Source organism: Suncus etruscus, chromosome X, assembly GCF_024139225.1.
Source record: "Suncus etruscus isolate mSunEtr1 chromosome X, mSunEtr1.pri.cur, whole genome shotgun sequence".
In the NCBI taxonomy this organism is placed as follows: Eukaryota; Metazoa; Chordata; class Mammalia; order Eulipotyphla; family Soricidae; genus Suncus; species Suncus etruscus.
Genome location: NC_064868.1, coordinates 98,327,909 through 98,399,997, shown reverse-complemented (window position 1 = coordinate 98,399,997; position 72,089 = coordinate 98,327,909). Strand labels below are relative to the sequence as shown.

The following is a 72,089-nucleotide window of genomic DNA, read 5'->3' as shown; positions in this document are numbered from 1 at the left end:
AATTTTATTTTATTTTAATATTTTATTTAATATTATTTTACTTTGATTATTAATCTACTGATACATATTTTTATATCTTTTTATATTTTTTCCTGGAAATGGTTTTTACTTTCATTTGAATGTAGATACAATTATTCATATTTTTATTTGTTTCTTTTTATTTGGTTTTGGTTTTAGGGGACCACAACTGGCAGCATTCAGGGACAACTTCTGGTTCTGGGGCTGGGGGGATCTTTGCCAATGGTACTTGGGGGACGTGGTATGGTTGAATTCAGGCCTTTCATAACCAAAACATGCTGTGGGCTCTGTCTGTTATCTCCTTGACCCCATAACTATTAATCTTGTTAATTAGAACTTCAAATTCTCTGAATTTGGAATCATACATAGAAAGGTCTAACCCACACTGAGATTATGAAGAAACTCATCCTTGTTTTCTACCACTATTTGCATGATTTTATTTATCTTTTAAAATTTTACATGCACTTGGAGTTCATTCCAGTACACAAAGTGAGGTATGGAGCCAAATTATATCTTTTGGCTACTTAGTTATCCCAATAGCATTGTTAAACAGTCTTCTTCCCTTCAGTGATTTGTATAAGCCACTTTTATTATGTATTAAATTTTCACAGACATTTGGGTCTAGTTTCTGAATTTTCTGCTTTATTCAGCTGATCCATCTATGCACCCACCAGTACAATAATGGCAACAATTTATAACACATTGGATAATAATTTTAAAAATAAATTTTTGAGAAGATATGAAAAAGGAGACAATTTTCTTTGCAATATGAATGCTAAATAGAAGTGGACAAATTTTTTAATTAAAAAAATCTCCAAGCTGTAGAGATACCTCAAAGAGGTATCATGCTTTACATGTACGAAACTCAAGTTGGATATCAAGCACCACATGCTTCCCCAAGCACCCGTAGAAGTGATATCCAAGTACTACTGGCTATTGCTTCTAAAAATCTCTAAGTATCCTTTTGCAGTCATCATCTATTTTAAGGGTGCAATGAGGGGAACACTGATTTGCTCAGGATTACTCCTGGCTCTGCATTCTCAGGGAACCATTTAGGTACTGGGAACTGAACCCAAGTCAATTGATGAAAAACAAAGACCTTACCCATTGTACTAACTCGCCAGTCCAACAGTCACCATCTTTAAAAGCTTGCTTGGACCAGAATCATGACTGAATACTAAAATTACTGATAAAAATTTGTTGGAGAACAGAATATTTATACTCTGACACTTTATAGATATTATAATACAAGAACAATTTATAGGACATCAAACAAGACGACCATTAATCTAGAAATAAATAGTTCTTCAAAGATAAAAATACAGTGTGTGTGAGTGTATGGCGGGGGTCTTTCTATATTAAAGAAAACTAAAGAGGGGCCAGAAAAAATGTTACAGAGGTGAAAGCACTTGCTTCACATCTGAACAACCCAAGTTGCAATCTGTGGTAACCTATATGGTCCCCTGAGCACTACCCTAGATCATTCTTAAACAAAGATAAAGGAATAGCACCTGAGCACCTCAAACACTCTCCATTCTGCTTCTCCCAAATGAAAAAGAAGAGACTGGGGCAGAATGATAGCACAGCTAGTAGGGCATGTGGCTGGTCTGGGTTCTATCCCCAGCATTCCATATGGTCCCCCAAACCTGCCAGGAGTAATTTCTGAGCACAGATCCAGGAGTAACTCCTGAGCACCACCAGGCATGCCCCCCAATAAATAAATAGACTAATTTGCATGACCTTAGATCCTGAATTTTGGATCCTTAATTGAGAAAGAAAAATGCATTTTTCTCTTTTTTAATCATTTATTTATTTGAGCACTGTGGTTACAAAAATGTTCATAGTTGGGCTTCAGTCATAGAATGTACACCACTCTTCACCAGTACAACTTTCCCACCACCAGTTTTCCCCATCCCCTCTTCCGGCCTGTCTTCAGGACAGGCACTCTCTCTCTCTCTCTCTCTCTCTCTCTCTCTCTCTCTCTCTCTCTCTCTCTCTCTCTCTCTGTCTCTGTCTCTCTCTGTCTCTCTTAGTATCATTGTCATAGTTGTCAGTGCAGTTATTTTTTTAACTATGCTCACCACTCTTTGTAGCAAGCTTCATATCATGGGCTGGCCCTTCCATCCCTCATCTCTATTGTCTCTGGTTATTATTACCATATTGTCTTTTATTTTCTTATATCCCACAGATGAGTGAGATTAGTCTGTGTCTATCTCTCTCTCTGACTCATTTCACTCAGGATAATAGTTTCCATGTCCATCCATGTATAGGCAAATTTCATGACTTCATTTTTCTTAATAGCTGCATAGTGTTCCATTATGTAGATGTAGCACAATTTCTTTAGCCACTCATCTATTGTCAGGCACCTGGGTTGTTTCCAGATTCTGGCTATTGTAACTAGTACTGCAATAAACATAGGAGTGCAGAGGACATTTCTGAATTGTGTTTTTGTGTTCCTAGGAGTGGCATTGCTGGATTATATGGGAGCTCAATTTCCAGTTTTTTTGAGAAATATGAATATTGTTTTCCAGAAAGACTAGACTAGACAAGAAAATTTTTTCTAAAGGATATTATTAGGATAGTTTGGAAAGCTTGAATAGGGCTGATAATTAAGTAATATCTTTATCAATAATGAATTACTCAGGTGTACTAACAAAACTGTGATTGTGCAGTAAAATGCCCTTGTTCTTAGGCATTTGCTTACACAGATTGTAAAAAGATCTGGAAAATATCTTTATGTCTGCTACTTAATTTTAAATGGTTTATAAAAATGTTTATATATACATATATATCACAACCAATTGTAATATTCTCATTCATCATAGAAACAACAAGGGAAAGGGTAAAATAAAATAAAAAATTATAAATATATGTACATTAAGAAGACAGGAAAGAGATAGAGAAGAGAGTCTACACATATGGCAAAATATTAACAACTGCTTAATCTCAGTGAAGGGTATACATGATGTTTGTTGAATTATTGTTTAAACTTTTCGAGAGATTTGACATGTTCTTCTAAATAAAAACTTGAAGATGTAAAAATTAAATGAGGAAATGTCTAGCACAATAAAAAGACCATGCAATTCTGCTTGTAGAAATTTATTTGACAGATGAGCAATATTATCCATTGCAGCACCATTAGGTAATAGCAGAAGATTGAGAGTACTCTAAAACTTCTTTAACATATGAATAGCAAAATAAAACAGAATCAAAAAACATAGGGCCAGTCTCTTAAGATTCAGTGAAACTCTGGTGGCTAATGGAGGGAAAGAGAAAGCTGAAAGGAGAAATGAGTAGAGGGATCTTTGTGGTAAGATGGCACTAGAATTTATGGGGCTATTTATCTTCAGATAATTCCCCGAAGTCCTAAAATATTATAAACCATTTATAAGACTCATCAAAAATAAAATAAGTCATAAAAAGGTTATACATTGATCAAAAAATGAAAAAGATAAGGTACAGAGAACAGTACTTACAAATCGTGTTGAATAGAATAAATGGCTCCATTGCTTGCCCTCTCTGAACCCACAATGTGACTTTGCCATTCCTCACAGGCGGACTACCCTCATCACTTGCTTTGATGAATGAAATATAAATATAACAAAAGTTAGAGTGTGCCAGATTCAGAACTAAGCTTCCAGAGGTCTTGTGTGTTTCTGTTCCTGTGAAACCCAGATCCTAAATGAGAGCAAGCTGGGAAGTAAAAAATCCAGAGAAATAAAACGAATTAATTCCAATTGAGGCCATTTAGACCAACCAGTCTCTTGTCCACTCATCAGCTAATCAGGTGAGATCTGCTGAGATTGAATCTGAATAGTAAAAATTATCCAATTTACCCATATACACTCAGAAGAAGTAACAAATGATTATGCTTACATTCATTAAAATTGAGGGGGAAGATTATGTAGTAATAGTTCATGCATTCCATGTACAATTTGGGGGAGATGACTATATAGATGTGTTTGTGAATGCAAACTTTCTCTATAAGATTGTATAAGAAAATGATAAATACAATTGCTATTGAAGGGAGAAATGATACTGGCTGGGGATGAATATGGCTGCTGTTCTATTGTTAGTTTTTTTAAAAATTTGTTTTGATGACATGACTGTTCTCAGGACTTACTGATGGCTTTTTGCTCAGGGTTTGCTCCTGGCAGGCTCAAGGGACCTGGAACCCTGGAAACATACCAGGGTTGGCCACATGCGAAGCAAGTGCCCTACAGACTGTTGCATCTCTCCAACCTTCATTTTTTATTGCGTGGTTTTGAGATCATACCAGAAGAGCTCCCAGGATTACTCCAATGGTGGTGCTTGCTGAGAGATCTCTCTATCTGTCTGCTGTTTTATGATGTTTGAATTTTGAAACAAGTGAATGCATTTCCAATAAAAGAATAAAATTTTCCTTTTATTCCAATCTCCCCAAACCCTGCAATGATCTCTAGTAAGTTATGAAAGATAGTGTGTTTGTGAGGCATGACTTTAAGAAGGACCTAAAGGAGGTACTAGATCTAAAGGAACCCATCAGAAGCTGGGGACACTGGTGCTTCTGAGGGACATTATTGTTCAGGGGATTAAGAGAAGAAAGATTGATTTTGCCCTGGACAACCTTAATACTGTTTCACTTTTTTGTTTTTTTAGGCCTCCCCAAGGGTGTTGGGGATGTCCACAAAGGCTATACCAGGGAGGACTTGGGAGGTTAAGAGGAGTCAGTGATCTCTCCAAGTCTTGTGCAGATCTGGCATCTGTGCTGAGCCTTTCAGCCATCTCTCTGTTCCCCCAACCTTATTTGTATATTTTTACACTGAACTTGGATTACTTTTCCAAAAGAATAAAAAAAAACATTTCCAAAAGAAATAAAGAAATTCATATACCCCCTTGACCCAGAAATGTATTGCTTTGAAAACTCTCTCCTGCAGAAATAATTACAGAAGCAAAAATAAATGGATTACTTATATGCATTACCAAATTATAAAAGCACAAGTACATATAGACTTTTCATACAATATGCAAGTATACAGCTGCTAAAAAATAAACACAAACTATCCCCTAGATTGGCAGAACATTACAGAAAAACTTCCTACAGCTTTTCAGTCATATAAATTGTCTCAAACTGAGTATACCCATGAACTATCTTCAAGGTCACAGATTATTCCAGAACTCTTGAAGCTCCCCCTAGTGCCTTCCTCTAGCCAGTTCCTTATGAATTGTTACAAACAAAACATGTAACCATCACCTAGGGGTCACAGAGAATATTCCCAAGCTTCCCACAGACTGTCCATACACCTCCATAAAGTTTCAAAATACTCAATGAACACCTTATAAATGTTTGCATGTATACAATAAATGATAACTAGCTATATAAATTCAAATATTTGTTGCTCTGTGGAGGGCCTTATTTATTTCGCATTCTTATAGAAGATTTTAATTTTTGGAGTTCCTTTTTCTTCAAGGAGGGAGAGAGAGAGAGAGAGAGAGAGAGAGAGAGAGAGAGAGAGAGACAGAGAGACAGAGACAGAGAGAGAGACAGAGAGAGAGAGAAATATTTGTTTTTCTGGGGACTGAACCAGGCCTCACACATGGTCACCTTTCCAGCCTCAATATAATTTTAAACTTAAAAATACAAGGTAAATTATGATTACAAACCCCACTATAAACTAAAATGTTCAGCAATGCTGCCAGGATGTTAGTTTTGTCTGTGGAGAAAATGCATCATAAATCCTAGAATTCTCGACCCATAACACAATAGTTACCAATTCATCTTCCCTTGAATCCCCTTTCCTTCTACACCATCCCATAGGTCCCAGAAAGAAATATATTCTTGAAAAACAGATTCAGAACTATTTTTCTGTTTTGAACTTTTATCTTCAACTTCAATGATGTCACCAATGACTTAGGCTCAAAACTCTTTACTCAAAGCAGTCAGCCTTCAGTGGACCAGCAGAGGAGCTTCTTTCCAAGGTCTATTTTCTGACCTTAACTTTGAACTCTAACCACTCCTTTAGTTAGAACAGGGGAATAAGAAAACAAACCAAAAACCACATGTAGGGCAGGCAAGTCACCTCTTAATGTTACCGATGCATCCCAATTTGCCCTATTTTATTTAGCACAGAAAGTTACCAAGAAACCTTTCAGTTTCGAGTAAAGTAGCATCTAGAAGCCAAAGAGCACTGGATGCTCTTTCCCTGAAACCTAACCAATTTCTTTCCCTTGACCTTCTAGGTGAGGGAACGTTCCTCCTCAGACACCACTTCAAAGAAGAGCAGAATCCAAATTCCCAAAGAGAGAAAGCAGAGGTCTCCCCCCAAAGAACATTCCACATGCATTTTAACTCCTTCACGCAAGCATTTTCACAACCTCTGTGACTCCATTTTTCTATTTTATGTTGAAGATTTTGGCCATTATCTGGATATGTCTCAATCAAACTATTGACTCAAGCTGCTTATTTAAATAAATTCACTTTTTCTTTGTTTTTATTTTAATATACACATTTTTAAAAAATATGTTATTTCCTCAGTTGATTTTAACAGGAAGCTTCCCCACTATCACAAGGAAAAATGAGTATGCAAGTTACAAGTAGAAGGTATATAGGTATATATGATTAAACATTATCTAGAGATAGTAAGTACTCCTTGACAAAGATACCTCCTGAAGGCTTCCCTCAGGAATGTGTGAAACTTCAACAAGAAGCTAGATGCTCCTCCTAGAGGTCAGTGCTTGGTCACTTGGCCACAATTTTCTTCCAGATCCTTCTATAGGCTAACACTCCCCATGTGACTGCATCTCAGCGCCCACTAGAGGCGAAGTCATTTTTTTCTTGTGCCCTCTATAGGCTAAGGTGTGGAGCTACAGTTCAACAGTGTTGTGTCTCCTACCCCCCCCCACCCTCACCCCCCCCCCCCACACACACACACAGTGCCTAGCTACTGAAGAAACAAGAGGAAAAAAGGTCGCTGGAAGTTATTCCCTCCTTAGTTGCAATGACTCCATTAGTGTCTCCATTTTTTCCCCACTTCTCTTAACACCTCTCCTTCATTACCTCGTGTTGAGTTTTGTCAGATCTTGTTCTTAAACCTCTGTCTTTTTCATACAATTTTCTTACTTCTGTCTACATACCCACCACTGCAGAAGTAAAAACAAAACAAACAAAACACGCTTCTTAAGTGATTTGCTGTGGCCTACATCATTTACTTGTATTTCTGCAACAGCACCTTGGTATTTTCTTGTTCATGCCCCCATGTTCCTCTCACTCCCAAATCAATCCTAAATTGTTCTTAAAGATCAGTTTTGGGGGTGCCTCTTCCGAGAAGCATTTAATTTTTAAGGGCTGGAGAGATTGGACATTTGCCTTGCATGCAGAAAGACGGTGGTTCGAATCCCGGCATCCCGTATGGTCCCCCGAGCCTGCCAGGAGCAATTTCTGAGCGTAGAGCCAAGAGTAATCCCTGAGCGCTGCCAGGTGTGACCCAAAAACCAAAAATATTTTTTAAACTTATAGCTTAGATAACATAAAGATAATAGTGTTATCATGTATGCTTTTAACATACAAAGTTATCAAATCTTCAATACCACCTAAGTACCAAAGACCTTCCCTCCTAGTTCTTTTTTGTTTTCTAGTTTTGGGGCTATGCCTAGCAATGCTCAGGGCTTACTCCTAAACCTGAATTCAGGGATGATACCTGGTAGGGCTTAGAATATATGTGGTACGGGGATTGAACCCAGGTCAATCACATGCAAGGAAAGAACGCTACCCATTGTGTTATCTCTATGGCCCTTCCCTACTAGTTCTTTTGTTTAAATTGTAGTTTGAGAGGTGGAATTATAGTACAGTATGTTCTTGCATTGCACACAGCTGACTCTGGTTCAGTTCTTGGCATAGCACACAGATACAGAGCACTGCTTGGAATGGTCCCTGAGTTCAGAGTCAGGAGTAACTCCTGAGCACTCCTGACTGTGGATGTGGCCCCAATGCCAAAAATGTTAGTAGTTTAGGTAGCAAGGCTACAGCAGTGGGTTTTGTTATTTGTTTGGGGGTTAAGTTTTGTGGTCATGAACTTAAATCAGCACGAAATTAAGTCTGCACTTCCCAACTAAGGGTTGAAAAAGCCCCAACGAATATAAGAAATTCCTATGAACAAACAATTCAAATTGGAAGAGGAATTTGTGTGTGGGGGGGGTGTGATAGAGTGGTTGTGAACCAGGGAGGTTTTAAACTTGAGTATTTTGATCCTCTTCTCTTCCACATCTGGTAGTGAGTCTTGCTGATAGGGCTGGAGGGATAGCAGTCATGGCCAAGGAAATGGTTGGGGTTAAGGAGACAGTGAGGGTGTCGAAAATTGCATTATATATCAGAAAAGTGAGCAATTATGCTGAAGAGCAAAGGAACCAAGTTTTTCCCTATCAGAGAATGGAGTTACAGATATGAGAAGGATGGATGCTGGAATGAACCCTGAAGCATTGAACTAGAATCAGAGATGCCAGTTTGTACTCATGACTAGTAATAGATGAATATTTACAGATAAAGGGGGAAATATCTATCCAGTGGAATAATAAAATACCAAAGTAACCATCAATAGGTTAGTGGGCTGGCATAATAGTAGAGCCCATAGGTGCTGGCCCTGTAGGCAGCTGACCTAGATTTATCCTTGGCACCATGTATGGTCCCTGAGTACTGGACCAGTGACACCATGTACATCCTGCACATATAGTGAATTGTATAGTGATTTCATAGTATGGCCTTCTAGAGTGATTTCTGTCCATAATCTGAGTAACAAGGCAACAGCCAGCGAAATTAAATTGAAATACTAGAGGGACAGTATCATGGGTAGGGCACTTGCCTTACATGTGGCCAACTTGGGTTCAATTCCTAGAACCAAATATGGTCCCCTCAGGAGCATTGGGAATGACCCTGGAGCACAGAGCCAGGAGTAAGCTCTTGTGTAGCCCCAAAACATTTTTTTCTAAAAAGCTAAATTGAGGGACATTTTCCAAAGTAACTGGCTACTTTTTAACTATATGAAGAGCACAAATGACAAGAATAAGGCTTTTGAAGACCAAGGGAGACCAAAATCAATGGTCTGGTGTAACTTAGAATTCTGGAACAGAAGAAGCTAGTCCCTGCCCCCTTTTACAAGAAGAAAAAAGGAAGCATTATGAAGACCATAGACAACATATAAATGGGGAATGGGGTCTATAGATAAAATGGTAGTTTGGAATCTAAGTAAATTTCCCTATCTAATAGTTGTACTGTGGTTATATAGAATGTCCTTATGTTTAAAGACATATATTTATTTTGGACCATTTATGAATAATGTAGCATGTTTCTAATGTAGATGGTTCAGAAATATTTTGTCATTCACCACCATGTCAGCTTATTGGCCTAGCTTAACTCACTAATACTGTAAGAGATGTAAATCAAGCTGCAAAAATTCACAGAAATACCAGTCTATGGTTGAAAACTCTGGGGGCCCTTCTGGAGGGGGTTGTGCCAAGCCCCTGACTTGCCAAAGCCCTTGAAGCTGCATCCACATCCCACAGTTGCAATCAAGCCAAAGGCCTAACTCCACTGCTTCCAGACTAATCTTTGCAGAGAGAACTGACAAAATCTCCAGGTACATCAGTTCTTGGGATGAAAACTCTTAGATATTCCACAGATCGGTTGTGGGAAGCCTCTCCCTACCTCCCTATACTTCTGGAAGCCCAGAAGCCACATTCAGATCCCACAGCACTGCCATGTCAGTTCATAGGCCTCTTACTACAGATCCTGGGTTTCTGGGAGTGCATGGCCACTAATACAGCTGTACGACCCCTCCAAATTCCTCAATACTGACATTCCAGTAGGAATACACCAAATTAGATGGGAAAATAGTATAGAAACAACTAATATAAAAAACCAATAACAGAAAGCCCAATTAGTAATAACAGCTTAGTAAACCCTCAAAGACTTAATGGTCCCATTGTGTAACAATTTTCAGAAATTTTCTTTTACTTAAGTATCTTTTAATAATTCCACCAGCCATTTAGCCATAACAAACAATATAAAATAAAATTTATGCCTGCCAAGGGAATAGGCTTGGGGAGTTGGAAAACTGGGGATAATGGTAAAGGAACTATTATACTAGTGGTGGGCATAGTGTTGGAACAACAAGTGTATATACACAAGAATGGTAAACATGGTTAAATGTTAACAATATAGGAGCTTGATAGAAAAATACACAGGGGTTCTTTTTAGGCTCTTATAGCTTTTGTTAGAGTGAAATATAATAGTTCCTATCTATTTTAAATACTGAAAAGAAATTGAGTGTCTATAACCTGAGTCCCTAGAGGTTTTTTTGCCTGTCCACCCCACCCACCTCATTCTGAAAGCAATTTAGAGTTCTATGAATATTTAAAAATGTGAGATAAAATAAATTGAAAACAAGAAATATGCGTGGAGTTGGCAGAACCTTTTAAATGACCAAACTATAAATGCTCTTGAAAATTTGACAACCTATATATAGAATTTTGTTTTGGAAAACAGTTCCAACTTCATATAGCTATTGGTTCTTCTGTGTTCCTCATATACTTTTATTATAAAGTTGAGTGCAGGGTGGCTAGAGAGATAGTGTAGGAGTTAAGGCACTTGCTTTGTATTCAGCCAATCCTGGTTCAATTCCTGACACAACTAACCTCTCCCTGGGCACAGAGGCAGAATTGCCCCCAACCATGGCTAGGTGTAATCCCAAAATTAAAAAACAAAACTAGATGGGGGCTGAAGAGATAGCATGGAGGTAGGACGTTTGCCTTGCATGCAAAAGGAGAGTGGTTCAAATCCCGGCATCCCATATGGTCCCCCGAGCCTGCCAGGAGCAATTTCTGAGTGTAGAACCAGGAGTAACCCCTGAGCACTGCTGGGTGTGACCCAAAAACCAAAAAATAAAATAAAATAAAATAAAATAAAAAAACCCAACAACAAAACCCTAGTGTATAATTAAACCACACACAACATTGAAATCTAGAGGAATAAAGGAGAGATCTTTAAAAAGTTTAACCAATTTTATGCATGTATACACACTTTATTAAATTTTAATTCTAAGATATACACAAGGTCAGCATTTCACAAAACTTCCTATATTCCAAAAGCAGTTATGAAAGTGATTACATAAATCAGTCAAGCAGAAAGAGCATCTATAGGATTTCTTATTGTATCACCTTCTTGTACTTCTTTTCAAATAGAAGCCTGAAATATATTAGAATAGGAAAAGAGAATTTGGTTTTATAACAATGATTTCCTTTCAAATATTAGACTTTATATAAAAATAAAGTGTTACTGTCAACAAAGCTTACCTGAAGGTTAGCATCTGTCTCTTTTATCTATTTCAAAATAATTCCTGCACAAACTTAATTTTCTAGTCAGTTTTAACAATAAAACGACTCTAGGTTGAAATAACGTATATCATCTTGCCTCCTAGTTCTCATATCTGTTGTTTCCCAATCCAATTCTACCTCGCCATTGAATTGCAAAAATAAATTTAAATATTATCACATTCCAAATACCTTTTCTTAAGAGTCCTAAATTAGTCAAAAAAGGATGGCCAATAGCATCTTTTTAAGGCAAAGATAATAGTTGTGTGAAGGTGGCTAAATATCCCTTACCATAAAATGGTCTTTTTGTATTATATAGGCAGAAACACCGTAATGTGGCTCTTTCTCAAACAGACTACACTGAATACCATGGAAACAATTTTTTCCTTGAAGCGGCATATTAGGGGAAAAATCTTCATAATATATACATTTAAGTTAGTCTTGAAGGGTGACTGGGTTTTGCACAGGTAAAAGCAATACAAGAAATAAAGCCATTAATGGCCATTGTGGCAGTTACCACCATTAAAATAAACAACACGCCTGGTGATGTAACAGAACTATTCACTGCAAGCTAACTGGTTCTCTCTTCCAGTGCAAAGAGAATAGGTTTCCCTTCAAGTCATTCCTTCTCATTTGTTTGTTGAGTACTCTCAAAATACATTCCCCTCTTTTAAAATGCAAAGATCTTTGCCTTCAAAAGACACAAGTGCAGTACTTTTCACTTCTTACAAATTGTAAAATTATTGTGATCGGAGCAAGTGAATTTGTATATTAAACACAGACAACATATCACGATGTCTGAACATTTAAAGAAATCACAACAGACATTTTTACATAGTTTCAAATAATAAATAACACAACAGATTACACAGGCTCCACCAGAATTTTCCTCTTTGGAAAACTAACTTATGATAACTCAGACTATCAGGTACATACTGTTCACAGATCAAACAGCTTCTTAAAAGCAGGTGCACAATAACATTGAGTTTTTCAGCTCCTAAAAGCTTCCTCACAGATATTAAATTGCCTTTACTATAAGGCAGCATGAGTAAGAATTGAATTTAGCTTCTGGTGGCAATATAACAACCAAAAACACAGTCAGCAACACTACACATCACATGACAAAACAAATTCAGTGACAAAAGAAGCTGTGAGAAAACGCAGCAATTGAAACAGCATGTGACAATCAGACACAGAAAGCCCACTTTTCTATCCTACCTTTACAGCACAACACTGTGTACCCCAAGGCACCTCAGCCTTATAATACCACCCGAGACAAGCTGTTAAGCTCCATGAATACTTTTATACACAGCAGTTTGCATGTAAGTAACATTTATTCATTCATTTGTAGATGCTCCACACATCTGGTCAAGGCAGGGATTTCTTCTCCTTGATAACACCACCTAAGAAACATTAACAATATTTTAGGGGCTGGAGAGATCGTACAGGGGTAAGGCACTTGTGTGGGATGTACCACATGTGGGTCCATCAAGCACAGCCAAGGGTTGCTCCTGAGCACAGGGCACCTCCCCCGCCCCCAAACAAAAGCAAGAACAAAGTAAAACAAAACCCCCGAATATTTTATACTTTCTCTGGATAACAAGTTTGGAGAGTAAACATCAGTCATGGCAGTCAAGTTATAAGAACCCATGGTGACTAATTGCAGGTATCCTGTAAGTCTATTTACATTCTTAGAACTAAAATCAATCTTCACGTCATACACTCCAATGGCAAAGCGATGTGGGTAGTAATGAAAGCAACAACGACATGGTTCTTCCCCTCTGTGAGAAATGGCAAGGAAGCAGCTCAAACAGGAAAGGGCAACGGAATAATGCACTTTAAGCTGATGCACCAAATTAAGAATATAACGTGAACAAAAGCAATTCATTTATTATTGTGAAATAACAAAGGGCAAAACTAGATGGTCAAACAGAACAGAAAAATCTCTCAAACAAGAGAATTCCTGATGAACTCTAGGCATCGTATCACTGCTGGAATATAGAACTCTGCTTTCCTTAAATATGTGCACTCTCAAATGGGTGCTCTTGGATGAAACTGAGTAAAATACTCCTGTGAGATTTAATTGCTCAATCCAACAGGAGATCAGCAGAAAAGAATTCTGAGGTTACTACATTTAAAAAACTGAACTTTAGGGGGAGAAATGCCAAGAGAGAATGGCACTAAAACGGTTCACATCTGCAGCACTTTAATCCTCATTATGGATCAAAGCTCTCTGCGTTCCTCAATCAATGGTTTATGCAGGAAACAGCAGTTAAAACTCAATCAGAAATGGATCAGTCACTTGGGTGAGAGATCATCCATCAAGATGAACGGAGAGCATGAATTGGAGCATGCTACTGAAGAGTCTGCGGCTGGGCTGCCTTTAGCCAGTGAGTCTGAGGATAAGCCATTGCTGCTATTACTGCCATCCAAAATATTTGAACTGAGGACAAAGCAAAAAGAATTATAAGCAGATGCATCTACTTAGGTCAAGGTAAACATAACATGCCACAACATGCAGTAACAAGACCTCACACATCGTACAGCATTGTAAATCATAAAAAGCATCAAAGCAACTATGATGAATGCATGATATTCAGATACCTGTGAAAAACAAAGCCACAGAAATCTAAAGACACCAAAGGCTCTGTTATCATTTTGAGTGCTCTCTTGGAGACACCCAAGTATCCAACACATAGTAAGTTGTCCCTTTTGGACTTGTGGTTTTCATGAGGGAGATCCATTACCCACAGGCTCAAGGGACTTCCATCTTTCTGATAGGATTTTGGGCTATCCCGGTCGTGCTCAGAAATGATTCTCTTTGGCCCATTCCATGTGTTCATTCTAAGGTTTATAGAGTGCAAGAAGTACACAAGACAGTAGAAATGCAATCAATGGTATGAAAATCAGATATGGCCCTTGCTCTCGTTGAATTCTGAGAATAGCACAGGTGACAGGCAGTGAAGGAAGGATGCATACTGCTCAATATGTAATTATAATTGTGACCAAAACATTGAGGAAAGAAACAAGGATATATGGGAATATAAAACATGGGGATCTAGCCCAACTTGAATGAACAAGCGAACAAGAAAAGTGATATTCCAGCTGCCATCTGAAAGATAAGTAGGTATTAAATAGAGACAATTAGGGAGGAAGGATAGGAGTTCCAGGAGCTAAAAGCTGGGAAAAACAAAGATGGAGAGGTTTTCAAATTTACGATTTATAAACAAGTTTACTTTATTTGTTAGGAGGAAATTAAGTGTGGTATTATAGGAGAAACTGTCAATCAGGAAATATGGATTCTAATTTAATTTGGTCACTAATTTCTTTGCAAAAGCCCATCCTAGTCTCATCAACTCCATGGCTAAAGAGTGAGTCTTTACTAGAATCAGATTTATAAATGTTTAAATGATATATGATATACTTGGATATTTATGGGCCCTATTAAGTTTCACCCTTAATAACACATAATCCCCTCTGCTTTTCTACTTTTCTGGTTTTCTTCAAAATATCACTTTTTCCTATTGCCTGTGCATTGTTTCTAGGAGACAGATACAACTAGGCTTCAGAAAAGTGAAAATAAAAAATGGAAATAATATATTTCATAGTACTCCTACTCTACACTCAGTGCTGTCAAATGCACCATTAATAATACCACTTTAAGTAAAAGTTCAGAAAATTGAGCTGGCTCTGATGTTTTTCACCAAATGGGTCTAAAATATGAATTATTCAAACTACTGAAAGTTGCATAGATAATCTAAAACACTGGAAAATCAAGATACCTTTATATTTGTCTTCCTGCAGATTTTTACCTAGACTAATAGTAAAATTAATATACTTTCCTGAAGCACATATTGGCTGAGCAACTGAAGGACATAGTCTATGCTACTTGGCAGGAAGAAACAGGCTTAAGTTAAAATTTGGCCATCAAGCAGATAATCTGAATATAAATAAAGGTTCTTATTTCAACCACCACACTTACTGGTGACCTTTGAGTAAAAAAGATTCATTTATAATAAGGCCTACTTTGCTCAGGTGAATCCTGTATTCACTCAAAAATACAGAGCAGGCTTCATATAGTGGTTTCTATCATCTAACACTATTGACTACCTAACATATAAGCTAATTTTGAGGCAATCAGGATACCAAATATATATGTATATTATTCGCATCTCATTTTACATATTTTGTAAGAAGATATTTTTGTGGAGTTGCATAGGCCACGTCCTATAGTGCCCAGGGATCCTCCTGATGGTGCTCATAGAACAATAAAGAAACTGAAGTGTGGTCAGCCAAGTACAAGGCAACGGCCCTAGCACCTTACTATCTCTCTAGCCCAATAACGCATTCGGAGGGAATTCACACCTAGCAGTGTTCAGGCATAATTTCTTGAGTGCTCAGGGACCATGTTATGCCAGGGAACAAGCCTGGCCTCCTCTTTAAAAAATAAGATCTAGGGCCTGGAATGATAGTACAGTGGGTGAGTTGCTTGCCTTGCAAGCAGCTGTCCTGGGTTCAATCTCTGGCATTCACATATTCCCCAAGTGTCGCCAAGAGTGATTCCTGAACACAGGGCCAGATGTAAGCCCTGTCTGTGCATCACCAGTTGTAATGCAAAAGCCAAAATAGTTTTATTTTAGTTATCTTTGGCGTTGGAAACCAGAGTATAGCTAGTTCCTATCTCTGTCCCCATTTCTAAATGTCTGATCAATGAAACTGCATTTAAGAGACAGAAGAGAAATTTTCTGCAAAGTAGGATTCAATAATTTTTACATTAGTAGGAATAACTCATACTTGACTAAAATAATGTCAGCAATATAGGTATTCAAGTTGTTTCTAGAGTTTTAAGCTTTCCTAACTTCAGAAGTATAGATGTTACAAACATTTTAATAAACAGATTCCTCTGGATCCATAGGTTGTCTTATTATCACTCTGAATGTCTCTGAATAAAGTAAATCTCTCCAGCACAAGGCAGCACCATGCATTTATGTATCAAATGTCCCCTTCATCACCAATTTTGACACTCCAGGCTCTCTCTGCTAGTCATAGGTCTATGCAGAAGGGGATAGAAGTTGCTATCACACACAGTTTAGGCTATGATCCTCAGGGATTAAGGAAAGCCCCTAGCTAAATATTTGCATGAACCTGCATTATGACCTCCTACATGCTCACCATAACACAATACAGTTTTTCAAATCAACTTCCCCAAGTTTTTAGCTTGTCCAGACATATTCATGGTCTTTACCTAACCTGATTACTTGTCTAGTAACTGGGTAAGCAAATCTATTTATAATGTCATGTGCCTATATTAAAACATATTTTACCATAGAAGTGATATGCAGTTTCCACTAAGTATTGAATTACATCCACTGGTCCTCTTGACAAGCTTTAGAAATTTTCTCTGCAATCATCTACATACCTGGAAAGGCACTCTGTACCAAAATTAGCACGCTGGGCTACTGAGGACGGACAAAAATGAGCGAGAAGAGAATGTAGGACTGAAAATAGTTAGAACAATCTATAAAGCACCTGCTCCAAGGTTATCACAGTACTGATTGGATCTAATAAGCTGGAGTAACCTGTGGCTTCTCGATCAATTAGAAGTACAAATAAAATATTGAATAAGTAATGTACAAGTAACTAAGGCCAATCGTTTAGCTTTCTACCTTATAAGTGAGTTATACAAAGCCCACCCTTTTAATTATAATATGAATGCCCTAATGTACTCTTTAAAAAGTCACTCATCATTAAACTTCTGGAATCAACCATTTCTGAAAGACATAATCTAGCTGTGTCTATTATATGTGTGCTCAGAAGATGATTATAGCTACATGCTTTAGAGCCAGAGTGATAAGAGTAAGATGTTGCCTTGTATGTGGCCAATCTATATTCAATCCTGGCAACACACATGGTTTCTGAGCACTGCCAAGAGTTATTCCTGAACACAAGAATAAGCAATAAGCTGGGAGTAAGCCCCTGAGCATCACTAAGTCTGGTCACCCGTCCCCTTCGCCAATATCATTATTATCCCTCTCCCTTCATCCCAATACTGATGGCAGTGTCAACATGCTCAACAGCAGAAAAGAAAAAGAAAGTTAATTTTAGCACAAAAATACTGACGGATCACCAATGAGACGCTAAAGTGGGATAAGGATATGTGCAAGGCAAAAACAAAGAAAAAAACCTTTTTGAATCTAAGAATTCGGGTTATGTTCCTGCAAAAATGAAACCTGAGTAAGCACTGTGACAGATGCCTCCATTCTTTCAAGATGATTTTAAAGCAATAGATGCTATTCGAAAATGCCATGCATAAAAGGATGTCGGTATTTTTCACCAAGTCAAAAGGATATGATATGCAGATCAAGCAATGCCAATCAATGCACATTACCCACAGCAACCAGAACTCTTTCTCATGTTATCCAGCTGCTGATACTCTCTCATACCATGAGCACAAACTGAGCAAGGTGACTGAACAGCAGCTAGGAGTGGAAGTTAAACTACCCAAAAGATGCACCCTTCCCCAGAAAGTACTCATCGCATCCAAATAATCTCGGGGTTTTTTGGTCACATCAGTTCCATGTAGATTTCTGTTCTATGGCATATGGACAAAGAAACTGAATTCATCTTAAATGATCCCAATATACATTTGATGTGCCTCTCTCAAAAGAGATATGCCCTACCTAATACTCTTTTTATTGTAATCAATTTTTTTTTACCATGAACTGAGATCAGAAAACTTTGAAGACTCAGTGGTCAGCATACTGGTTGATCCTTGGAAAACTCTCTTAGGCTGGCTTTCTGTCTCCATTTCACCTGAAGCAGAAAGAGATGATGCTACTTTAAAACAATTTTAAAGAGTCAAGCGTGGTGCTAAAATTAAATGATCTTTTTTCAACCAAAGCTCAGAATACTTCTTCAAAAAATTTTAATGTATGCTTTACTGTAAGAGAAGTACATTTTCTTTCTTTCTTTTTTTTTTTTTTTGGTTTTTCGGGCCACACCCATTTGATGCTCAGGGGTTACTCCTGGCTCAGCACTCAGAAATTGCCCCTGGCTTGGGGGGACCATATGGGCACTGGGGGATCAAACCGTGGTCCTTTCCTTGGCTAGCGCTTGCAAGGCAGGCACCTTACCTCTAGCGCCACCTCGCTGGCCCCGAAGTACATTTTCTTATAACTAAAAAATTTTAGTCCTTAGGGGCTGGAGAGATAGCATGGAGGTAAGGATTTGCCTTGCATGCAGAAGTACAGTGGTTAGAATCCCGGCATCCCATATGGTCCTCTGATCCTGCCAGGAGCGATTTCTGAGTGTAGAGCCAGGTGTAACCCCTGAGTGCTGCCGGGTGTGACCCCCAAAACATAAAAACAATTGTAGTCCTTAAATAAGCCTTCTCATTTATCATATGTACCATTCAGTAATAGTCACATGTTTTAGCAGAAGAGTTGAGACACAAATTGCACCAGGTAAATGAAACAAGACTTATCACAGTAGAAATAAAGTATCCCCAAACACCAGCAGTTTACACTAACTAGAAACTTCTATGTACCGAACAGTTAGTAAAGACTATTGATTTTATAAAAAAAATTTTTAAAAATATATTCAGAGGCTGGAGCAGTGGCGCTAGAGGTAAGACCTCTACCTTGCAAGCACTAGCCTAGGACGGACTGCGGTTCGATCCCCCAGCATCCCCTATAGTCCCCCAAGCCAGGAATAACCCCTGCGTGTCAATGGGTGTGTCCCCAAAACAAAACAAAACAAAATATATTCAGTTTTGTCAGCTTGTTTATCTAAACTACTTGCAAATTTTATTTTTTTATGGAGGAGAAAAGGAGGAAAATGAGGAGGAGGAAGAGAAGAAGAAGGAAGGAGCAATTTTAATTTTTTTTTTTTTTTTTTTGGTTTTTGGGCCACACCCGGTAACGCTCAGGGGTTACTCCTGGCTATGCGCTCAGAAGTCGCTCCTGGCTTGGGGGACCATATGGGACGCCGGGGGATCGAACCGCGGTCCGTCTCCTAGGCTAGCGCAGGTAAGGCAGGCACCTTACCTCCAGCGCCACCGCCCGGCCCCGCAATTTTAATTTTTTAAATGGAGAGCTAGAGACTTAGAAATTACAGTTGCCGGAGGCTGTTTTATAGACAAATTTTCTTTGGAACTAGACAGAATAAACATCATCGAAAAATTCTTCTTTTTGGTGAGGCAAGATAGTTTTTATTGAAAATTACATAGAAAAAATGTGAGGGGAAAGAAAAAGTATTCAAGAGGGAACACAGGCTTCCCCAGAGTAGTAAAAATATAGCAAGCAAAAATAAATAAATAAATACATAAATAAATAAAACAAAAACCCAGATAAGCAAGAGAGTTTCATGTTCAAGGGAGAACAAGGACTTGAGTAACAAGTCTGAAAATTATTGTCAAGGGTGCCAGGCAGTGGGTAAGGCACTTGCCTTGCACTCTGCCAACTCAGCTTTAAATCCCTGGCACCAGTAGGGTCCTCCAAGTACTGCCAGGAATGAGATCTGAGTGCACAGCCAGAAGCCCAAGTACTGTCTGTGGGGTATGGCCCCAAAACCCAAGAAAAATAAAAAAAGCTTTTTTTTTTATCAAAATGAAAGGCTTTAAATAAAAGATTATTAATAGGAGTTTTCATATTTTTTATGGATTGCTCTGTGTCAGCAGTATTAAAATCTGTTGAGGGACTGGGAATGTAAAAAGCTCAGTGGGAGAGCACTTCTTTTTTTGTGTAACCCAGGTTTACTCCCTGACTTTACAAAAAATTGAGCATTTGAGAAAAAAAATGTTTTAACTTAGTTTCTCTATACTTAAGTATCCTAACCAAAAGACAATAAAGCGGAGTATAATGAAAAGATACTATTGATTGATTTTATATACCTTAATATTAACACACTTCTTGAACTGTAGTCAAATGGGCTAAAAAGTATGTGAACTAAGTGAAAATGAAGTTTAAAAATATGTTTCAAAGCACATATATAATTGAAAATAATTATTACAGGATTCACAAAATTGATATTACACTGGCTACCACAGAAATGGTAATAGAAAAAAGTAGAAGTAACAGTGACATTTTGCAACCAGGAAGGAGTACAAAGTCAAATTGCCCTACATGAAACAGAAAGTCTCTTTCCAAATAAACTATGGTATTATTTTATACAGAAATATTCCCATTTTGAAGCTCTTAACGCCTTAAATGGAAAGCTAAAGACAATGTAGTTCATATTCCTATGTAGATCTCACAGGAAATTAATAACTCTGAATTTAAAGTTTAGATTTCTTTTCTTTGCTGGAGGGCTTCCCAAGCAGATCAGAAGACCCAGGGCCCACTCCTAGAGATCAATCAGACTAAGGGGCACAATAATAGGTCATGAGGATTAGATTCTACTCTGGCCTTTTCGTGCTGGGTATCAAAACAGGGTCACTACACTGTGCTACTTTTAACTCCCTGGTCCTCGTGAGAACATATAAAACATTTTTCCTGTCATGATCCCTTTTGCCTGAGAAATTTTAATGTATTACTGAGTATTCAAGGTGATAAAACACACATATGCCCAAACATTTGTTGATAATAAGTGAAAAAGATTTACGTTAAAAGGCAACATGATGTCACAGGGATATTAATCAACAATTTTTCATTTTGTTTTGTTTCATTTTGGGGACCACACCTTGTATTTTGGGAATCACTCATGGTGGGACTAGGGGGACTATATGCAGTGCCCAGAATGAAACCCTGGTTAGGTCTATGCAAAACAATACACTATACTATCTCTCCAGTTCCTAATTCACAATTTAAGAAGTTCTGGTGCTAAAAACCTAACCCAGGCCACCATATCTGCAAAGCTTGTGCTCGAACACTAGGCTACATCCATTCCCTCAAAACTGTTGGAATATTTTTGTTTGTTTTATTCTGGTTTTTGGCCATAAACAGCTGTGCTCAGGGTTTTCCTGGCTATCTGCTCAGGGATCATTCTTGGCAGTGCTCTGGGGACCATAAGCAGTGCCAGGGATCAAACAGGGATCAACTATTTGCAAGGCAAGCACAGTAAGCCCTGTACTATCTCTCTAGTCCCCCTGAAGATTTCTGTTTGTTTTTAGTGTCACACCCGACAGTGTGTTTATGTCTTATTCCTGTCTCTGTGCTCAAGATAATTTATGGTAGGCTTGGGGGATGATATGAGGTGTCAAAGAGCAAAGGTGGGTTGGTCACAATGAAGTCAAGCACCCTACCGGCTCTAAACCTCTGTTAAAGATTTTTATGATGGAAGAAAATTAAGCAACAACAAACTCAACATTCTGTTATATTACCAAGTAAATCATATTATTTGTCCTCTGGAGCTATTCTGAGAACTACTGAAATTCAGGAAAGATTATAATTTTATTTATTTATTCCATGCTTTCATACCCAATTTTTAAAAGCTGCTACTAAATCTGGAGGAATAGTGGTACTTCAGTGGTGGGACAACATGCTTGTGGATATGTATGAATTTGTACCCCTAATTGAAATCTTATAAAATAATGTTATTTCAATAAAAATAAACAGTAAAAGAGCATATTTTAAAGTAAAAAATTAACGGTACCAGAAAAAAAAAGCTGCTGTCAGGCTTTCAACACCATCTCAATTAGCCAAAAATTCGCTTGATTCTTTAAGCAAAGAATCCCTCCATCTACTGGTATATTTTGGAACAGCCTTGAAATGAACAACTATGTTAGCTTAGAATATACTTGAAAATAATTAATAATAATAACTTTAATTTCTGAATGTTATTTTCATACAATCTAAATTTATGAAATTAATGAATAATTATCTGCATCATTAAGAACAAATACCACTGGCTTAAACAAAAAAATTTTAATGACTGGCACAAATATTGTGACCCTATCAGGATGTATTTTCCAGAGCACACCATCTTTAAGGTGTATGAAATAGGGAACAGGGATCTGCCTCAATGACAGAGCTTATGTCTTGCATGCTTGGGACCTCATTTTGACCTCTAACACCACTAAAAATAAGATGAATTGCATATTATAGTTCCTACTGAATCTGCGTTATTACTGACAAGTTTTCACTGAAATTACAATAGGCATCTGTTTACCTAACAAACATTAGGAGAGTCAATTTGTTCACTGGCCCTGAAGCTGATTTGCACAAAGAAACCGCTTGCTAAAAATAAAAAAGCAAAACTTACTTGCTAAATTACTTTATTAAAAGAACTTCTTTAAAAAAAAACAAACTTCTGGGCCCGGAGATATAGCACGGCAGTGTTTGCCTTGCAAGCAGCTGATCCAGGACCTAAGGTGGTTGGTTCGAATCCCGGTGTCCCATATGGTCCCCCGTGCCTGCCAGGAGCTATTCCTGAGCAGACAGCCAGGAGTAACCCCTGAGCACCGCCGGGTGTGGCCCAAAAAACAAACAAACAAAAAAATAAACCTTCTTTTTGTGTATGAAGTAAAATGGTTTTTGTTTTTTATTTGTATTGGTCTCACATCTGGCATGCTCAGAGATTACTCCTAGCTTGATTCTCAGTGATCATTCCTGGTAGGGCTCAGAGGACCACAAGTAGTGCAGAGGATGGAACACATGCTGGCTGCTTGCAAGGGAAATAAATGCCTTGCTTGCTTTACCATCTCGACAACCCCTAAAGTAAAACAGTTTTACTGGGGAAGGATACTGATTTCCATAAGAGAGAGACAGACAGAGAGAGAGGGGAGAGAGAGGGGAAAGAGAGGGTAGAGAGAGGGGAGAGAGAGGAGAGAGAGAGAGAGAGAGAAAGAGAGAGAGAGAGAGAGAGAGAGAGAGAAAGAGAGAGAGAGAGAGAGAGAGAAATTATGTACCCAGTCCTGAAATACAGGTGCCCTTAGATTGGAGTACCTTAAAAAACTCTTGTTAAAAATAACAAGGGATTGGGAGACAATAGTACAATGGTCAGAATGCATGCCTAGCACGTGTCAGATCTGGGTTTGATTCAAAGCCCGATATTTGCAACTCCCTGCATTGGTGGAAAGTCACACCCTAGGGTAGGGCACAATCACCGATCAGGGTAGGGTCAGTAACATAATAATCCCATAAAATGTTTACATACACAACAGCCTTGAAAGCCCTAAATCTGACAGGTATCTCCAGAACCACAGAGTTCAAGCAGCATTGCATTCTCAGGCCCATGTATAGAACCGCTGCAGAGTTGGCTGAGAATTGCTCCTCATCCTAAACAAACTGACATCCAAGAGCCTGGGTGCTCAAAGTCTGAGTGTATGTTGTGCATACAAGAGCCTGGGTCCCCTGTGCTGGGATTAGCCCTCCAGCATTGCTGAATATGGCCCACAAACTAAATAAAGTGCCATGAAACACTTACACTAATATTCCACATCTCCTAAAATAATAACTAAACTGGCAATTCATTTATTTGCCTTTCTCTTAACAGAATCCATCAGGAGTTGTCTACAAGAATCTAAACACTGCCAATGAATATCATTTTAATTTAGTGCTTCTGTGCCTTATAACAAGGTAATTAAAAGAGCACCCCCCATTATATCAAAACCCTATAGATATTTCACTATGAGGCAATTTTCTCTTTGCAAAGGTGTAATTTTGTGAAGACTTTAGTGGCACACACATTGAGTGTATAGACCTAGTTGCTATGATATAAGCATATATTAATGCATCAATGTGCATCTCTTTTATATTCAGATCACCAAGAGGCAAACTTTTTAGAATATATATTGATAATATGAATATATAAATAAGAATCAATTATAAATTTTAAGAATATAAACAGTATCAAATAACTCACAAAATTCAGCATTAGTAAAGTAAACATGGGGAAGGATAGATTTCACTTACTTAGAAATAAAGAGCCATGCTTTGAACTAATTTCAGATCGAAATTCTAATTTGTAATTCAAGCTCAACCTGGTTCTAACAGAAGTGGGATGCATACCTTTTCTTTTAATCGGAGGAAGAACACTGGGCCTGATGCACTTGACTGGACTGTGGCTCCTGTTTCAAAAGAAAACCAAACAGAAAAGAGCAAGTACTTCTTCTGAAATTCACAGAACATCGGAGCCCATCAGAAACTCTATCAAATTCATACATTGAGAAAAACAGAAAATGTCTGTATTAGAGACTGAATAACCTAATTTCCAATACCTGATCTGACCTGACCTGGCACAATCTGGAAAAACATGGAATTTTAGCTAACTTAAAACTTACAATAAAAATATGCCTAGAACATACATTAAATTGTATTTATTTATTTCATTTTGGGGGCAATATCTGGTGGTCCTTAGGGCTGATTACTGGCTCAGCACTCATAGATCACTCCTGGTGAGCTTGGGAGACAATATGGTGTGCCAGGAGACAACCTGGTTCAGCCACATGCAAGGCAACAGCCCTCCCCACTGTGCTATCTCTCCAGCATTTAGAATACCTTTTGAAATACATAATGAATCTTATTAAAAAGTTATTTGGAGGCCAGAGAAAAATAATGCAAGGGTAAAGGCACTGGCCTTGCTAGGTGACTGAGCACTAGATTAGGGGTCTTAAAACTACAGCCTGTGGGGCCGGAGAGATAGAATGGAGATAGGGCATTTGCCTTGCATGCAGAAGGATGGTGGTTCGAATCCTGGTATCCCATATGGTCCACCAAGCCTGTCAGGAGTGATTTCTGAGTGTAGTGCCAGGAGTAACCCCTGAGCTCTGCCAGCTGTGACCCTCCCCCCCAAAAAGAAAACACAAACAAAACTACAGCCTGCAGGCCACATACAGTCCACTAAGGACATGGGTGTTATTTTTCTTTACCACTGATGCCTATCTAGCTTAACAGCCAACTCATTCTGGGCCCACAGTGTGCATGTGTGGAGTGTGCACCGTACTCTTGAACTCCCCCACTTCTCTCTGTCCCTTGACTGCTCCTCTCAATCTTGGACAGGGTCCTCAAACTACGGCCCACAGGACAATACTGTCCAGTTTTTTAAAAGCTATAGTCTGGACCTCCAAGAGTCTGAGGGACAGTGAACTACCCCCTATTTAAAAAGTTTGAGGACCCCTGCATTAGATTCTTAGTACCCCATAATCCCCAAGCACCTATAGGAAGCACTCCTGAGCATAATGAAAGGAGTATCCAACTGCTGGGTATGACTCCAAAAAAACGTTATCTGAGGTGTTGACTGGTGTACATTCTTAAAAAAAGTTTCCCTCTTCACATATAATGGGTATATTATCATGTAGATGTGTATGTCCTCTCTGAATCTAAAATGGCACCAAGTCTCTAAGAAATTCATCTGACAAAAAAGTAATGATTAAATGAATTAAGTGCCTGGTATAGAGATGTTCGCTGAGAATTTTTTCAATTTTTTACTTTGCAAATCCCCCTAATAAAATGATGGGAATGCTGCTGCAATGGTGGGGAGTGGAAAGGAGTTCATCACAGAGACCAATTTCATAAGGAAGATTGATAGCATATTTAAAACACAGCTCCACTTACCTGGAAAAGCGTCTCGGACTAGAAAAGGAACTTGGTGGTAGCCCACTGCTGTTCACAAACATCTGTAAAGATGGTGAATAGCACTGCTGAAATCCAAAGTGCAATATTTAAAAAAGTTTTAAAGGCTTACAATTTAAACCTATATTCTCCCTCAAACACATTATTATGCTTGCTTCTCTCTCTGTTTCCTTATTTGGCTGAAGAAGCCTGCCTTCCTCTTAAATACATTCTCTTTCTATCCCTTCACATCTTTATATATATACATATATATGTATATATACACATATATGTATATATATGTTTCAATAAAAATATCTTTTTTTTTGCTTTATTGGATCACACCCGGCTCTGCTCAGGGGTTACTCCTAGCTCTACGCTCAGAAATCGCTCCTGGCAAGCTCGGGGGACCATATTGGATGCCGGAATTCAAACCACCGTCCTTCTGCATGCAAGGCAAATGTACTACCTCCATGCTATCTCTCCAGCCCCAATATAAAAAATATCTTACTTCACTAAAAAAAATTCTAGTAGTGATTGACTATCTAGAGACAGTATAGCAGTAAATAAGGTACTTTCTTTGCAAGCGACAGACCCAGGTTCAATTCCCAGCACTGAATCCTGAACACTACCAGGAACATAAAGCTAGATGTGAACCCTAAGCACTGCTGGGCATGGCCCAGCCCCCCACCCCCTCCAAAAAATGCTTGGCTGTCTATGTCATATATTGTTTTTCCAAATTGTTCTTACAATTTCTCATTAATTTTCCTTTCCAGACACTGGATTCTTTAAAAGTGAGGTACTTTAGTGGCCAAGAAGATAGCTTAAAGGGGTGGAACAGAACACATGCCTTGGAGTAAGGCCCAGAGTTCACTCTCTAGCACCATGTGGTCCTCCAAGAACTGCCAGGTGGAAAAGCCCTGGTGGTCCCTGAACACCGCCAGGGTGGCCCTGATGGCCTCCAGCACTGCCAGGCTCCAGCAGTGCTGCATCTCTGGGATTAAGTACCCCCAAACTAAGGCCTATACTGCAAGCCAAGTTTCACTGGGAGTACCCCCTAGCATTGCTGAGGAGCTCTTCCCACAAAAAAGTGAGATGATTTGTAGGTTGGGCTGTGACTCAGTCAGTTGTGGTAGAATACATGTGCTGCCTGTGTGAGGTCCTGGATTTGATTCACACAACAAGCAAAACACAAAAGTGGGGTGTTGTTAAAGAGGAAGTGGCTACTCGGTGTGTGGAAGAGTTTGTATCTTGTCCAAATTTGGACTTACCTTTCCAATTCCTCTGGTGGGTGATGGTGCAGGAGACACTGGAGTAAAGTCAATCCTTTTAGGAGAGTATAATTTCTCTGGCTTGTCACAATCACTATCACTCTGCAAACATAAAGTGTTAGTCTCTCGTAAGTCACAACTCAGCCTACGATAGTTGTTCTTGTCTACTCAAACATACTTATATCTTAGCGTATAAGTGTAGACTCCCAAAGTCACAATCTAAATTCTGGCGGCAAAGAAGATAACCAAAAAATGAACACAAATTTGGAAACAGAGGATAGAGGAGAATGAAGAGAATAAAGCCAATGAACAATGGCTTCACTTTTTCTAGACAAGAAAAATAAGCAGACTTAAAAACTTTACCAGGCTCAAACTCTCATCCCAGGACTGGCTTATCTGCATTGCTGCCTGCACTTCCCTGAAACAGACAAAAGGGAGAAAAGCCTTCAGTGTTCAGAAACCAAACCTACCTTTGACTTTGCCCTGTTCTTGGGAAGCACTTACCTTTCATGTGCAGCCTCTCTCATCATATCCAGGCCTTCTTCCTGCAAAGCAGACATACACTGAAAATATTAATATCGATCCACCTAGTTCTGTCTCAATAACGGCTTCTCTGCCTTATCTGACATATCACAGTTCAAAAGAACTACCATTCTAAGAGTATAGCACATGCCATACCTGTATTTTCTCAGCACAGCCAGAAGGATTTTAATCTGTCTACAACTAAACCCGAGTTGTAGCAGGACTCATATTTATCTATTCACTTTATCATTTATACTGAGGCACCATAATTTACAATACCTCTAATTATACCTTTCATGCATACATCATTCTAACACCACACTCATCGACTCATTTTTAATGTCTCAATCTTCCAAAGGGATAGAAAATGAAAATTTAAAATTAAAAAAAATGTAGATCTTGGGGCTGGAGAGATAGTACGGCATGTAGGGTGGTGGCTTGCACACAGCTGACCTGGGTTCAATCACCAGCACTATATACTCCTATCCCTGACAGGAGTTATCCCTGAGCACAGAGCGAGGAGTAAGTCGAGAACCACAAGGTATGGCTCCGAAACAAAAATAAAAACAAAAAAATTGTAGATCTGAGCTAGTAAGTAAAATTTACCCTTTTGATTTGATGCAGTCTGCTATTAGGAATAGGTGTGGATGACAGCAACTGGAAAGAAAAAGTAAACATTTACTATTTTCTCACACACAAAGCAGCAGCCTGCTGCCAGTAGTGGTGTACAATTTCTTCCTAGATTATTTTTTCATATTCTTCTAGAATTTACCTCTAAATCACTGAACATTAATGCACTAGAGGCAGTACATTCAGTCTTTAGGAAAGTACACCAGGTGTCCAACCTCAAAGCACCATCTGTCGCTAGACAGCCACTGACTTTGACACTTTTCCCAAATGAATGCAGAGCTGTGTACATTTATGTAAAAAAATTGACTTCAGGTCTTGGAAACATCCATCACTCCACTTATCTAAAATAAGTAACTATATGAGAAGGAAAGAAAAATACCGACTTTATTCATTTTTACCCTGAATGTACCAAGAAAGAAAGACAGGCTAATCAGTCCAGTACAATATTTTACCTATTATCAACACTGATCAGTAACACCTGGAGATTTCAAAGCAGATCTTGATTGCATGACATTAATTAATTTCAAAATTTGGTCAGTAAGACCATCACCACAAATCTCACTAGAAACATAAATGTGGAAGAAAAGGTGTATTTTTAAAATAAAATTTGCTTTTCCTTAGAGTATCTTTTTCCTTAAATTAAAGATAAAATCCTGGGGGGAAATTATGTTCCAGCAAAATAATCACAATCTGGATCACATAATATATGGCAAAATTCTTATCAATAGATATTACAGGGTTTTAAATAGCCATGTTAATTACTACTACTTATCCAATAATGAAATACAAATGAATGTTAATAGTATAAAACCAAATTTAAAATGATCTAGCTATAAGAGGGGCTGGAGCGATAGCATAGCGGTAGGGCCTTTCTTTGCCTTGCATGTGGCTGACTCAGGACGAACCTGGGTTTGATTCCAGATGTCCTATATGGTTCCCCGAGCCAGGAGCGATTTTTGAGCGCATAATCAGGAATAATCCCTGAGCATCAGTGCATCAGTGGGTATGGTCCAAAAACCAAAATAAAATGATGGAGCTATAAGAGACCCTATTCTATTAAAACTCTTTGAAATGCAAACTTAGTACACAGTATGGTGATAAAGTGTCCTACTTTTCTCAGACAAAAGCAAATGCAGATCAAATTTGTTCAAAGTTATCCACTGAAATATTGACTTTTCATCCAAAGCTAGTCCTTCATTGCCCACCCTTTTGTTTCAATTTTTCCTCACCTAGGCTTTAGGAAAGAGAAAATCGTCACCAATAAAATCCTTTTTAAAAAAGTCTTTTCTTCAATTATGTAAGTAATACAGGCTTGCTAGTGAACTCTTAATAAGGTCATTTGAAAAAACATGAAGGCCAGAAAACAAGGCAGTAAAGTCTGTAACAGGATAGTGTGGAAGGGAGCAGGGATGTGTCCCCGAGGGAACAAAAGAAAGCCCAAAGGCCGTGAAATAATCAGGAAAGCCAACAGAAGGACTGACAAAAGCTGCTTGTAGAGAAAGACAGCAATGTACATGCGTACATGCTGCATTGACATGATGTACAACTTATCTTTTTCTGGCAGAACTGCAAAGTCTGTATGAAAAGGGGCTGAAGGAAGCAAAGCTGTGTGCGGCACCACATACCAGGCAAACGCATCAAGACTGAGAACAAAGCCAAGGACTCAAGGAGGTGCTGGAACACTAGTGTGAAGTAAAAAGCAGGATTTCAAACAGGAGATGAGAAGAGGCACTGACACTGACAATCAAGTGGGTGCTGGTGACTTTGTGAGAAGGGTTTCTTAATGGAGTTGGGGTAGAAGCCTTAAGATTATGAACGGGCTGAACATTTGGCAAGAAATTGGGAGAGAATGCAATCACAAGCAGGTAAGGGCTGATTGAGTGCTGAGACAGCCCAGAGCAGGGAAAGGAAAAAGGAGAGAATGAGCACAAAAGAAAACAGTCTGTTCTCTGGATATTTAGATATGTGAGTAAGGAAGCGAAGGGAAGGAAAGATCCAGCAAATAGAAACTGAAGACACAAGCTAAAGAGGAGAGCGCAGGCTGAACAAGAAGAGTCAGAAAAGTTCAGCCATTAGGAGAAAACAGCACATGTAGAGTGAAAAGAACCTGAGCTTGATACAAGATAGACATCTGCCTTCTCTGTGAAGTGAGAGAAGGATCCTTTACTCAGAGTAAAAGGCAGTGAGTTGGAAAGCTGGCAAAGTTTTAGCAAGCTATTTAGACTGCAGCTTTGGAGAAGAGCCTGGGACTAGTAGAAGTTTGAATCAAACCAGCTCTGAAAAATAAAACTCATCTCTTTCCAATAATCAATTCATTTTCACTTCCTTATTTCAAAGGCTACATCTTTCCACCAGGTCACCAAGAAATAAGATTTTGGTTATTCTGAATCATCCATCACCCTGCCCTTCTATCTGAAGTGGCTGTCAAATCACAAAGGTCCTAGTTCTACATGTCAATTCTCCCCTTGCCATGCCATTCACTGACACCTTCATTTTCACAGGTAAACAGGGACACACGTTAGTGTACTATAACTTAGAGCACAATGTGATATGACATCAAGAGTATAAGTAATATTTTGATCAAAGTACTCTGCAGAGCATGAAACTAAATTAGAAACCTAGAAGGAAGAACAGGATAGTGGTGAAAGAGAGGCTAAAGACCAGCAAAGAATAGGAAATCAAGGCTGGAAATATAAATCAAATGGTTGAACATGTACTTTTTTCGGGGGATGGAGGTTGTTGAGCTATACCTGCCAATGCCAAAGGATTTCTCCTGATTCTGCACTCAAGGATCACTCCTAGCAGGTTCAGGGGACTATTATGAGATGCCAGGAATCAAACCTGGGTCAGCTGCATGCAAGTTAAGTGCTCTGCCTGCTATTCAATCTGTCCAGGCCCTGAGCACTATTTTTTATTTATGTAGGAGGCCTAGGTTCAATCTTCCAGCACCACAGGCTCCCCCGAGGAGAACCGGGAGTAGGGTCTGAGCACCACTGGGTGTGACTCAAAATACAAAAACAGAATTTTTTTAAAGAAAGAAGAAAGACTCACTATGGCCTTTTGAAGTAATTATTTTAGCAAAATGTATTTGTCAGGGCAAAGAGCCTAGACAGAGTGATAAGAATGTTCAAGTCTTAGAAGAGAGAAGTGAGACAAATTCAAATTCCCTTGACCTTCTCCAGCACGCTACTAATAGCAGGAAAAGGCTGTACACCATGTAGTAAGTTTTTATCATATACATAGCCCAATATGTTGTTATATTTTCTGTCATCCTCACCTCAGGGAAGAAAAGTGAAGTGAATCAAACCTAAAGACCGCTAACATTTCCCCACCCCTTCAAGTATTTTTAGCCACTTCAGCTGGAAATCTTCCGTAAAAGTGTTAGATCCCCCTATCTTAAACAGATTAAACCAAACAGAATGGCACTAGAAGATCTCTATTCTAATCCCAGCTCTGCCACTTACTAATTGTGTGATTCTGAGCAAGTCACAAATATTGGCTGAATCTTAGCTGCTGCATCTTTTAATTGGGAAAAATATCTTTGCCCTGACTACTTCATAGAGGTTGTCACGAGAATTAAATGTGTGAAATTACTTTGGTACATATAAAATACAGGCCAAGAGTGGGTGTTTTGATAATTCCAGAAAAAGTGAATAAGCCAGGTATGCTTAAGAACATCAATGATTACGCCAGTGAAATGCTCAGCATCTATTAACAGGCTCATACTAAGCCATAGACTAATTTTTCAAAAACCCCTGCTTGCTTTTCTGTTCCCCACGTCGCCTCCTTTGCTAGCAGCTATCAGTATACCTTTAACCCAAACATACCTCTTCTGATTTGCTGCTTCTCACACAGTATTAGGTTGAAAGCTTATTATAATTATGCATACATTTTAGATGATTCAGAGGTCAGAGGCTCTCCTATAAATAAACTGATGAACCTTTGTGCGCAGACTATGGAAATCCAGTTCCGCCATTTAGAGGTCTGTTTGCTTACATCTCAGATGTCTTCCCAAGCACTACAGCTACTGGATAAATGAGCTCCACATGTGAAGTGCTACTACAGAAAAACCTCATCATAATTTCTCCCACCACACCAACTAATAAGGTGCTCTCCAACAGCTCTAGCTATATAGAACGATCACGACTGGTGACTCAACTGATAATATCAATCCAAGCATTTTAAAGGAACCTTTCCTTTGGAGAAATAGCACTGTCCAAACAGATAATGTCAGAAATACTCTATTACCATATAAATGATTTTTGCACCCTACGACAAGTGAAGACCACTGTTTTCAGCTCTAAGCCTTATTTGCCTTACAAGCATGATGCAAGCAATGACAAAACAAAGGAAAAAAATTAAAAGACAAAGTCCCATAGCCAAGAAAACAATCTGTAAGAGTCTCCTTTTGACACTCTGAAACTATAAATGGTCACAGCACACAGAAGTAGCAAGCAAGCTAGGTTTTAAAAAAAATCACTATTTTCTTTTGTAAACAAGTGTGCTTTATGAATACATCATCTTAAGACTATTTGACAGTGTTTTCCCTGATTCAAACTACTTTACTTACTTCTCTACTTACCATATTGTAATGGGTCATAACTGTTGCACTATTCCTCCGAGGCCGAAATGAACAAGATTGAAAAATCTGTGAAAGCTCACTGTAAAACATAAAACACAAACCAAGGAGGAATGTCTTTTCACATAAGAGAACCTTAAATGCCAATTCTCTGTTTATCAACAAAGTCTTTGATGGCTCATTTCATATACTGAATAAACACCTCAAGGTCCTCTTCACACCCCCTTGTGGTGTGCTGTGAGTTCCAGGTTGGCTGATTAAAGGGTCCTTGGTGAGGCAGCTAGGTGAGAGCAGGGCAGAGCTCCAGACTGGCTGACTCCACCCAATCACTCACTGCCCCCATCCCAGTCACCAGAAGATATGATTGGCTTCACCCATTAACCCCAGATATTACTGTTTCCATGGCATAAGAAAGGCTGCTGAGCCCATCATCTGTAACAGGAGCCCAATCATCCCCCACTACTGCTCTAAAAACTTTCTTTGACCTTAATCCCTGCTGTTTGACTAAGTAAACCTACCTGGGGCTGTGCTGGAATTGCCCCTTCAGCTGCAAATGCCTCTGTCCCAATCCTTCCTCTCCAGCAACATTCATCTCCAAGGCCATGCCACACCCTCCCAAAGCTAATATTCCTTTGAACTCAAAGAGCACCAGGGGAGATGAGCTACTTGAGATACTGACTTTTCCTTTTATTACTGAAAAGTGTGCCTGTGTCTTAAATTCCTCTTTAGAGAAGTTCTGTTTGTCTTTCTGTACTGTCCTTGAGGTGCCTGATAAGTGTGTCACTCCGGAGACAGGAGTAAAGAAAGCCTTTCAGGATCCAACTGGACTGGGCTGTTAAAAAGAACCCCGGGATCAACAAATTCAGTTCTCCTAAGTTTGAAAGGAGAAAAGAGACTCAGAAAGGCTACCTGACTCATTCATGACATCGCTAGTTAGGGAGAAAATTGGAGGAGGCCTGGTCTCCTCACCTCTTCCTGTCACATCATGCTACCTTTCAAGTAATTACTTATATTGTGATTCAAAAAACCAGTATGCAATTTCTCTAACAGTCTAAACACGGGTCAACAGGATTGCCCCTCGTCCCTAGCAATTGTTTGCTTACCAGATGGGAAAAAGACAACCATAAAAGACTTGTTTATTCCGAGAGCATAAAAAATGTAGAGCTGAAAACAAGATAGCATTAAGAAAGCCTGTCAAACCCTATTTCATAATTTAATAAAAGAAACAAATGCATCCACGCCCCCAAATACAGGTACTACACAGTGTAGTAAACAAGGTTTCCCTCTTTCTTTGCTTTCACTGTGCTTGATTAATGTTTCCAGCTAATTCTACGCCCATCCCCCCTCTTTGGACTAATTCCATTTCTACAGGGTCTTGCAAATTGGCTCTCTACCTAAGATGAATTGTCTACTTATAAAAGTGAAATGTAATAGGCTCCGGAGGTCTGCAAACCTATCACCAGATCCTACCTTAAAATAGACCCTCTGGTTACTTACTCACATAAGAAAAAGCCTGAGACCCCAGCACTAAAATTCAAAGGTCAATTCTTTGTACTGTTTTTTAATACCTGTGTTTTTTTCCCACCTCCACCCCCAGACCCTAAGCTACAGGTTACTGTCTCTTTTTCTCTCACTGGAATGCATCACAGGATCTGAAAACACGAAGAGAAATCTCGGTCACTTCATACGACCCAAACATGCCTTTCCAGGACAGATTATTAGCTGAATGGTGATCAGCGAAGGTAACCCTCCCTTAATGCCTGAGTTCCTATTCGGAGCGTAGAAATAGCAGCTCTGAGAGACAAGTGTCAGGTTGCAAGTTGGGTTCCAGGGGCTTCTGACATTCGGTGGTGTAAATCAGGCAGGGCAAGCAACCTGTTAGAAGAGCCAGCTTCTTGGAGCTCCTTTTAGAATGGGGCCCACAGAGCCCCAGGTAAGGCAACCCCACTCTTCTCCCTCCCGCTCCCCCACTCTCACTGCCCAGAGTTTGGGATTTTTGAACTCTTATTCTGCTTTGGAGAGCCAAAGTCATTCTCCAGTCATGGGGCACACCCCCCACTGGTGGGAGAGAGAGCCCCAACTCTCACTTTGGAACAGGGACACTGCTGCCATGGGGCAATCCCTAAACCCTCGGACTGACTCCATCCTCGATGTTTCCCACTGCCCGCTTTACCTGAGCCCGTGGATGAGGGGAGCGCTGCTGGAGCGCTTCAGGGTGCCCCCATCGGTGGTGGTGTTTTCAGATTCCAGGTCCAGGTCCATTTTCTCCTGAGCCATGCTGGGGACTTCACTTGCAGGCGGGCGGGCGCAGCGGGGCTGGGCTGGCGCTTAGCTATGGACTCCCAAGACTCTCACTGTCTCACTGCAGGACTGAGCGGCTGGGGACTGGCAGCTGGGGGCGGGGGCTAAGGGGCGGAGGCGGGGCGGGGCCAAGCCGGAGGGGCGGGGAGGAGGGGAGGGAATGAATGGAGAGCTAGGGGTGGAGGGGGAGAATAAAGGAATAGGATGGACCAGTGAGAGAGGTGGAGGGCGGAGGGCCAGAGACGGGCAAGCCGAGCGGGGGGGGGGGGGGGGGGGCCGAAGGGGAGGGGGAGAGAGGAGGAGCTCGGCCCGGGGTGCGGGGGGAGGAGGCGAGTGGAAGGAAGGGGAGGCCACTAGGCGGGGGCGGGGGCGGGGGCGGGCCCCATCCCGTGAGCTTTCAGCGTGCAGTCCAGCCGCCAGGAGCGACAGACGCCACCGCGGTCCCAATGGCGCGACTTTCGAGGCGCTCCGAGCCGCGGGGGTCCCAGCGGAACTGTCCACCCCGCGCCCGGGGGCCCCGTCCCGCTCTCCCCATGCTCCGCGTCTTCACCACCGAGAGATCTCAGCGGAGCGGCTCCCCACCCCACCCCACCGCTCACTCCCCGCCTCGAGGACCGATTGGGGTTCGGCTCCTCAGCCGCCTGCCTCCACCACGGGACCTCCTCTCCCCCTTGGATGCTCTTGGCCCCCGGGATAACCCCCTGGGGGCCAAGACCCAAATCTACAACCTGCCGCCTCAACAGTTTTCCCACGCCTCCGAAGCGGGACCCGCCACTCGGCTAGTGGTTCCATTTCTGGCACCTGATAGCTACTGCGCAGGCTCCCGAGCGCCGCGCCAATGGGCATGCAGGCTTCGAGCATGCGTACGAGCCCCGCCCCGCCAGCTTCACTCAAATGGGAGGAGCGTTTCGGGGGGCCCGGCGTGTTCCGCGATGCTATTGGTCCGCGACCCTGGCGCGGGATTTCGAAAACAGCCAATAATTGAGCGATACCAGAGCATCCTCCTGTCGGGCATAATCTAATCCTCAGCGTGAGCATCAACAGCAACTCTGTCGCTACTCGCTCTTGCCCTTTCTCGTCTCTCTTTCTCATTATCTCTTTCTGCAGCACGAGCTCTCTCTTTCTCTTTCTCCTGTCTTCTCTCTTTTCCCTCCCTTTTCCCTCCTCCTCCCCCAAACAAAATAAAACCAGACCAATATTAAGAGAAAAATAGAAATTTGTGGTTTCCACGGTTTTGCTGTTGTTATCCCTAAACTCCCAATTTGTTGTTGTTCCTAAATAAATGAAAGCTCTCCGGAATCTTAGCTATTTGCTGAAAATCCTAGATTTTCTTGGGCTTTGTCTGCATTTGCTTGGAAGCGAATATAAAGCATTGGGATAAACAGGGAGTCTCCTGAAAGTTTTAAGAAACATTCATCTAGTTAACAAGCACCATTAACTTCAAAGATGTTAGGGAAAGCTCCGTAGAACAAGAAGCAGACTTGAATGATTTTTTTATTCTTTCTAAAATGCATCATAATCACTATTGTGTCAGACCTGGCTTGTTTTATTTAGAATAGCAGCTACTGTGCACAAAGCACTCTTCTAAGACATTTAGATATTTTGACTAATTTAGTCCTCACCAGTTGAATGCTCTTCAGGGGTCCTTAAACTACTGCCCTCAGGCCACTACTATTCATAGGCGTTTTTTAAATTATAGTCTGGCCCTCCAACAGTCTAACAGTGAACTGGCCCCCTGTTTATAAAGTTTGAGGACCCTGCTCTTGGGACAAGGAGGCCACTATGTTCTGTTAACCATTATGTTACTCCTGTATATAAAAATTAATTTGACTCTAGAAAAAAGGATAGGAAACAGAATTATTATGAGGCTGGTTTTAAAGTTTATCAAAATACTGTTTTGTTTTCAGGAAGAGGGTAAATCACCCAGTAATGTTCAGGGTTACTCCTGACTATGCTCAGGGATTATTCCAAGTGATACCCTGGGGTGGCATATGCAACGTGTGTGTGTGTGTGTGTGTGTGTGTGTGTGTGTGTGTGTGTGTGTGAGACTGTGTGCGTGAATGGATGTAGGGTATAATTGTGGTCAGCTTGTGCAAGGCAAGAGCCTTAACCCCTGTACTAACTTTTGCCAGCCCACTCAAATGCTTTTGTCTGGTTCTTTCAGGTAAGCTTAACATTAAATTCATTGTTTTCCTCAATGATTAAGTTTTCTGTTATGTAATATCAGAGTATTAAAAGCACGTGTGGATAGATTCCTTTAACTCGCCTGTAATTTTCCACCTGCTGTTAGAAAGAAACTCCCTGCGTTTACCCAGAACTCTACCTCAAGGTCTCAGCCAGCCTCTCCTACCACTAAAGAGAATTATATACAGTATATTGTTCATAATAGTTTTCAAACAACTATGTGTTGACTCCCCAGACAGTCTCTAACTCTCAAGAACAAGAGATTTATTAACTCTCTTTTAGGAGTTGAACATTTAATAGAAACTCAAGGATGTGTGAAAAAAGAAATAACACTTTGGTCATTATTAAAAGATTTTGTTCATATCATTCTTATCTACTCTCTTTCTTTTACTTTTAATGTAAATCTTTTGGGGTAGTTTGAGGTGTTTGGTATTTGTGCACTTGAGTTTGACTATCTTTAACTTGCTCTTGGGATAACTGAGTTAACATGTACCTTAAATATTGTCATGACAAATTGTGGCATAAAGAGCTGGTTGAGACATATTTGTGGAATACTACATGCAGGTTAACAGCTCAGAGTAAATGGCAAGAGACATGTGGGGGATGTACAAAAGTATGAATGGAATATGTAGGAAATAGAATGTAGGAAATAGATGTAATGTATGTAACATACATAATAGAATTAATCATTTGAGATCATGGAATATTGTACTGGAAATGAAAGAGATGAAGATGAACCATGCATTTGTTGGTATAATATTTAACATAGGGGCATCAATTAGAAATATTTCATTTGAAGTACAATTGATATACTATGACTTTATTCCTAGAGTCTCTTACTTGCTTTTAACTTGTCATTTTTCTTTACTTATATTCTTAGAATACTTACTGTACTTAATTTTTAAAATGAGGTGTCTGTAATGCTTAGTCATGATGAGAACTTATTAATTCTAAATATATCTAATTAGCCTCATTAAGCCAAGAATATTTCCAATCTTTTGAAAAATAAAATAACCACGAGATAAAATCTATTTGTCCTTTTAGAACCTCCATATTTCTATGCTATTAACAGTTTGGTTTTGACCCTCTGTTCTGCATTTAATCACTGTCTTCTGCATTCACCCAGACTTAACTTAGTTATGTACCATCTTCTGTATACTTTCCAGGCATTTTTTTTATCAACTAACTATAGGATAGAAATGCTTTGTCTACATTACAGGATAGCTGTGAAGGTCAGGTTATTTAAACTACCATTATTCATAAAAATAATTGAATAAGTATTGAGTGGGTATGAGTACAGAAATAGTGTCCTGAGAAATAATCCAAAGGCACTTAGTCTTTTCACTTAAATAGAAGGGCAAGAGGAGTCTTGACTTTGCCACTTAGCAGTTGTAATTTGAGTAAGCCCTCTGGGGTTTGGTTTCCTCCTTTGAAAAATGGCATTGTGATGGTGCCTACCTCAGAGTTATTGTAAGCATTAAGTGAGATCACATGTTTAAAATGCTTAGGTCAGTGCCTATAAGTTACCCCCAAATGGCAATGGTTAATCTGACTTATATCACGAAAGGAGACCCCAAATCCTCCTGTTTAGGAACCTGGATAACATTTATGCCCAATGTAAGTTTTTCTTATTTTATTCTCAGAATGAATAAAAATTAGAACCCTTCTTGTCATAACTTCTCAGGAACTCTTTCAAGATTATCTCGTTATTTTAAGTTTCTCTGATTAGCTGAGTGGGGCTGATGAGTTCATGAAAACATCTTGAAGTCTAAAGTGCTATAGTAATGTTGACTACTGGAATTAATTTCCAGTTCACTACTGAAAAATAAAATTATTCTCCTTTCACTTACTTTCTCTACCAGTTCTCTGTATAGTTCCTGAAATGTATGGTTTTGCAAAATGAGTAGCATAGAATTAAGATTTTTCAGCACTCAACGTGTCTCATGAACTGATTCTGCAAATTTTTCTGTAAAAGCAGTTCTTCAAACGGTTTGAACCAGAACAGCATGGTTAGGTGAAAAACACTTGGATGGATACTAAATCCTAACACCTTTGTGTTAAGAACATCAGATTCCTTGATTTTACTGCAATCTTTTGCTTATATGAACATGTTGAGGAGCTGGAGATTATTCAGTGTGCAAATAGGGAGTATAAGATTGTGGTTCAAAAAAACAGAAAAGAAATGCACAGAGATTTACATAAATAGTTCACTTAGGTTTAGTGCCATACCAAGACTTTTACTAAAATTATCAGGAATGGTTTGTTGATATTTTTCCCTTCAGACTTCCAGTTTAGAGATTAAAATATCAATAATTATTGTGACTATTAATGTTCCTAATACAAAAGTGTGTGCTGTAACACAATGAAAAACTAGAGCATTGGCGCCAATGAGCTTGTTGACCTCAGTTCAATCCTAAGAGGATGGTCAGTGCGCTAAGCACAACTGAAAAACTTGTGTTTTGGAATTGAACAGAAAACGCTGCAGGCAGAGAATGCTTGAGAATGCGCATTATACCTGATTCCTTCCCATCGTTTCTTCCAACACGATGTTGAGTTATTTCAGGGCTCAACGCAGAAATCCTAGAAAAACCAGAGCGAGCCCACTAAGCGGGAACGAAAGGAGGGCGGGGCAGGGGGCGGGAGGGAAAGGCGGCTCCCGGGCTGCGCATGCGCCCCCTTGATAAGCCGCCTGCTGCCGCGGATGCCGGCTTTATAAGCGCTTGGCTGGCGCTGTGAGCGAACGGTTGTCAGGGGGCGGAGCTGGGGGCGGCGCGCACGCGCCAACGGGCGGGACCCCGCTTGATGCCTGAGGCGGCAAGTTGTAGTTTTGGTTGGTCTTATCTGGGACTTACCTAGACTGAGCTCAAGACAGAAATGGTTCTCCAGAGGTGCCTAAGAAAGATTCTTTTCATTTAAAACTTGGAAGTGGAAGATCTCAGCGTTAGGGGCCCTGTGCATGGGGGGCTACTAAGGTGGGAGCAGAATTTGAGCTAGTTCTGCTTTACATTAAGCCTGTAGGTATAAGGGATGCTAGGGGGTGTTGGAGTTGAAGATCGCTTGCTAGCTCCCTCACTTGTCTAAGAGCTTCCTTTATCTACCCCCTTCATCGTGTCCCCACCAAGCTTATGTGGCCTTATTTCAATAAACGCCTGAGCAGCCTGCCAACTTTCAACAAGGAGGCTTCTTTGTGGACCTGAATATAGCACCGAAGAACATGGGGTTGGATTTGATGTCAACTACAATCACTACTGATGGAAACAGCATGAAAAGATCCAACAGCACCCATGATCCCTGTCTAGGGTGAGCAGGACTGAGATACTGGAGAAGGCAAGCCAGGGAGTGGGTGACAAGAGCTGGAGACGGTGGCTGTTAGCGTGCCAGTCCTTTAGTGCAGGCATCTCCTTGGCCTTCGAGAATGTGGTGGTCCTGCTCTGTCTGAAAAGGGTGGGGGAATAGTTTAGCCTGCCCCCTAAAACTTGGCCATGCCCACCAAAAACGGACACGCCCACCCAAAGACTGACTGGCTTCTGAGCCTGAAGGGGTTCTGCTGACAACTCAACAAGAAAGCTACAAAAGATTGGGTTGGGGGTGTGAAGTGGGGGGTGACTTACCTTTTGCACCTCTTTCATCCACTCTTTTGAAGCTTTGAAGCAACTCAGCATTTCCACCTTCTCCAGATCCCAGTGGATGATTTTGATGTTTGTCTATTCTCAACTGCTTTGTTATTTCAAACCTTCACCTTCCACACACGAGGGGTTGGAAATGGTGGTCCCACAAATAACCCTGGGGACCTTAATTACTTGCGTGAAAAATACATGATCTCCTACATTGTGCATTATCAGTGCCTGAAGTTGCTCCAAACTTCGTGTGTGAAAAAAAAAGAAACATACAGGTATGCTTTTGGAACATAAATAGACTTAGAATATATCAGTGGAATTATGTTTTTCTGGGCATTTATAAGGGAGAGGTTTTAGTGGGAGGGGCTGTTGTAAAAGGTATCTTTAGGTCTGAATAATCAAAGATCTAGAACCACTACTCTAACTGATGGTCCCCTGTATTTCCTTCACATCTCTAAAAGCTAAAGGTCTGACAAGTATGCTTATTCTTTCAGTCTGACAAGTATGCAAGCTTATTATTTTGGTATTTGTGTCACATCCAGTGGTCCTCAGGGAATGCTCCTGGTGGTTCTTAAGGACCATATGTGATGCCTGATGGAACATGTGTGCAAGGCAAGTGCTTTAACTGCTGTACTATCTTGCCAGCCTGTAAGCTAATTTCTTAAAATAAAATTTAAAGTGATATCCTGAGACCCAGAACCATAGTTTTCTACATATTGTAAAAATGTTTAAGAAATGCATTCACCAAGTATATTGCTAACTTTGCTTCTCATTTTTTTCTGGAATCATACCAACTAGTAGTTGGAATTCACAGGTGTTAAAAGAGAACTCAGAAGGCTGGAGAGATAGTACAGATAGTACACACATTTGCCTAGCATGCTGTGGTGGACCCTGGTTCAAATCCTCAGCTTCTCCTGTGAGAATTGCCAGGAGTTACCCCTGAACACAGAGCCAGGAGTAAGCTTTGAACATGCTGGGTGTGTCCAAAAATCAAACAAACAAACAAAAATACAAGAGATGTGGGCCAGCAATAGCACAATGGGTAGGGCGTTTACCTTGCAAGTGGCTGACCAAGGTTATATCCCTGGTATCCCATATGGTCCCCTGATCCTGTGTGTGATTTCTTAGTGCAGAGCCAAGAGTATTCCCTGAGCACCTTTGGGGTGGCCCCCAAACAAAACAAAACAAAACAAAAAATCCAGAGATAACTTGATCAGATATATGCATCTTATTTAACATATAAGGAAACTAAGGCCCCTAAATCTTTAAGATGACATATGATAGTGTTGGTCCTATCATATCAAACTAGTGTTTAATCCACTATTAATCAACCTCTAATCTGGTTAATGCTAAATAAATGCAACTTTCTTGTCATTTGACATAAGGGGAGAATGTGTGTGCGTGGGGGTGGGGGTTGGCTACACCCTACAGTGCTAAGGGGCTACTTGGGTTATTGGTCTTTGGACCACTACCTGCAATTCTCATAGATTCTTCCCGACTCAATTCAGGGATCACTCCTGGTGGTATTTGGGGACCTTAAAGGGGTGGGTCCCTTTAAAGAGATTGAATCTGGGTAAGCCATGTGCAAGGCATGTGCTCTATCCCCTGTACTATCTCTTTAGCCCAGTAAAGGATAATATATTGCTTCAAAATGAAAAGCAAACTTAAATTGGCCCCCCCCAAAATTATTTGTTGGGGCCCAACCCTGTCAGTGCTTGGGAAATTGTCCCAGGCATGGTGCTAGAGTTCACTTGGGACCATATTTGGAACTCTGGCATGCAAATAATGTGCCCAGCCCTTTGACCTTTTCCCTGACAATTCATTTTCTTTTCAAATAAGCATAGAGGTTGGGGTAATAGCTTAGTGGTAGATCTCTTGCCTTATATGTGTGATGTCATGGGTCTGATTCCTGACACTGAAAAAAAAAAGATATAAAAATAAAGGGAGCAGGGATAATTATGTTGTGAGTAAAGTATTTCTTAGGGACCCACTGTGCTAGTAAGAGAAAGTTGGGAGAATGTTGGTTTTATTGGAAGACTTTATGAAAGTAAAAAATCATAGTATATAGATAATGGAGAATATCTTCTTCAGGAAATATGTGAATCCTGTTTACTCAAGGCTGGGGTGGGAAAACTAGTTTCCCTTTCTCAATTCTGATTTATTGGGGGGCACACTACAGTTCTCAGGGTTCTCCAGGAATTGGAACCCAGGTCAGTTTCATGCAAAGTGAGTGTTTTAATCCCTCTACTGTCTCTTCAGGCCTTCATTTAGAATTATTAAAGTCTGGGATCAATGAAAGCCAGAAAACCCATTTATATGCTTTAAAATCAGGGGCCGGAGATATAGCATGGAGGTAAGGCGTTTGCCTTTCATGCAGAAGGTTGGTGGTTCGAATCCCGGCATCCCATATGGTCCCCCATGCCTGCCAGGGGCAATTTCTGAGCATAGAGCCAGGAGTAACCCCTGAGCGCTGCCGGGTGTGACCCAAAAACCAAAAAAAATTATTCTGCAAAGAATTCAGAACTTTTAGCAAAAAGATAGTAAAGCAGGTAGGGAGGGCATTTGCCTTGTATGTGGTTTACCTGGGTTCAATCCCTGGCACTGCAAATAGACCCCAAAGCTTCAGATCGGTGTTCCCAAAACAAACAACAACAAGTTTAGAAAATTTCATCATCTTAGACCCTAGTTTCAAGTGCAGACTGTCCTGCTGCTTGAGATCTGAGCTGTGTCTTTATATTTTGTTGTGTGCAATGAAATTGGTACAGGAAATTGAGGGACAATCATGCCTTTGTCTTGTAGAAGAAAGATAAAGAAACCACATGGATCATATCCAAGGATTCCGATGTCACAAAAGCATGTCTGAATTCAGAGAACTTCCGAAATGATATCCCTATGGTATAGTTTGTACTATTTAGCAAGTTAGCATGTGATCAGAAGAGTGACATTATAGCAAAAAACTTATAGCTTAGGCTTCCATCAGGCCTCAAGTAGAATTGGCCTGTGTACTCTGTTCATGTTTCCCATGTTATATCTGATATTTGTTGCCTTGCTTCTTTTGCAGTTCACCAAAGGTTGATTCTCTTATTACAAATATTCCACTAGTTTTTCTTGATAGGCTGTGTCTAAACACTGTCCATCTCTCTTGTACTAACATTTACGAATGTGTTCCTTACATATATGTTTTCCAGTACAAGTATGCCTGCTTTTTCAAGTTTGTTTTTTAAAAATCTTATTATGTTAATAAAAATGCCAATGAAATTTTTAAAAATATCAAAGTTAATAGTAAATATTAATGCCTATTGCAAAATAAAAATCTACTGGTTGTGAGATCACTCCAGGCACCATATTTCTAACCCCAGGTGGACGGGTCTGAAGAAACAGGATAGAGGTGAAGAAATAATAAGCCAAGCCAGTCAGGAGAGAGCCATGGTGGTATCTCTGGTACCAAGCCAAAACTGACTTTTCTTTATTATACCAATATCCATCCACCAGGAGGGGGAAAGTCAAGAATGAGACTAAAGAACCTATCCAGTGGGATGTTATATATCAAAGGAAACGGTTTAAGGAAGGAGGAAGTTGAAGGAATATCTCTGTTTGAGGTTGATAGCTGGGTGTCATCTTGCAACCAATGACTTCAAAACGTTTTGAGCTTTTGGTTCTTTATACTCATTTTCAGTTATTTTTTAAGTTCAATTACACTGGGAGTGTTTTTTACACCTCTTCAAAATAAAATTGTCAAGACGGTGACCCTGGTTCGAATCCCTTGAGCACCACCAGGGGTCACTCCTGAGCACAGTGTATGTGTAGACTTGAACAAACTGAGTGTGGTCCCAAACCCACAAACCAAAACAAAAGGTTGTCTAACAATACCACCAAAGCGTCAGAATCCCTTCATCTCCACCCATCTGCTCCATCCTCCCTTTGGCTGATTTTGCTACAGTGTGTGATTTCAGTAGTTATAGATAATTTTATTTAAAGACATTTCTGCCTCTCTTGCCATTTTTAAAATTAAAGATTAAGATTTTGGAGTTCCACCAGTCCTTCTCCCTTTAGACACCACTAAGCCTGACCCTGCATTTAAATTGTTAATACTGTTCCTACCTGAATTTTATTTGATATTCAAACTACTGCCAACCTGCTGCTTGGTTTTGTAAATAAAGTTTTATTTAGAACATGAGAAACAACCAGATGTTTACTCATAGTCTATGGCCACTTGCCTTCAATAATGGCAGATTTGAGTAGTTTGCTGCAACAGATGGCCCATAAAGCTCCAAATATTGATTGTCTAGCCCTTTGCAGAAATAAAGTTTGCTATGCTCATTTATTAAGCTCATGTGACTTGAGCAAGAACAGCTACCATGAAGAATGAATGAAACTAATAACTGGCATAGATGTATTGCTGGTTAGACAACTGCTTATGGATCATTTGGTATAGAGCTCTGAAAATTTACTGTATTAGTCAACCCCGTTTTTCAAGTCATAAATAGCACTTAACTCAAATCTAGATATTCCCTGAGATTTTATTAATTCAGATTCAATGATTCATGTTAATTGAAGTATATGCTGCCTCAATTATTTTTTTCAGTTAGAACCTTATTAAGTAAAATCAGCAAAAATTTAAGGGAGACTAGAATTCCTACCTTTGGAATTACCTCACACAAGCAAACAAAAAAGATAGTGAAAATATGTGATCCATTAGTGTCCCTCTAATGTATAAATGGCTGCTAGAGTACATGCCCATTCTCCTAGGGAAAACGACTAGAAAAGGAAGTGAAAATTAGACTCATAGATATCCTCGTAAAATATTCAGTGATGGTGTTAATGCATATGACTGTGCTGCAGAAATGACTCACAAGTCAAAAAGCTTTTAATTTAATAGGGAAATATATACTTAAAGAACGTAAATGTATGGTAGAGTGAAGTGCGTGCTTAAGCAGGGGAAGAAGATAATATTGGAGAAATGACATTTGAGATGGGTCAAACGTATAGGCTAGCGACCAGAAGAGAGGGGACTAGACAGCTGGAATAACATTGCTTATATAAGGAGCAGCCAGAAATGAGACAGAAAAGCTAGCTGGTCAACACACAGTCACACAGCTCTGAGATGTTCCTCAAACAACAAGTGTTGATCCCAGGTGACATTCACATCAGCCTAGGTTTTAAGAAAGTTCAGTACAGCATATTCAAATAAGTTCTTAAGGGGAAGGGCAGGTGGGAGTTTGTGCCACATCTGGTTATGCTCAGGGCTTTCTCTTGCCTCTTTGCTCAGGGAATCATATGAGGTGCCAGGGACTGATCCCAGATCAGTTACTTACAAAACAAGTGCCTTTCCCGCTGTATTCTCTTTCCAGCTCTGAATTAAGTTTGTATATTTTGGAGACAGTCATGGGAACATCCAGGAGTTACTCAGGAATCACTCTTAGCAGGCTCTGAGAACCAAATGGAATGCTGGGGATTGAACCCAGGTTGGCCACATGAAAGGTAAGCACCCTACACAATGTGCTATCTCTCAGGCCTCCTAAATGAATGTTTATGTAATTTCCAATCTTTTTATAAAAGATTTTGTCACCATGAAGCTATGAAGGTATTAATGATTTGGTTCAGGTATACTATGTTGCAACACCAATCCTTTTATCACTGTCCTCTTCCCTTGACTGACGTCCAGTGCCCTCCCACCCCCATTTGCTTCCAACTTATCTATCTATCTATCTATCTATCTATCTATCTATCTATCTATCTATCTATCTATCTATCTATCTATCTATCTATCTATCATCTATCTATCTATCATCTATCTACCTATCATTTATCTATCATCTATCTATCCATCCATTCATCCATCCATCTACCTACCTACCTACCTACCTACCTACCTACCTACCTACCTACCTACCTACCTATCTTTCTTTCTTTCTATATTTTTTCACTTTGGTTTTCAGTAATGTTGCTGATAGGGTTTCATACCTAACACCTGTTGCGTATGTAAATATTTTGGGGGATTACTATGTTGCTCACCCTAATCTGATTAGGTGATTGTGCCCTACCCTAGGGTGTGACCTGGCATTCTGCCCCCACCCTAGGGTAGGACCTGATTCTGCTTCCACCATTGGTTGGTATCTGATCCCACCATTGGGTGGGACCTGACTCTGGACTATAAGAGCAAGGGTCTGTGGAAGGCGAGAGGCTTTTTGCTGGCTGGAACTGAATCGGAGTCTTTGGACTTCAGTTTTGTCCATCCGAATAAAGCAAATATTTCCACGAGCCTGATTGTCTGCGAGCTGTTTACCCGCCGTTTCACCTCAGAACCGTGGGCTAGACAGGGTGGCAGACACGTGCTCCGAGCTGGAAGAAAAGGGCCTCATTCTCCATCCTTCCATCAGTCAACCTCTTCAGGGGCTGTCCTGCTACAACACCTTACCACCTTTCAGCACCACCTTCAATCATTTATTCCTGAGCAGAATTGTACAGTCTCTTGAAATTATTAATTCTTATTATGTTAAACGTGATTTTAAAACAAGCTTTCTATGGATTTATAATGTTGTATCAGACTCCAGGAACACAGCATTTCACCTTAATGTGTGTAATAATCCATGGCACCCACCATTAAAGTTCTAGTTTCATCAGTTTAATTTCCTTCTGCTCTTTCCTCTTACACACTCTCCCCTTCCCCTCTGCTTACCAGTTTTCTTAGTCTTGCAATTTTTGTTATGTTTTTGTTCATTTGCTATTACATGTCATTATTTCTGTTGAATGAGTGAAACCATGCAATATTTGTCTCTTTCTGACTTAGCAAAATCACCTCAAGTTCCATCTATGTATTCATAAAATGTAAGACTTTATCTTAAATAGACAAATACTAATCTGCTATGTAGATAAACCAGTTTCTTTTCTTTTCTTTTTGGGGAACTCCTGGCTGTGCTCAGGGGTTACTCCTGAAATGCTTGGAGATCCATATGAGAGGCTGGGGCTGAAACCTAGGTCTGCCGCATGCAAGGCAAATGTCCTATCCACTGTACTATCCCTCCTGCCCCAAACCACAACTTCTTTACACATCATCCATCAATAGGTCTTGAAATTGTTTCCATGTTGTGGTTATTGTTTGTGTTTGGAAAATAATGAGAAGGAAAGGAAAGAATGGTGAATGGTGCTGCTGTTGATTTTTTTTTTACATCTTACTTGGTAGAAGGAAACTGGCAACAAAATATATTTGTTATGAAATTTGACTAGTAATCCTTATAATCCAAAAGGCTGGAACTCAGTTGGGGAGAACTCTGAAAGTCATATGAAAGAACATAATAGCCTGAGCGTTAGCTCAAGGGGCTGATCATGTGCTTTGCATGTAAGAGGCCCAAAGTTGTTCCTCAGCTCCACATGGTCTGGTCCCCCAACCCCCACTCCAGCACTTCAAGGAAAATATCCTTAAGTACAGAGATTTGAGTAGCTCCAGCACAAATGGGTATGGCTCAAAAACAAATACAGACTCATTTGGTTTGAATCACAACTTGTGGTGCTTAGGGCATAGACTATATTAGTAATATATATGAATATATGGAGAGAGAATGTAACTGAATTTGACACATAATGAAGTAAATCATCAAAAGTACTAGCAGGAGAGCTAGATTTTTTTTATAGAAAAGTGATCCTAGTAAGCTATTAGATTGAAGTAGGGCAAAGAGTTTATGTGGCAAATTAGATACTCAGAGTCCTTGAAAAAGCAAAAGTCATTGAATTGGTTTCATATGGAACTTTAAAAAATGATGGATGGGTGTAAGTGATAGCATGGATGTCAAACCTGAAAATCTGGTATATTATTGGATGGGGGAAGGGAAGAAAACATTAAAGTAGTTTTTATTTTGATGAAAGAAAAAAAATAATACCTTATTTATTAGTTATTGGCAACTTCTTATGAGTTTTTAATTATTTCAAAATAGGCCTTTGTATGTGGCTAAATGGTAGATAGACTTCATGCTTTGCATGTTTGAAACTCTAGGTTTGATTTCTAGCACATATCACACACAAGCAAAAGAAGACAGAAATGAAAAAGGATGACTTCTTCAGGGTGATAAGCCTAATGGAAATGAGACCAAGTAGGGAGCACCATCAGATCTTGGGGGTTGTACAAGCACTGTTGCAACAAGCCAGAGTGGCTGCATAGCTTTGGTTTTGTTTCCAGAAGAAATGCATCCCAGGGTGGCAATCACACTGATAATTTTCAGAACCACTACATAATGTTAGCATTTCCAATGTGCATGACTCATGGAAATTTCATTTTGCTTTGTCTTGGGGCCTCATCATACCATGCTCATGGGCTATTCCCACCTCTGTGCCAAACACTGACCCCTGGTGATGCTTGGGGGACCATAGGCGATGCTGGGAACTGAACCCAGGTCAGCTACATACAAGGCAAGTACCTAACCTACTGTACTTTTTCTCTGGCACCCAAAAAGCATTTTAAACACTGAGTAGGCCAAATGAAATGGTAAAGTCTGTTCTTTTATTTGGGGGGTGGTCACACCCAGTGGCACTTAAGTGTTACTCCTGGCACTACATTCAGAAATCACTCCTGGGAGGCCTAAGGGAGTCATATGGGATGCTGGGATTGAATCTGGGTTGGCTGCATACAAAGCAAATGTCTTACCCCCTGTGCTATCATCTGGCCCCAAAAGTCTGTTCTTTTCCCCTCTATAGGCTAGTTCTCTTGTTGATATGAGAATTTTGAGATGGAGATGGAAGTAGCACTAATTTTATTGTTTATCCAAATACAAACTGAAATCAATTACAGGTCTATATAGAAAAATGATATCTAAAGACACAGTACATCACACTTATTCTTGGTAATATAATTAAAAGTAAAGTAGCATACTTGAAAATTCCAATTTTTGGGTTTTGTTTTGTTTTGTTTTGTTTTGGGGCCACACCCACAATGCTCAGGGGTAATTATTGGCTCTGTCCTTAGGAATAACTTCCTGGTGGTGAACAGGAGACCACATAGCATATGGGAAATAGAACCTGGGTCAGCAGTGTGCAAAATAAATGCCCAATCCACTGTACTACCTTTCCAGCCCTGCTTGAGAATTCCTTAGTTTACATGGAAACCTATTTTGGCTCAAACAAGATGGCTTTCTCTACATCTATCTTTACCAAGAAGCCCTTTATGCTATGAGGATTTTTATTTAATTATTTAATATCTTATTTATTTGATAAAAATTTTGGGGGGGGGCTGGCGAGGTGACGCTAGAGGTAAGGTGTCTGCCTTGCAAGCGCTAGCCAAGGAAAGGACCACGATTCGATCCTCTGGCGTCCTGTATTGTCCCCCCAAGCCAGGGGCAATTTCCGAGCACGTAGCCAGGAGTAACCCCTGAGCATCAAACAGTGTGGCCCGAAAAAAAAACAAAAAAAATGTTTTTATGGACCAGAGAGTGAGAGAGAGAGTTCAGTTGATAAGGTGCTTGCTTATATACTGCTTATCTGGTTTTATCCATGGCACCACATTTGGTGCCATAAACCCTTCCTGAGTGATCCCTGAGCACTGATAGGTGTAGCCCCCCAAAAATAGCAAAACTGTTTGTATGAATATTATGACATTTATTTCTTTTTCTTCTTAGTGATGATACACATTCACTGGAAGCTGACACATTAAGAACAAGAAGAGCCAGTGTAACATGTATGTTACAATTTTACTCAGTAAGAAAATTCTAATCATTTCTCTGGCCAAGACTCATGCTATTAATCTTAACCACTGCTTCTCACACTTGAGAATGTAGCTGGAAGGGTAATTAAAACCTAGACTGCTGGCCCTCAACCCTAGCTTCTGATTTTAGTAGTTCCAAAGCAATTCTGGAAATCAGCATTTCCAATAAACTACTTTTTTTTAATTTTTAAATTTTTTTTTTGTGCCACAGCCGATGATGCTCAGAGGTGACTCCTGGCTATGCACTCAAAAATCGCTCCTGACTTCGGGGACCATATAGGACGCTGCAGGATCAAACTGCAGTCCATCCTAGGTTAGTGCATGCAAGGCAAACACCCTACTGCTTGCACCACTGCTCTGGCCCCAAACTCCTACTTTAAAACACATAAACATTATGGAAGAAAAACTTAAACATGCCCTTTAGTAAGGGTGGGATCGAGGCCACCCCTGGCTATACTTACTCCTGGATCTGTGCTGAGGGTTCATTCTTTTTTTTTTCTCTCTTTGAACTACACCCAGCAATGCTCAGGGGTAACTCTGGGCAGTGCATAGGGGATCATATGAGAAGTCAGGGATAGAACCCAGGTTGGCTAGTTGCAAGCAAATACATATGCTCCTGACTGTACTATCACTCTGTTCCCAGCAGGGATTACTCTTGGTGGGCTTGGGCGAGTATACGTGATGTTGATGATCAAGTCTGGGTCAGCCTCCTGCAAGGCAAATACCTTATCTGTGCTGTATTATCTTGCTGGCCCTTCAACATGTTGACTTTGGTTGATTGCAGCTGTATCAGAATTAGCTTTTTGAATACCATGTAGATTTAACATTGCAATTTATCTTTATGCATAAAACCATCTGGATAACAGCTTTTAAAAGAACTCTCTAGGGTTCACGGAGATAGCTAAGACAGCTAGAGTACATGCCTGGCATGAGTTTGATTTCCAGGACTGTGTCAGTTCTGCATACACAGGTGAGTGTTGTCAGGAATGGTCACTGGTCTCTCTGAGAACGGCTTGGAAGAAATAATCCCTTGCTCTGAAAAAAGGGGAAAATGTTCCAATGTTGAGAGAAAAAATTGAAGACTCTACTAAGAATAGTTTTCAGATTTTTTATTGGGGCCAGCACGATAGCACAGCTATAGGGCATTTGCCTTGCATGCAGCTGATCCAGTATGGACCTTGGTTCTGTCTCTGACATCCCATATAGTCCCCAGAGCCAGGAGCGATTTCTGAGCACATAGCCAGGAGTAACCCTTGAGCATCACAAGGTTGTGGCCCAAAAGAGAAAAAACAATTCAACTTATATCTCACATTTATCTTGCATTACAAGTATCTTATTTTTCAAGGTGTGTTATGGAAGAATCCCTAAGTTGTGACTGCTTTCTGCTAATTCTCCTGAAAACATAAGGAGAAATACTTGTAAATCAGTAACCTAAAGTAGAAATTTTGTTTGTTTTGAGGCTATATTGGGTGATACTCAGGGGATACTTCTGGATCTGCACTCAGAAATCACTCCTGGTAGTGCTCGGGGGACCATATGGGATGCTGGGGATCAAACCTGGCTTAGCTGCATGCAAAGCAAATGTCCTACCCACTGTATTATCATCCTAGCCTCAAAAAAATCTGTTGGGGGAGCCAAAATGATAGCATGCAGGTAGGGCTTTGCCTTGCATGCAGAAGTACGGTGGTTCAAATCCTGGCATCCCATATGATTGCTGAGCCTGCCAAGAGCGATTTCTGAGCATAGAGCCAGGAGTAACCCCTGAGCACTGTCATGTGTGACCCCCCCCCCAAAATAACAAAAAAGTCTGTTGTTTTTTAGCCACACCCAGTGGTGCTCAGGGGAATATATGAAATGCTGGAGATCTAATCCAGTTTGACTGCATGCAAGCAAATATTGTCCCAGTCTTGAAAAATGATTATTATTAGGGGACCATACCCAGCAGTGCTCAGGGACTACTCCTGGCTCAGGAGTCACTCCTTGTGGTGCTCAGGGAACCATATGGGATGCAGATCGAACCCAGTTTAACTGCATGCAAAATGAATGCCCTAAACGCTGTGCTATTGCTATAGCCCTGAAAAAATGCTCTTTTATGTGAATCTTTCTTTTGAGGGAAAATCCACAGAACATGGTAACTATTTCATTTTTCTTTTTTCATTTTGGGGGAAGGGTTATTGGCTTGAGTGCCCATGTGGTACCAGAGATGAAATCTGAGCCTTCCTTTTACAACACAAACCTTGCATGCACCCGGCCCTATAATGTTCAATAACCTTTCTATTGTTCAAAAGGTACTCCCCCTTTGGGAGTGAGAAATATAGTACAGGAGGTAGGGTACTTGCTTTTTATGAAGCTGACCCAGGTTCTATCCATGGCACAACATATGGTCTCCAAGACCACTAGGAGTGATCCCTGGTACAGAAACAGTAGTATGCCGTAATCACAGCAGCCAGGTGTGACCTCCAACATACCCCCCCCAAAAAAAGATCCAAAAGCTCTTTGCCATAATCCTGACACTAGATGTAAAAGTTTGAGACTTTGATCAAGTATATTGTTGGCTATCGATTTTGGTAAATGCCCTTTGTCATATAAGAGAATCTTCCTCCCATGCCTATTTATGGAGTAGTTTTGTTCCCAAGGGGTTTTGTTGTTTCATATGCTTATTGTTTCAGATGTTTGATTTGTGTTTTTCATGTGCTGTGATGATAATGTGGGCTTTCCTACCTGTGCTCTGTTGATTGAGCATATCCATTGATTTTCTTTCATTAATCTTCCTTTGAATCTTTGTTTATATATTATGTGTTGTAGCAGCAGAAGATTGGGGGACATTGTGCCACCCAGTGCTCGGGAGCTACTCTCCTGGTGGTGTTCAGAACAGATATTCAGTACTAGGGATAGAGTCTACATTAGCAGCACGCAAAGACTAACATCTTGATCCATGTACTATCTCTCTGACACCATTGCTTATTACCTTTTTCATAAATTGTGAAAGGAAATCAGAGAAAGGCAAATTTACACAAAACACATCAGTGAGATTTACTGACAGATGAGTAAGTCATTTTTATTTTAATACTATGTTTCATATAGAAAATTATCTAAGATTAATTATCTAAATTATTCCAGTAAATTTTTTTACTAATGTTAATTTTACATGTTATTATTTATAGAATCAGCCATGGGCTGGGGATATGACTTAGTGGTAAAGATCATTCTTTGTATACATGAGGCCCTGGTTTGATCCTTAACTACGAATCCCACCACAACCACACACACATGCACACATAGTTTCAGACAAAATCAGTTTCTGGTTCATATTTTGACCAATTACAATGTTGTTGCTGTTGCGTTAGAGAGATAGTTTGGTGGTTAAAGTGCTTGCTTTGCATCCTGCCAAATCCCAATTCAAATATCTGGCACCACATATGCTTTCCTGAGTACCACCAAGAACTACTCCTAAGCACAGTCCAGGAGGAATTTCTGAGCACTGCCAGGTCAGGGCCCCGAGGCCCCCCCTGCAAATAATGGATATAAAATATTTCTAAAATTACCAATAATATCTAATGTTTGAAAGGTACTAGAAAATGAATATTTTCATTCAGTGCCAAACAATATTTTTTCTTTTTTGGTTTTGGGGTCACATTCAGCAATTACTCCTGTTTCTGTACTTCCAGTGGTGAACAGAGGACTCCAGGGGATACCAGGAATTAAATCCAGGTCAGCTTTCTAAAAGAAATGTTTTGCCCACTATACTCTCCAGTCCCCCAAAGTACATTTTTTTTATAAAATTTCCAGAAAGCTGTCTGGCAATGTATATCAAAAAGCCTTGTGACCCAGAAATTCCAGCTCTAAGGATTTATCCTAAAGAATTCATTAGGGATGTGTGTGAAGATTAGCTGAAAGGTTGTTATCACAGTAGTATTTCTAAGAGCAAGGAAAAGTGTCGTAATGGAAACGAGTGTGGAAATAGAATGATACACAACAACAGGGAACAGGATAAAATGAGCGACTCTTCATTATCTTATTTGAATCCCAGTTTGAGCAATTAGTCACTGTGTAACCTTATGCACATTGCTTAATCTCTCTGGCTTTCAGTTTTCTAAACTTTAAAATGGGGACATAATAATATTGCCTGCCTGCGTCACTGTAATTATGACAATTGAGTGAGATAATACCTATCTGGAAGATAAGTGGTTGTTTTATTTTTAGGTTTTGGAGCCCTATCCAGTGGTGCTCAGGGCTTTCTCCTAGCTCTGAACTTGAGAATAACTGCTGGCTCTGTGCTCAGCAATTACCCCTGGGGTACTTGTGGAACTATATGCAGTGTCTTGGATTGATTTGGAGTTGGCAGCATTTAAGACAAGTACCCTATCCACTATACTATAGCTCTGGACTCTGGCTTTACTTCTTTTTATCCTACTCAGCTGGTTTCCTTGAAGATCTTACTTCCTATACTATCCCTTCAGTTTTAGGCTCCACTTTCTTATTTTAAGGACTGTAGCTTCCATTGCTTTCAAATACTTTCTAGAGGGTCACATGATGCTCAGTATTGTTGCTGATCTACTTGGAGACATCTGGTCTTTTCCTCTTCTCTCCAGTATCATAGATATCCCAGCATCTCAGTAAATACATTCATAAAAGCGAGTGCCACACTCTCTGAACTTTCTTTTTTAATACTAAATTACTTTATTTAACTGTGGTTACAAAATTGGTCCTGATTTAGTTTCTGTCGTAGAATGTACACCACTTTTACCAGTACACATTTCCCATCACCAATGTCCCTCATTTCCGTCCCACCCACCCACCCTCGCCTGTCTTTGGGATAGGCATTTTGCTTCTCTCTTTTTCCTTTTTGACACCATGGTTTGCATTATTGTTAATAAAAGGGTACCATTAATGTCACTTTCCTCTTTTTAGAGCCCAGCTCTAGTCCAGAGTGATCAGTTCCAACTATCATTGTCATAGTGGACCCTTCTCTACCCTAACTGCATTCACTACTCTTTTGGCAAGTTTCTTACCATGGACTGGTCCTCCTAGTCTTCATATCTGTTGTCTCTTGATATTATGACTATATTGTCTTTTATTTATTTAATTTTTGGTTTTGGGGTCACACCTGGTGGCACTTAGGGGTTACTCCTGGCTCTGTGCTCAGAAATTGCTCCTGGCAGGCACGGGGACCATATGGGATGCTGGGATTCCAACCACCTTCCGTCCTGGATTGGCTGCTTGCAAGGCAAACGACCTACCACTGTGCTATCTCTCTGGCCCCTTTTATTTTTCTTATATCCCACAAAGGGGTGAGATTATTCTATATCTATCCCTCTCCCTCTGACTCATTTTGCTCAGTATAATAATCTCCATATTTATTCATGTATAAGAAAATTTCATAACTTTGTTTTCATAACGGTTGCATAGTATTCCATTCTAGATGTATCACAGTTTCTTTAGCCACTCATGTGTTCTTGGGCACTTGTTTAATTTTTGTTTTTCAGACCCAGGCTATTGTAAATAGTGCTGCAACAAATATAGAAATTCAGATATATATTTGGCTTCCAAGGGTATACTTTTAGGAGTGATATTGCTGGATCATATGGGAGCTCAATTTCTAGTTTTTTGAGGAATATTTATATTTTTTCCCAAAAAATGGGACCAGCCTGCATTTCATCAGCATTGAATGAGAGTTCCTTTCTCCCTGCATCTGTGCCAGCACTCGTTTTTCTTTTCTTTCTTTCTTTCTTTCTTTCTTTCTTTCTTTCTTTCTTTCTTTCTTTCTTTCTTTCTTTCTTTCTTTCTTTCTTTCTTTCTTTCTTTCTTTCTTTCTTTCTTTCTTTCTTTCTTTCTTTCTTTCCTTCTTTCTTCCTTCTTTCTTTCTTTCTTTTTGTGCATGATGCATGCCATTTTCTCTGGTATGAGATATCTCATTATTGTTTTGATTTGCATGAATTGATTAGTGATGTGGAGGATTTTTATGTGCCTTTTGATCATCTGTATTTCTTCTTTGAGAAAATGTCTGTTCATTTCTCCTCCCCATTTTTGGATAGGGTTAAATATTTTTTTCTTGCTAAGTTCTATCAGTACCTTGTATATCTTAGATATTAACCTTTTGTTTGATGGGTGAATAGTTTCTCCCATTCTGTGGGTATTCTTTGTATCCTAGTCACTGTTTCCTTTGAAGTTCAGAACCTTCTCAGTTTAATGTAGTCTTATTTGTTTATCTTGCTTTCACTTGCTTGGACAGTGGTATTTCTTCCACAAAGATGCCTTTAGTTTTAATGTTATGGAGTGACTTGCCTATGCTTTCCTCTACTTACCTTATGGTTTCAGGTCTGATATCTTTAATATCTTTAATTCATTTTGATTTGACCTCTATATGCTATTAAAGAGAGGTCTGGGTTCACTTTTTTGCATGTGGTTGACAGTTATGTCAATACCACTTGTTGAAGAGGTGTTTCTTACTTCATTTTGTATTTCTTGATCCTTTATCAAAGATTAATTGATCATATTCCTGGAGGTCAGTTTCAGAATTCTCAAGTCTATTTAATTTATCTGAGGGTCTGTCTTTATTTCAATTCCATGCTGTTTTAATGACTACTGCTTTATAGTACATTTTAAGGTTGGAGAAAGTGATCCCTCCAATCATTTTTTCCCAAGAATTACTTTAGCTCGGGGCCCGGAGAGATAGCACAGCGCTGTTTGCCTTGCAAGCAACCGATCCAGGACCAAAGGTGGTTGGTTCGAATCCCGGTGTCCCATATGGTCCCCCGTGCCTGCCAGGAGCTATTTCTGAGCAGACAGCCAGGAGTAACCCCTGAGCACTGCCGGGTGTGGCCCAAAAACAAACAAACAAACAAACAAACACAATTACTTTAGCTGGACATTTATTGTTCCATAGGAATTTTAAGAATGTTTGATCCACTTCTTTGAAAAAATGACATGGATAACCTTAGAGGGATTGCATTAAATCTGTACAACACTTCGGGAAGTATTGCCAGTTTAATGATGTTACTCCTCCCAGTCCATGAGCAGTGTAAATGTCTCCATTTCATTGTGACCTCTTTTATTTCTTGAAGCAGTGTTTTGTAATTTTCTTTGTATAGATCTTTCACCTATTTAGTTAAGTTGGTTCTGATATACTCAATTTTCTGAGGCAATATTGTGAATGGGATTCTTTTCTTTTTTTCGTTTTTGTTTTTGTTTTGGGGCCACACCAAGTGACGCTCAGGGGTTACTCCTAGCTATGCACTCAGAAATAGCTCCAGGCTTGGGGTACCATATGGGATGCCAGGGGATTGAACCTCAGTCTGTCCTAGGCTAGTGTGTACAAGGCAGATGCCTTCCCACTTGCACCACTACTCTGGCCCCAGGATTCTTTTCCTAATGTCTCTTCTCTTTCATTATTTGTATATTGAAAATCCATGGATTTTTGCATGTTAATTTTATTGCCTGACACTTTAATATTCAAATCTATTACTTTTTAAAGAATTTTGACCATCCTCTAAAATTTTATCCTTTATGAGAACACCAACACCAGAAGTCACAGCATCCCAATTATTTTTATACCTTTCCATGTAGATGATTAACTTCCTTTGTGTACTGGTTGGTGCTTGACCAAATATTCTAGGTTTTCATTAAGGCTCCACCCTTCATGTAAAGTAGGTGTTTTCAGTAGGCTTTAAATCACCCCATATGGGTGGTCAAATGAAGTTGATTGCAGTACTGATGTAACTTCCTGTTTCATGTTTCTTTACTGCAATACATTGACATTGGTGACACAACCCACAGACCTTTGATCTTGATATGTTTCAATATTCAAAGTGTCTTTCTCAGCATCATAGTTGATGTTGATGTAAGCTAACCTCAATATATGTAGAGTGATCGGGCTCCAACCTAAACTTGAATGGAATTTTTCACAGAAGCCAATCTAGGAAGTTAAGGAGGGTCGGATAGTACTTGGATGGGAGACCACCTGGGAATACTGGGTGCTAGGGTTAAAAAAAAAAGAAACAAATCTAGGAGCCAGAAACTATGAGCAATTCTAGTCTCCAGATTTAGAAAAATAAACTTACTCATTCTGGTCACCTATGAATGGTCGGTGGGTATTTTCCCCTTTATGTTTTATACTGTACATTATTTTATTTATTTTTTTCTTTTTTCTTTATTTAAACATCTTGATTACATATATGATTGTGATTAGGTTTGGGTCATGTAAAGAACACCCCCATCACCAGTGCAACATTCCCACCACCAATGTCCCAAATCTCCCTCCATCCTACCCCACCCCCACCTGTACTCCAGACAGGCTTTCCAGTTCCCTCATTCATTCACATGATTATGGTAGTTCTCTGTGTAGTTATTTCTATAACTGCACTCACCACTCTTTGTGGTGAGCTTCATGAAGTGAGCTGGAAGTTCCAGCTTTCCTCTCATTGCCTCTGAGAATTGTTGCAAAAATGACTTTTATTTTTCTTAAAACCCATAGATGAGTGAGACTATTCTGCGTCTCTCTCTCCATTTGACTTATTTTACTCAGCATGATAGATTCCATGTACATCCATGTATAGGAAAATTTCATGACTTCATCTCTCCTGACGGCTGCATAACATTCCATTGTGTATATGTACCACAGTTTCTTTAGCCATTCATCTGTTGAAGGGCCTCTTGGTTGTTTCCAGAGCCTGGCTATTGTGAATAGTGCTGCAATAAATATAGGTGTGAGGAAGGGGGTTTTGTATTGTATTCTTGTGTTCCTAGGGTATATCCCTAGGAGTGGAATAGCTGGGTCGGATAGGAGCTCAATTTCCATATTTTGGAGGAATCTCCATATCGATTTCCATAGAGGTTGGACTAGACGGCATTCACACCAGCAGTGGATAAGAGTTCCTTTCTCTCCACATACCCGACAGCACTGATTGTTCTTATTCTTTGTGATGTGCGCCAATCTCTGTGGTGTGAGGTGGTATCTCATCTTTGTTTTGATTTGCATCTCCCTGATGATTAGTGACGAGGAACATTTTTGTGTGCCTTTCGCCATTTGTATTTCTTTTTTATCAAAGTGTCTGTTCATTTCTTCTCCCCATTTTTTGATGGGATTAGATGTTTTTTTTTTCTTGTAAAGTTCTGTCAGTGCCCTGTATATTTTGAATATTAGCCCCTTATCTGATGGGTGTTGGGTGAATAGTTTCTCCCACTCGGTGGGTGACTCTTGTATCCTGGGCGCTATTTTTTTGAGGTGCAGAAGCTTCTCAGTTTAATGTATTTCCATCTGTTGATCTCTGCTTTCACTTGTTTAGAAAGTGCAGTTTCCTCCTTGAAGATGCCTCTAGTCTCAATGTCATGGAGTGTTTTACCGACGTGTTGTTCTATATACCTTATGATATCAGGTCTGATATCAAGGTCTTTAATCCATTTGGATTTTACCTTCGTACTTGATGTTAACTGGGGGGGGGTCTATGTTCGCTTTTTTGCAAGTGGCTAACTAGTTCTATCAGCACCACTTGTTGAAGAGGCTTTCTTTGTTCCATTTAGGATTTCTTGCTCCTTTGTCAAAAATTAGGTAATTGTATGTCTGGGGGACAATGTCTGAGAACTCAAGCCTATTCCATTGATCTGAGGGTCTGTCTTTATTCCATTACCATGCTGTTTTGATAACTATTGCTTTGTAGTACAGTTTAAAGTTGGGGAAAGTAATGCCACCCATTTTCCTTTTCCCTAGGAGTGCTTTAGCTATTCGAGGGTGTTTATTGTTCCAAATGAACTTCATAAGTGTTTGATCCACTTCTTTGAAGAATGTCATGGGTATTTTTAAGGGGATCGCATAAAATCTGTATAATGCTTTGGGGAGTATTGCCATTTTAATGATGTTAATCCTGCCAATCCATGAGCAGGATATGTGTTTCCATTTCCATGTGTCCTCTCTTATTTCTTGGAGCAGGGCTTTACAGTTTTCTTTGTATAGGTCCTTCACGTCTTTGGTCAAGTTGACTCCAAGGTATTTGAGTTTGTGTGGCACTATTGTGAATGGGATTGCCTTCTTGACTTCCTTCTCTTTCTTATCATTATTGGTGTATAAAAAGGCCATTGATTTCTGTGTGTTAATTTTGTAGCCTGCCACCTTGCTATATAAGTCTATTGTTTCTAGAAGCTTTTTGGTAGAATCTTTAGGGTTTCCTTTTTTTGTTGTTTTTTTTTTTTTTTTGGCCACACCCGGTAACGCTCAGGGGTTACTCCTGGCTATGCGCTCAGAAGTTGCTCCTGGCTTGGGGGACCATATGGGATGCCGGGGGATCGAACCACGGTCCGTCCAAGGCTAGCGCAGGCAAGGCAGGCACCTTACCTCTAGCGCCACTGCCCGGCCCCATTTAGAGTTTTCTAAGTAGAGTATCATGTCATCTGCAAACAATGAGAGCTTGACTTCTTCCTTTCCTATCTGGATTCCCTTGATATCTTTTTCTTGCCTGATTGCTATAGCAAGAACTTCCAGTACTATGTTGAAGAGGAGTGGTGAGAGCGGACATCCTTGTCTTGTACCCGAATTTAGAGGAAAGGCTTTTAGTTTTTCTCCATTGAGGATAATATTTGCCATTGACTTGTGGTAGATGGCTTCAACTAGATTGAGAAAGGTTCATTCCATTCCCATCTTGCTGAGAGTTTTGATCAAGAATGGGTGTTGGACCTTATCAAATGCTTTCTCTGCATCTATTGATATGATCATGTGATTTTTATTTTTCTTCTTGTTGATGTTGTGTATGATGTTGATAGATTTATGGATGTTAAACCATCCTTACATTCTTGGGATGAAACCTACTTGGTCATAGTGTGTGATCTTCTTGATGATGCAATGGATCCTATTTGCCAGGATTTTGTTGAAAATCTTGGCATCAGCATTTATCAGGGATATTGGTCTGTAATTTTCTTTTTTGGCAGCATCTCTGTCTGGTTTTGGTATCAAGGTGATGTTGGCTTCATAAAAGCTGTTTGGGATTGTTCCTGTTTTTTTTTTTAATTTCATGGAAGAGCCTGGCTAGGATTGGTAGTAGCTCCTCTTGAAAGATTTGAAAAAATTTATTAGGAAATCCATCTGGGCCTGGGCTTTTCTTTTTGGGCAGATGTTTGATTACAGTTTCAATTTTCTCAGTTGTGATGGGGGTGTTTAGATATGCTACATCCTCCTTACTTAAATGTGGAAGGTTATAAGTGTCCAACAATTTTTCCATTTCTTCTAGGTTCTCATGTTTAGTAGCATAAAGTTTCTCAAAGTAGTCTCTGATTACCCTTTGGATCTCTGCAATATCTGTCGTGATCTCCCCCTTTTCATTTCTAATATGAGTTATCAGATTTCTCTCTTTCTTTGTGAGTTTTGCCAATGCTCTATCAATCTTGTTTATTTTTTCAAAGAACCAACTTCTGCTTTCGTTGATCTTTCAGATTGTTTTTTGGTTTTCCACTTCATTGAGTTCCACTTTCTTTCAGTTTTGTTATTTTCTTCTGTCTCCCTATTTTTCGTTCCTTTTGTTGGTCATTTTCTAATTTTTTGAGCTGAGTCATTAAGTTATTCAGGTATGCTCCTTCTTCCTGATGTGTGCTTGTAGAGGTATAAATTTTCCTCTCAGGACCACTTTTGCTATGTCCCATAGATTCTGGCAGTTTGTGTCTTCATTATCATTTGTTTCCAGGAAAGTTTTGATTTCCTTTTTGATTTCATCTCGGACCCACTGGTTGTTCAGTAGCAGGGTGTCTAATTTCCAATTGTTAAAGTTTTCTTCTGTGTGGCTTTGTAGTTCACATCTAATTTCAGAGCCTTGTGGTCAGCAAAGGTAGCCTGCAAGATTTCTATCCTCTTGATTTTATGGAGGTATGTTTTATGTGTCAGCATGTAGTCTATCCTGGAGAATGACCCATGTACATTGGAGAAGAATGTGTATCCAGGTTTTTTGGGATGGAGTGTCCTATATATATCTACTAGTCCTCTTTCTTCCATTACTCTTTTCAGGGCTAGTATGTTTTTGTTGGGTTTCAGTCTGGTTGACCTATCAAGTGTTGATAGGGCGTGTTGAGGTCCCCCATGATTATTGTGTTATTATTGATTTCTTCTTTCAGATTTTTCAGTAATTGTATTAGATAATTTGCTGGTCTCTCATTGTGTGCATATATGTTTAATATTTTGATATCTTCCTGTTGCACATATCCCTTGATTGGCACATAGTGTCCATCTTTTTCCCTTACCACTTTTCTGAGTATAAAGTTGGTGTCATTAGATATTAATATGGCCACCCCATCTTTTTTGAGGGTGTTGTTTGCTTGGATAATTTTACTCCAGCCTTTGATTTTGAGTCTATGTTTGTTCTGACTATTCAGATGTGTTTCTTTTAGGCAGCAGAAGGTTGGATTCATCTTTTTGACCCATTTTGCCACTCTGTGTCTTTTAATTGGTGAATTTAGTCCATTGATGCAACCTTCGGTGGGGAACCCCCGACCCGCGGGGGTGTGGGAATGAGGGTCGCTAGTAATTTGTGGGTTTACTCGAGCAGGCCCGATCTGTGAAAATTAACACTGGTGGAGGGAGGGATGGGTGTTGGAACTTTATGACTGAAACTCAACTATCAACAACATTTTAACTCTAGTTCATGGTGATTTAATTAAACAAAGATTTCATATCAGGACTCGGGAAATAACTCAACGGATGAGATGCATGCTCAAGGCCTCTGCTTTGTGGTCCCGAAGTACCACTGGGTGTGGTCCTGGTGACCCCAGGAACTATCAGACCAAGTCTCATCACATCTGCACCTAAGTGACAAGCTATTAGACCTATACCACTAGGTCTAGTATATTACAGGGAATGGATATTGGGGTCCATTAGAACTGTTGGTGACATGCTCCCCAAAAGAGTGGGCTCTAATATAAAATATGTGATTTTATTCATAATGCTTATTCATAAGCATTTATTTATTATAACAATTTACCTTCCAGGTGTGGTTTTGAATAATCGAGGAGACTATAGATGAGGCAGGGGAAATATTTGTGCCTTTCAGTCAGATTTGCTGTGAACTGAAAACTGCTTTTAAACATGTCTATTTAGAAATGAATCAGCTTCACTAAAAGATGAGATGGGACTGAAAACGAAGATGTTGCAAGGAATAGTATGTAGTTTTTTTTTTTTTTAATAATACATCCCACGGGGCCGGGCGGTGGCGCTAAAGGTAAGGTGCCTGCCTTGCCTGCGCTAGCCTTGGACGGACCTCGGTTCGATTCCCCAGTGTCCCATATGGTCCCCAAGCCAGGAGCAACTTCTGAGCGCATAGCCAGGAGTAACCCCTGAGTGTTACCGGGTGTGGCCCAAAAACCAAAAAAAAAAATACATCCCACGCACGAGATAAGTTATTCTTTAATGCTTGTTATATACAGAATTCTAGAAATGTTTGATGATTGTGACAGATGTGGTCTGTTATATAATTGTTAGTTATAGTTTACTGAGCATATACTAAGTGCCAACTGCTGTGCTATTCATATTATATACATTGTTATCATTATCCCATTTAGTAGAAATAAATGCCTAAAAGAGAAATGCCACCACTTTCATGCCGTCATTCCATAGAGCAACAGGCAAAGCATCTCATAGATCCCCTTTACATTGTTTACAAGTTTCTGTGACTTTCTGAGATCGATCAGTTTCTAACAGTAGTCTTTATTGAAGTTACTAATTATAAAGTTTCTGGAAATAACCACGTTGGAATGTGACTTGTATAAGCCAGTCTGAGTTCCTGGCCAGTCAGTAATTCAGATCTGTTCAACAATGTCCATTTCTTTTTGTTTTGGGGTCACATGCAGTGGTGCTCAGGGGTTACTTCTGGCTCTGCACTCAGGGATCATTCCTGGCAGTGCTTTGGGTCAGCTTCATGCAAGTCGAATGCCCTACCCACTGTGCATCACTCTGGTCCCTATTGTCCTATATTTTGAGAAGGTGTTTGGGCCACATCCTATATGGGGGGGGGGGATGTCCAGCTGATAGTGCTTGGATGCTACATTCAAATCTGTGCTTGGGGGAACTCTCCATGCCAGGAAGTGAACCCAGGCCACTTTCAGGCAAAGTTCATGCTTCTTGGATCAATCTCTCCTATCCACATCTCCTTGTTGATACCCATCTTCCCTATAGAAACGGAATTAGGTTCAAGCTGATGGATAGGTGAGTGATATCTATTCCAGAGTGAAATACATCATGCCATGATGTTTGATCTTCCCTTTCTGTGTATACCAGAGTACACTATTTTCCCACACATCAAACTTGTTCAACAGAACTCAAGGCTTTCTAGCATCTTCATTGTCTTGTCCTGAGTTTTCTGTCTCTTTATAGCTTTCTGTTACTGTACTCACATGGATTTGATAACCTTTTTAAATCATGCCAAACACTTATTTTTGGCTTCTGTTATCAAACTCCTCATCCTCAAGGCCTGACTGATGTGCCCTCTCAGGCTCTTCTTATCTGTCTCCCATCTAGTGAGGCCCTTAATTTCTATCTTTTCTTCATATTTTGCTTTGCCTTTCTTGAACACTCATTCTCATGTATCTCATATAAATTTGCTTTCATGTCTAGATTGTTAGGACTCTGGAGATCATAATCTTGTCTTATTTTTCATCTCTCTTTCCTGTCTAAGCAGAGAAACAATTATTTAAGCATTATGCCAATGCACATTGAAATACTTCAAAGTTAGCCTGAAATATTATGGTGAAGGTATGTTGTCTAATTGGACAATCAAATTTAACTGATATGAAGTAAATTTTCAGTTATTTTCATAGGAATGTTCTGTTGTTTAATTTGACAACCTCGCTGTTTTCTCCACTTCCTAGCAAACAATTTAGAAAACAGAACTGATTTGAATATATTCCTAAGAAAATTCTTTCTTTTTTTTTTAAATATGGAACGCTTCACAAATTTGTGTGTCATCCTTGTGCAGGGGCCATGCTAATCTTCTCTGTACCGTTCCAATTTTAGTATATGTCCTGCTGAAGCGAGCACTCTTTCTCTTTTTTTTTTTTTAACATTCATGGTGGTGTTCAGAGCTTCTTTCTGGCTCTTTAATCAGGAGTGAATCTTGGAGGTGCTCAGGTGACCCTATGCAAGTGCTAGAGATCAAACCAGGGTGGGCCATGTACAAGGCATTATCCCTGTACTCTCTTTCTAGCTAAAAATATAAAAAATATATATATTAAAATTTTTTATTTTATTAAATCACTGTGAGTCACAAAGTTATTCCTACTTGGGGTTTAGACATGCAATGCTCCAGCATCTATCCCTTCACCAGAGTCAAATTAGTGATCCAGTGCTCCCAGGTTCCTTTCCCTTCACTCCAATCTGCCGTCTTGACAGGCACCTTTATAAGTTTGGTTGTTAAATTGTGGGTCTTCTTCCGGGGCCGGGTGGTGGCGCTAAAGGTAAGGTGCCTGCCTTGCCTGCGCTAGCCTTGGACGGACCGCGGTTTGATCCCTCGGTGTCCCATATGGTCCCCCAAGCCAGGAGCAACTTCTGAGCGCATAGCCAGGAGTAACCCCTGAGTGTTACCGGGTGTGGCCCAAAAACCAAAAAAAAAAAAATTGTGGGTCTTCTGATTTCAAAGTTGTTTACTTTGTAGATTGGATATTTATTTAGTTCTGTCCTTCCTTAACACTACCAATATACCTGAATTATCTTGAGACTTGCCCCTGCACAAAATAAAATTTTTAATTTACTGTTATTGAGATAAATGGGGGGTAAGTGTGGGGGATATGGGATGCAAGCTGGGAATGGGGGTAGAGGGAGGACAATTTTGGTGATGGGAATTTCCCTGACTCAATGTTAATATGTACCTAAAATATTTTTTTTTTTTTTTTTTTTTTTTGTGGTTTTTGGGTCACACCCGGCAGTGCTCAGGGGTTATTCCTGGCTCCAGGCTCAGAAATTGCTCCTGGCAGGCACGGGAGGACCATATATGGGACGCCGGGATTCGAACCGATGACCTCCTGCATGAGAGGCAAACGCCTTACCTCCATGCTATCTCTCCGGCCCCTGTACCTAAAATATTACTGTGAAAGAATGTAATCCACTTTGGTCAAAATAAAAATTATTATAAAAAAAAACAAGGGCCCGGAGAGATAGCACAGCGGTGTTTGCCTTGCAAGCAGCCGATCCAGGACTAAGGTGGTTGGTTCGAATCCCAGTGTCCCATATGGTCCCCCGTGCCTGCCAGGAGCTATTTCTGAGCAGACAGCCAGGAGTAACCCCTGAGCACTGTCGGGTGTGGCCCAAAAACCAAAAAAAAAAACAAAAAACAAAATATAAATTTTAATTTACTGTTAAGGAGATAAATGGAATTACAAAGGGAGTAAACTATATAAATAGAAAAAGTATCTTATATTATAAATATATAATATTTATACTGATTTATATAGTACATTTTATACATTTTATAACTTATAAAATTAATAGATTTTTAATATTTATATACTTGTATATACTTAAAATGCATATATATGTGTTAGGACTACAATGTTGCTACATCAGACCCACCACCAGCGTGCTAATATCTCTCCCCCACTATCTATTGAATCTTTCCAAACCATGCCCATCTTCTGTTTTATTCTCTTTTATATGGTCCAATTCGAAGGGTTTGTTTTTATGGAACACTGTCTATTCCCTTGCCTTGTTTCTTTAAGTCAAGTATGTGAGTGAGATCAATTGGTATTTATCTGTCTCTTGTCTTTTTTCACCAAGCTCATTATCTCTTCAGGTAGCTGAGTAGTCTAACTTACACATTTTCTTTATCGATGTATCTTTTGAGGGCATTTATATTGTTTGTAGATCTTTTGTTTGTTTGTTTGTTTTTGGACAACTCCCAGAAAGGCTCAGGGAATACACCTGGCTCTGCACTCAGGAATACTCCTGGGGAACTCAGGGAAACCATGTGGGATGCTGGAGATTGAACCTAGTCAGCTGCATGCAAGGCAATGCCATACCCACTGTACTATCTCTTTGGTCTCTGTTTACCGATCATGGCTATTGTAAATGACATGAATCAAGACAAAATAAATGAGGTCATATTCTTCTTGAAAAGTTATGAAAAACCATACAAACAAAAAAACAACAATAAAGAAAAGTTATGTGATATACTTCAAAATCAAATAAAAAGTTATACTTCTGGGCCCGGAGAGATAGCACAGCGGTGTTTGCCTTGCAAGTAGCCGATCCAGGACCTAAGGTGGTTGGTTCGAATCCCGGTGTCCCATATGGTCCCCCGTGCCTGCCAGGAGCTATTTCTGAGCAGACAGCCAGGAGTAACCCCTGAGCACTGCCGGGTGTGGCTCAAAAAAAAAGGTCATACTTCTGCATCATAAAAGTTTTCAATATTTTGATTTATTGTATTATTATTTTTAAATTTGGGGGGTCATATCAATAGTGGTCAGGGGCTCTTTTTGACTGTCTCCTTAAGAGTGAACCCTGACATTGGGACCATATATGGTTTTGGGGATTCAAACTGAGTTAACAGAATGCAAGTCAAGTACCTTACTTCCTATACTGTCTGTCTGGCCCCATTTCAATTTTCTGGACCATACCTGGCTCTGGACCCAGGGATAACTCCTGCCAGGCTAAGGGGACCATATGAAATGCTGGGGATAAAATCCTGGTCTATCACATGCAAGCACCCTACTGTTGTTCTGTCTCTCCAGTCCACACATTCCCTTTAAGTTGTGAATAGCTGATGGTCTTTTGGAGCTTGTTAGAGTTGGCATTGCCAGAAATCCCATTTTCTTTAATATGTCAACATATTAAAATGTTATTCATTAGAAAGAGTATAACCGGTAGAGCACAGCCGGTAAGGTTTTTGCCTTGCATATGGCTGACCCACGTTTGATTCCCAGCATCCCATATCCCCCAAGCCTGCCAGGAGTAAATTCTGAGTGGAGAGTCAGGAGTAACATATGAGCAGTGCCACTCTTTTGTTTTTGAGGTTTTCCTCCCCAAAACAAAACAAACGAAAAGAGTATAACAGCTATCTCCTCCCTTTCTATAGTCAAATAATATTGTGATATCAAACTGCTGTTGGCGGCTTCTGTCCTACAGCCATCAGTGAGATTTCGGTGAATCCACTTTAGGGAGAGTGGGTTGCACGGACGGCGAAATATGAAATATAAAATAATGAAACCACACACAGAGAATGTGGGGTCAACACGTTTTCTGGCAGGAGTGTGTCAAGTTTAATTTTTTGAGCAGGGAGATTTATAGGGGTAAAATTAGCCATAGGTGAAGAATAATTATAATCACAAAGCAAGGTACAACAGTAACAATACCTAAGCTATGTTTGTTACTTTAAAAATTCTAAGTTACAAAGGAGAAGGTCACAGTGCAAGGCAACTCTTTGCAAGCTTACTTCAAATGCAAAATCAGGATTAGGAGGAAGTAGGAAATATCTAGGAACTTGATCTCCACTGGGCTGGACTCTATTGTTTTATAGGTCAAGTAAAGGAAGGAGCCAGTTCCCCTAAATTGTGGTTAGGTGTGGTTCCCTTTTTCTAAGGAGAGTCAATAGCTCAGGGGTCTGCTCTCTGGCTTCGCCCTTGATCACCAGAAACTGCAGCTACAAAGGACATATTTGAAAAAGAGAAAAAAACATTGTCTTAAAATTATAGGTTCTAAATATTATCCAGAAAAAGGGTTCTCTTAGTAATCTTTGGTGCTGGAATTTCTAAGCCAAATTATTTGATAGAGGCCACAATTTTGCCTGAGATTTACAAAGGAGAGAAGCCAAATAATGACCAAAAATTTAATGCCAAGCATCTCTTCGGAAATTCCTCAACCATCCATGCAGGGGAAAAAGGCATCCACAAGGGCCTTTTGAGGAATCCCGTGGGGGTAATTTCAGTTCTCCCCACCAGGAAAATCTGAGGATACATCTGGTGGGCTGAGTTCCCCTAAAAGTTGATGTATGTGTGGCATCAAACTCTACTAGATGTTAAAGAAAAAGAATCATGACTAAAAGATCAAGCAATTGAATTAAGTTCAAAGTGTGTGGGGGGGAATAAACTTTGATAACACACTCATTTCTTAAGTGCTCATGTAAACAAAAAACATCTCTTTAAACTGAAATTATTATCCTTGGAATACTTGCATGTGATTTTTCTGTTAAAGAACTTTTTGGAGCCAGGGACTTAATTTCACTTAGTAATAGAGCAGTATATGCCCTGTGTGGATGAGCTGAGCCTCTGGGTTTCTGTCCTAGCAACAAGTAGTAAAACGCAAACATAAAACAGGGCCAGAGAAATTGTACAGGGTTTAAGGTACTGGCCTTGCATACACCAAACCCTGATTAATGTTGCTACCCTGAATTAAGCAATCAACAAATATTTCTATTTAACACAGTAGTTTATGTTAAAGAGAAAGCTAGTGGGGATAGCTCAGAGAGAGTACAGTGGGTAAGATGTTTGCTTTGCAATTGGCTGAACCTGGTTTAATACCCAGAGCCCCATACAAAATGGTCCACTGAACCCTTCAAGAGTAATACTTTTTTTTATTTTAATCAAAGTGGATTACAAATCTTTCACAATAATATTTTAGGTACATAGTGATAGTGAATCAGGGGCATTCCCACCACCAATATTGTCTTCCCTCCACCCCTGTTCCCAGCATGCATCCCATATTCCCCTTTACTTTTAGGAATAATTTCCTTCTGTTTTAGAGAGGCCACACCTGGTACTACTCATGGATTACTACTATCTCTACACTCAGTAATTACTCCTGAAAGTGCTTGGGGGGCTGTCTAGATACTGGGGCTGGAACTCAGTTCACCAGAATGCTAGGCAAGTGACCTTCTGGTCATACAATTGCTCTGGCTTTGCAGGAGTGAACATTGAATATAGAGCCAGAAGTAAGACTTGAGCACTGCTGGATGTGCCCCCCCCCCCCAAAAAAAGAGAAGACAAAGAGCAAGCTTTTTTTTAAAAAAAAGAAAATTAATTTAGAAAATACTGGAAATTTTATAAAACTTTATTCTATTTATTTTAGACACCATGATATACAATACTATTAATGGTTGGTTTTTGTTACTGCAACATTCCATCATCACAGCCTCCACCAGATTTTCCATTTTCTTTCATTATTGTCCTTGAGTACCCCCATAGCAAACCTCCCCCCCCCCCATAAAGTAAGCTTCCTACTGAAGACCTGTTTCTGTAGCCTTTGGACATTCATTACTTCCTTTATATGTTTCTTTATATCCTGCATATGAAACATGTAATTTTGTATCTGCCTTTCCTTCTGATGAACTTTACTGAGCATGATACTTTCCAGATTTATCCATGGAGCAGCAAATTGCATTATTTCATCATTTTTATAGTCAAGTATTATTTCCTTGTTTATATCTACCATACGCTTTTTCATTTTCATCCAGTTATCTGTTTGGGGGCATCTGGGTTGTTTCTTGATTTGGGCTATTGTAAAATCCTTTCTGAATAAGTTTTTGAATTTTGGATTAATGTCAAAAAGAGGAATTTCTGGATCCTATAGAACCTCTATTTCTAGTTTTATGAAGAGTGTTCATATTGCTTTCTAAAAAGTTTGGACTAGTCAATATTCCCACCTGCAGTGAATGAGGGTTCCATTTTTCCCACATCCCACATTCCTGCCAACATTGGTTGTTTTTATTCTTTGTGGTGTGTGACAAGTCTCACTATCTCTCCCCACTCCATATTTTTTAATTTTTATTATCAAACCATGATTTACCAAGTTGTTCATAATACAGTTATTTCAGACATTAAATGTTCAAACACCAATCCTACCACTCCTGTGACCTTCCCTTCACCAATGTTTCTTTTTCTTTTTCTTTTTTTTGTTTTTTGGGTCACACCCAGCTGCGCTCAGGGGTTACTCCTGGCTCTATGCTCAGAAGTCGCTCTTGGCAGGCTCAGTGGACCATATGGGATACTGGGATTCGAACCACCGACCTTCTGCATGCAAGGCAAATGCTTTACCTCCATGCTATCTCTCCGGCCCCTCCACCAATGTTTTTAATCTCTCACCCACCACCATAGGCTCCCTCTATGTAGTGGTGAAGGGGAATGTTCTTTGTATGACTGAAACCAAACTACAGTCATGTTTGTAATCACAGTGTTTTAAAAAAGAAATAAAAATATTATAAAGAAAACAAATAAAAAAACCCAAGTCTATGATTCCTGAGTTCCAGGACAAAACATTGAATTCTTGGGGCTGGAGTGGTGGCACGAGCTGTAGGGTGTTTGCCTTCTATGCACTAACCTGGGACAGATCACAGTTCGATCTCCTGATGTCCCATATGATCCCCATAGTCAGGCGTGATTTCCGAGCGAAAAGCCAGAAGTAACCCCTGAGCATTACCGGGTGTGGCTCAAAAACCACAAAAAAATTGAATTCTGGAAGACCTAAAGAGAAGCATGATCCTATCAGATGAGGTGGGG

General features: G+C 39.8%; 1 protein-coding gene and 1 non-coding gene across 8 annotated transcripts; both read right to left on the bottom strand.

The window, feature by feature from the left end:
* Window positions 1-12,240: 12,240 nt before the first annotated feature.
* Window positions 12,241-35,126, bottom strand: PABIR2 (PABIR family member 2). Of its 7 annotated transcripts, none has more exons than XM_049766705.1 (10): window positions 35,023-35,126; window positions 32,841-32,931; window positions 28,247-28,297; window positions 27,623-27,663; window positions 27,482-27,536; window positions 27,119-27,220; window positions 25,851-25,912; window positions 24,306-24,364; window positions 18,075-18,171; window positions 12,241-12,761 (listed from the first exon to the last, which is right to left on the bottom strand). In XM_049766705.1, the coding sequence occupies exons 1-10, from the start codon at window positions 35,124-35,126 to the stop codon at window positions 12,692-12,694; spliced, it is 732 nt and encodes a 243-aa protein (XP_049622662.1). In that variant the 3' UTR covers window positions 12,241-12,691. The 7 variants fall into 7 exon arrangements, with proteins under 7 accessions (XP_049622662.1, XP_049622663.1, XP_049622665.1 ...); XM_049766706.1 differs by having other exon boundaries at window positions 32,853-32,931; XM_049766702.1 differs by lacking the exon at window positions 12,241-12,761 and adding an exon at window positions 13,458-13,801.
* A 30,413-nt stretch (window positions 35,127-65,539) lies between these two features.
* Window positions 65,540-65,646, bottom strand: LOC126000211 (U6 spliceosomal RNA). Its single transcript, XR_007492570.1, has one exon. It is a non-coding gene; the product is annotated as a U6 spliceosomal RNA (small nuclear RNA).
* Window positions 65,647-72,089: the final 6,443 nt, after the last annotated feature.

Coding starts and splice junctions, on each gene's coding strand:
- PABIR2 (XM_049766702.1), bottom strand. CDS start 35,126: ATGGCTCAGGAGAAAATGGACCTGGACCTGGAATCTGAAAACACCACC. Junction 25,913..27,118: donor CCACCAGAGGAATTGGAAAG/GTAAGTCCAAAT, acceptor CCATCTTTACAG/ATGTTTGTGAACAGCAGTGG. Junction 24,365..25,850: donor AGTCCGAGACGCTTTTCCAG/GTAAGTGGAGCT, acceptor CTTTTGAAACAG/GAGCCACAGTCCAGTCAAGT.